Source organism: Gordionus sp. m RMFG-2023, chromosome 2, assembly GCF_954871325.1.
Source record: "Gordionus sp. m RMFG-2023 chromosome 2, tfGorSpeb1-WG-v2, whole genome shotgun sequence".
NCBI lineage: Eukaryota > Metazoa > Nematomorpha > Gordioida > Chordodea > Parachordodidae > Gordionus > Gordionus sp. m RMFG-2023.
In genome coordinates, this window is record NC_088776.1 from 24,949,906 (window position 1) to 25,010,853 (window position 60,948).

At 27.4% G+C, this 60,948-nt stretch overlaps 1 protein-coding gene across 1 annotated transcript; it reads left to right on the forward strand.

Annotated features, from left to right (window-relative positions):
• The first annotated feature begins 7,833 nt into the window (after nt 1-7,833).
• LOC135925579 (WD repeat and SOCS box-containing protein 1-like) lies at nt 7,834-58,702 on the forward strand. Its single transcript, XM_065460980.1, has 9 exons — nt 7,834-7,980; nt 8,026-8,446; nt 8,905-9,077; nt 36,763-36,861; nt 39,631-39,872; nt 46,070-46,254; nt 46,809-46,922; nt 57,408-57,521; nt 57,839-58,702. Exons 1-9 carry the CDS (start codon nt 7,935-7,937, stop codon nt 58,146-58,148), a joined length of 1,704 nt encoding a protein of 567 aa, XP_065317052.1. The 5' UTR covers nt 7,834-7,934; the 3' UTR covers nt 58,149-58,702.
• The last annotated feature ends 2,246 nt before the right edge of the window (nt 58,703-60,948 follow it).

The window sequence follows — 60,948 nt, forward strand, 5'->3', positions numbered from 1 at the left end:
GTGGTAGTAGTGATAGAAATATCATTTGGAGAACTGGGTGAAAATAAAATAAATATAGATATAAAATATAAGATAAAAAAAAACAAAATAAACCTCCAGATGAGTTCATTTCAAGCGTAGTTCTTTATTATTTTGTCTACCAGTAACTCTAGAACGGGTAAGGCGTTTGTTTAATCGTCATTATTTTCTTTGCTTATCTTTAATAATAGATTCATCATGTTTTGTAGCAATGTGATGGATTAGGGTTAGCCTAGACAAATATAGAAATCAGGCAAAAATATAAATAAACTATTGTTGAAATTAAACAAACATTAAAATAATGTAAAACCGGTAGATGGGTCAATATTAGATGCATATTTCTAGTTGGAGGGCTATCATCAAAATTTTTTGGGGGACTTATCAAGCCTATTATGATATTCTAAAAGTTAAAAAACAATGTGATGAATGTAATGTTATTAAGTATAAATAGGTTAGGATAAGAATATTTGAATATACTTGGTTATCTTCTTAATTATTGGTTATGAAAGAAAAATATGAGTATAAAAAGATTTCATTAATGTGTAATTGATAATATGAGATGAAAATTGATAAGGTAATCTAAAAAATAAAGAAAGGATTAAGTGAAATAAAAAGTTTCATTCATATTAGGGAATATTGTATTTCATCCATGTTAGGTATGTGTACACCATCAATTCCAATCATCTGTATGAATAAAATAAAATAAACAAATAAAAAAAAATAAAATACGTACCGATGACATGACGTAGCGATGACGTAGTGAGGACATCGGAAAATTATAATATAGATATTATTATAACGTCGATTATAAATGTCAGTAATACTAAAGGGAGTTAATTTAAATTTAAGTTAAAATATCACACTAAATTTTACAGAAAGAAAGAAAGAAATAATAACGTCAATCATAAATGTCAGTATTACTAAAGGGATTAATTTAAATTTAAGTTAAAATATCACGTTACACCGGATTTGCTGTCCTGTTCGAAACCCCGATAAAATTAACAAAATATCACTACAATTAAAATATAATAATTCAAATATAGGCTTGGACACTTAAAATTAGAGGTTCGAATAGATATTTCTTTTTTTCGAACCGAACCTGAACCGTTATTTTTATCTAAAGCTAAACCATTCTGATATTTAGTTTTGATTACCTAAAATTTCCATTTACACATTTATAAAATTTTGGGACTATTTTTTCATTTCCGGTCAATTCAGCGAATCATTCTTTTTAGCAAAACTTTGATTGCGAATATCGATTATCGGGAAAGTATTTTATAGCGAAGATATTTTCGCGAAATTTATTCCGTGAATTTTTAGCCACGAAACATTTATAGGGAAGATAAAATCGCAAATGCAAATTGAAGCGAATATATTCCAGCGAAACTTTTATCGTGTACCTATTATAACAAAATATTTATCACGCCTTTATAGCAATTTCTCTCAACATGCATACTATTTATTAAATAAAAATAATATATTCAATATATATTTATCAAAATAAGTTCATAAATCATAGGCGATATATGCTATAAGGTATTTTGTTATTTTTAATATGTTAAGTAATTTGGCTTGAATGTAACCTTTATCTTATGTGATGAAAAAAATAACTTTGCAATTTCTTCCTGATTTTTTCCACTATTGTCATAAAGGAGTGATTTTGGGGTCATTTTTTTTACTCAAAAAATGTATCGATTTTTTAAAAAATCATGATGATTTTGCCATGAATAAATTTTATCAGTATTTTTTTTATTGATTTTTCAGAGTAATTTTTTTTCAGGCTTATAAATGTTCTTTAATGATTTTTATAAATTATTGTATAAATACAGTGAATATTATTTTTTTAAAAAAATATTATTTCTATAAAAGATTGTTCTTTCTATATCTGAATTCTAAGAACTTAAACGTTTTACAAAATTTTTTTAAAATATTTATAATAAATTTTTTAATTTTCGAATAATATTAACCTAAAATGTAAATTAGATATAAAGTCTAATATGGTATAATATGTTATAACAAGTTTAATTGAAATTACTATATTTTTTGCATGCATTCCAAATATTTTTATTACATAATGCAATTCTGGTTTTCTAAATAAAATATATGATTATCTTGTCATTATTCTTTTTTTTAAAAAAAATGTTAATCATTTGAACCTATTTTCAAAAATAAGAAGTAATAAAAATCATATAATTCGATGAAGCCATTTAAGGGAACACGGTCGAATCCCGGGCAAAAGCTGGTGGAAGCCCAGAAAAATATGAGGTATGGAGGCGAAGCCCCAAAAAATGAGGCCGCTTTAAAAAAATGCCCACGAGGCCGAAGCGTCGCCAGTTCTCCTCTGATAGAATCGCTGTTTAAAGAGAGGGAATTGTTAATATTGAAATTATTTCTAGATAATATTATAGATATTGAATTAGATAAAAAAGGATCAGAATTTGATGAAGACATAGGCGTAGCCAGGGGAGGAGCAAGGGGAAATCCCCCTTCAGAAAGATATCACTTTAATGAATATCATTTTAAGCTAATAAATAATACCCCCCCCCCTCCTTAGCCCCCCTCCACTCCCTGACACCCAAAAATATATATATATATCTTAAACAATAATTTAAAAGTAAGAATGTTAAAGTTGATATTTTTTTATAAACCTATTCATCATAATTTATTAGTGCTGTAAACATTTTTAAAAAAATCGAACGCGTTCACGTTCAAATTCAAAAAAAGGAACGCGTTCAAAATTTTATGATAAATTTTTTTTTAAATTTAATTTAATATAAATAAATGCCTTATATTTTTCAACACAATATATTAGCCATGATAAAAAATAATAGTTTTATTTTGATAATATAATTATAAATACAATATAATAGAGCAATAAAAAAATAAATTTATAAAAAAATTTTCTTATTAATTTTTAATAATAATTGCTTTTCAAAATTTTCATCTGATTGGCATGAACGCTTGGCAGTTAATACAGCGTTAGCTATACTAAAAACTCGCTCAACAGTGGCAGATGAAGGGATTGCGGTGTTATACTTGATAAACAATTCTTTTAAAAGGGGGAATTTATTAAAAACCTTTAATGTTTTATCCATTGTTTCAAAAAATTGAGCTATGTTATCATCCTCCTATCTGCCCTCTTCTTCCTCGTCAAAAAAAAGATATCTCGGAATTGACAGTTCTTTCATTATCAATTCTTGGGGTTTCAATGCCTTTTTTCAAAAGAGCTATAAGTTTATTCTTTAAAGGTTCATTTTGTGGAAACTTTATCCAAGGCCATTGAAGCTTGAATATCGGATGTATAATTGCTGAAAGAAGATATTGATCTTCATATATATATATATGTTGAAATCTTTAAAAAAATAAAATATATGTAATTAATTTGATAGTGATAGGTTTAATACCTTTTATTAATCCCATTTAATACAGCATCTATCAATGGTTGCCCATATTTTAGACCACTGAGTTTGTTTAATTTTATAATAACTATTGTTATTGTCGGGGTCAAATATCCCAAATGCATCTTTTCCTCACTTTCTAAAATAGTGAGAGCTGTTGCAATAGGCTCCATGATCTATTTTAATATTTAAAAAAATTCATTATAATATTTATTCTAAAAAATTTTATTAGGACTTACAATACAGTACTCTTCCAAAAAAATTTTATCATTGTTTGAGAGTCTAGCTAATCCTCCCATATCACAGACTTTGCCAAACAAACTAAAATTTTCTTTTACTAAGGAATCTATTAATTTCAAAGTATTATAATAAGAATTCCATCGGGTAATAACAGGCCCAGTGGCGTAGCTAGGAATTTTCCTTAGAGGGGGTCCATACATATAAAATCCTGGTTTGGCCCTTTTGCCCGGCCTTCGGCCGGGTTTATCTTAAAAATCATAACCACATCTTCGACAATATATATAAATATTTTTAAATGCATGAATAATGTTATTATAATTTAGTAGATTATTCTCAATGACTTTATAATAATACTACCCAGAATAAATTCAATAGTAATATAATATCCTTTCACAAACATCAAAACCAGAAAAATATAAATATTAATAATATTTATTTGATACAAAGTCACTTTTAAGTCTTTTGAACGTATAATCTAAAAAAAAATTTGCTCTGGGAGGTCCAAACCCGAAAACCACCCCCGTAGCTACGCCACTGCTAAGTAACTACCCAAAAAAAACTAAGACCACAGAAATTAAAGGGTTATTGAGCTATAGTCATCACATCCTGTAGCATGGAAAATTTTTTTTTGGTTCACTCAAAAACCACAAGCATATCACCTACACTGAAAACTTCCCCCCCCCCAAAATACATAAGTATATACAGGCCAAGAAAAGAAAATACTGGAGCCAAAAATTAATTTAGAAAAATAATCATGCAGAAAAAGTAAGTACAAACCCCCTTCTGCTTTACATTTGTAAATTATAGCAGAGCTATTGATAATGTTAACCATGCAGCTTTGTCAGAAAAGGGAAGAACCCAACATCTTCCAGATCCAGAAAACCACTAATACATGTTGTGCTTCAAAATCAATGACGAAGAAAATCCCCTACCTCCAAGGTAAAAATGAGTAAAACAAGGTTAAACTCTTGCCACTCCTGAATAAATAAAGATCATAAAAATAAAAACAAGAAGAAACACTGGCAACGACCAATGTATTATATGTAGACTTCAATTAAGATGTAATGTTTTGAAAATGTTAAAGACGTTAGATCTAGTTAACTAGCGATAATAAAAAAGAAAAAAACAGTTTTTTCTTATTTTTCCAAGAAAAACAAGTAATCACTTCAAAAACTTATAGTTAGAACAGGGTAAATGTAGTCACAATGCATTTAAGAAATATACTTAATAATGGAAGTAGTTGCAAAGAAGAAGAGAAATTAGAATACAAAGGCGAGTGGAAACTTTTAAATGTATACAAAAGTATGGAAGATAAGAGAGAAATCGGTAATTTCTAGACTGAGGACACATCCACTATTCCTATATTAGTCTATGGTTAGAGAGACCAAAGAAACTAGGGAAGAGAAAAATAAATAAATAAAAATAAATAAAAAATAAAATAAAAAAAACAGATGACTATAAACAAATAAATGTCTCATAAACAAAAGAGGATACCCTCTACCCCAGAAACATTACAAACTCAAAAACTATGGAAAAATACAAAAACATACCCAAAAACTAAGTTAAAAAGAGTCAAAGAAATTTTTTTAGCCCACATAGGAAACGCAAATCACAAACTATTCCTCAAAAATGTCATTAATATATCTTAACTCATATAATGGGAATGCATAGAAGTACAACGTATATGTAATTAAAAATATGGGACGGACTTATTTAAATTAGTACATTAAGTCAATAAGATAAATAAAATCTAAAGTCAGTGAAGTAAGTAATTCACAGAAAAGGTGAAAGACAAAATCAAGAGGTAAAATTGAGAGTTGAAGAAATTAAATAACCTGAAAATACAGAAAAAAATTATGAGAGGTTTAGGTAGTTCGATTTAATTTTTAGTAATTTTTTTATAGATTTTTTGTTTTTATTTAGCCTTAGGAACTGCTTCAAATTTAAGTTTAGATCCATTATGTCCTTCAAGACTCTGTAGAACCATAATGTCTTATATTTGCAATATGTTTTCCCATTAAAGGAGTATAACCAATTAATGGCATCGATAACGATGCTATTGTTGCTATGGTTTCTCAAAATATGGGCAAAGAAAGTAAGACGTTTCTTTTTTAAAGACACGTGAACTTGGGTATGGTTAGACTTCTTCCAAAGGTTTTCATTTGAGATAATATTAGGGTAGAAAATTCCATTTATTATTCTAAGGCATTTATTTACAAACGTTTGTAATTTCCTAGTTTCGGTCTTGGTAATCTCCCATGTATCACCGCCATAAAAGAGAGTCGGGATGATGGTTGAGTTGAAAATACGGAGTCTTGTGAAAACAGAAATCTCTCTAGCTTTCCACAGTTTAAAAAATTTATAAAAAGCCGCCCTAGCATTTTGTAAACGAATTTTTAGTTCTTCTTTGCAACTACCTTTATTGTCAATGGTTACACCTAGATATTTAAAGGATTTTACCACCTTAACCAACTTTCCCCCAACCACCAAATTATTCAGAAGAGGCGCCTGAGACGATTGCCTTATCACTGTTTTATCAAAGTTAATATCCAAGCCAATCTTAAGACTAAAGGAGTTTAATATAGAGATCAAATTTTGGGTTTCTTCCAAACTTTTTGTTATCAAAACTATGTCGTCAGCATAAGATATCACCCTATTTTCCAAGAAAAAAGACTGACTGGAACTTAGTTCTAAGAGATTCGCAGTAGCCAGCGTATCTACTATGATTTTATTCATAAGTATATTAAACAATAGCGGGGAAAGAACACATCCTTGTTTTACCCCTTTTTTTGTCCTAAAAGATGGAGAAACCTTATTATTGATTTTTAAGGAGGCAAAAAGACTACTATAATGTGTTTTAAGGATCCTTATAATATTAGAGTCAATGCCACATTCGGTTAAAATCTTCCAAAGCGCATCATGGTTAACATTATCAAAAGCACGTTTAAAGTCGATAAAAAGAAAGTAAAAAGGTAATTTATACTTCTGACATTTCTGCATTATAATCTTTAAAGCTAATATTGGTTCGTATTTCTACCTGGACGGTAAGCACAAATGTATTTAGACAAAAGGTTTGGTGTAGAGGAAAGAATGCGGTTTTTTAAAAGAACCATAAAAACTTTTGATGCAATAGACGTGAGAGCGATGGCTCTATAATACTTGAATTTAGATGGATTTGGAATTTTCGGGAAGTTGCAAAAGATAGTCTTATTCCAATCCGCTGGCATCATCCCAGTCAACCATATCTTGTTAAACAAAGGCAGTAAGAACCGAGAGATCGCTAGGGAGCTGCTTTCAGATGTTCTCCTGTAATGTTATCCGTACTCGGAGATTTATTATTCCTAAGCTTCTTAATAGCGGCCACAATTTCAGCCAATGAAAAGTTTGCGTCCAATTGTCCAACACTTTGACTAGTGGATGGGATTAAGGTAGGCCTCCTAGAATAAAAGACTCAGTAAACTTTGTTAAAATACTAACTGTAATATATTCTCTAACTGTCAAATATGTCTGTATAAGTGGAGTTTTACATAGTATTTTGTAACCAATTCTATATAATAGAGGAATGTCACTACTTACATTTTATAAATAAATTCCTTATACTTGTTTGGAATAAATGATTACCATGCTTTTAGATTAATGTATATACAAGTAATTTATTATATTTTATATAAACTAATAAAAATATACTTGTTCCAGGCTTATTTTTTTTATTAAAAATAACCTCCTCTCTTGTAAAAATATTTCATGACTATCTATAGACACAGGTACCCCCCTCATTAGGAAAATCCTGGCTGCGCCTATGGATAAAGATATATTTATTTTTTTTATTTATGTTACAAGAAGAAATTTTAAATTGTATTTTATAAAAAAATAAAAGTTATAAAATTGTAAATGCAAAAAATTACAGTAATTTATACCATATATATTTCTTAGTGTTTGTTTTGTTATATATTATTATGGATTATCATTTGCAAGTATTATTAAAAATAAAAATACACAATGTTTCATTTTTTAATTTTTTATTCCTTGTGATAAAATTAAATTATGGATAAATAAAAAATACCTTAAAATATTTTGTAAAAACCCTTTCTTAAAAATAAACAATTTTATTTGATATTTATTTTTTCTAAAATTCAAAAATCTAAATGTCGAATAATGAATATGTCATTGGTGTCGAATTAAAATTTATATGATATTTCTATGTTCTGCATTTAACATATTTTTTATAAAAAATATTCAGATGTTTTTTCAAAATAAATTTCGGTAGCATGAAATTCAATGGATCAAGAAAGTAGTTTTAAAGAAAGGGAACCTGAGACAATTAGTATAAATTTATAAACTTTTATAATTATATTATTTTTAAAATTAGTAAAAATTCCTTTATTGGGTGTTTTATCCCCAATGCAATTAGATCCATATTCACTTTTAAATTACCATAGCAATTTCATATCAAATACCCCTGTTCATACATCGACATATGAGTACAATAAATACTTGTGTCAAAACATGCAAGACCCTTTATTAAAAGATCACTTACTTATTACAAATTGTAATAATCATTGGGAGAATACATTAAATCCACTTATTAATTTTGGCTTGCCATTCAATAACTCTTTATTATCTCAAATATCTTTATCTTTACCTTACAATAAAAACAGTGCCTCATGGTGTGTGGCCATATCCCTTAACAATAAATATTTGGCATGGAATGCCGGAAATAATAAAGTTTATATTATACCAATTAAAAATATTCAAAATTCTCTGGAAGACAAGGCTACAATCAAAAACAAGTTAATATACAAGTTTTATGCTGATATTTGGTTAAAATTTAATTTTTTAAACATAAATGATTTTTAAGGTTCAATAGTTTTTAAGAATCAAATTATCATGGAGCCTGACAGGAACCTATATTTTCTCCATTATTATAGATATTAATTTTTAGTCCAAATTTAGTTAAGGTCTTAAGCAATGTATCATAGAGCACTTAAATTTTTGAGTGAACACTATGACTTATGAAAGGAAAACCCTATAGCTATTCCACTTATCAAATAAATCAATCATTATGTTTATATTTATTAAATTTTGAAAATATAAAGGAACCAAAACAATCCAAATTTTTTTAAACTTAAAATAAATAAATAAAAATTATATAGCCAATTTTGTTAAGTTTGGCAAATACCAATTTTGGCAAGAGTTTTTAGAATTTATTCTGAAAATCATTATTAGTTTATATATATTCTTTTTAAAGCCAAATCACAACAGTTTTTGATTGCGGTGATATTATTTCATCCATGTCATTTGGTTCGGGGAAGTATACAAGGTCAAAACATTTTCAAATGTCTCAAGATTATGCCCACATTTTTGGCAACAAGTCTAAGAAATTATCGTTAAAAGCTAGCAAATGGAGCAAATATGATTCCAGTTAATTTTTTTTTGAGTATTACAGTCAAACTTGTCTTATAATTATGAGCATTTTTAATGATGACTTTAAAAAAAAGTGAAAAGGCAGTAGCATACCCATTTTTAGAGAGTTTTAAGTAGCACAAAATGATAACTTTTAAAAAAGTGAAAATTTAGTAGCACACCCTATTTTAGAGAGTTCTAACTAGGGGTGTACTGATACCACTTTTTGGGGGCCGATCCGATATTACTGATATTAAATTGATATTGGCCAATTACTGATCTGATATCATTTTTCAATGGTTTTAATTTTTAATATACTTTTTATTAGTATAATTTGTATAATTTAACTACACCATAACTTATGTCATTTAAATATATTATAAGGATCAGTTATAGTTTATATTCAATTAAATTGCAATTCTAAAACTGTATAAAATATTTTTATTGTCAAATCACTTTTATATAATAAGTAATAAGATTAATCTATATACATAATAAATAATAAACAAATATATTATGAAATTTGAAATAAATATTTAAAATAATATTAAACATTAATATATTGAAGATTTCTCTTTAGGAATACCAAAATTTCAAATTTATCAGAGGCCAGCCTGCAGCAATGGTAACTGTCAATATCACCAGCTTCACTAAAAACAGATTATCGCACACTTTTATTAACAGAATGCACAAAAAAATAACAATATGGCAGAATGTTAATTAATTAATTATTATTATTAAAAAAAACATAAAAATGGGATTTCGATTTTTTAGATATAACTTTTTTTAAAAATTACATTTTATTTTTGTTAAAAACGCCATTTTATATCTGATCGATCGGAAAATTTTATAATATTGGCAGATACCCGATATTTTAAAATGGGAGAAATATCGACCCTATTTGATACGATATAAAATATCGGTTGGTACATCCCTAATTCTAACTAACACAAAACTTTGCTACTCTAAAGCAAATAATTAATTTCATGCATAAATCACAAAAATTTTATATAATAAATATATTATAAAAATACTAAAATTATTTATAATTTCAAAATTAATTTTAAAAATGTATAAGCTTTAAATTTATTATTAAAATTTATATTTAAAAACCTGTTTTATCAAGTAATTCAAATACCCAATTAGAGATTACTGCTCTAAACGTTATTACAAAAAAGAAACGCATTGCTGTTATTCGTTATGTCTGAAAAAAGGAATGCGTTATCATTACTCGTTACCTTTTTAAAAGAAACGCGTGTTACTGACTATTCAAAAAATTAACGGGTACTCGTTACTTAAAAATTAAATTTAATATTATTCAAAAAAAAAATTAATTTTTTCCTAGATAAATAAAACTATACAAAGAGAATAATTAATAATAAAATAAAATCTTTTTATCAAAAAAATTTTCACTATATAATCTCCATAATCAAAACACGATCGTTCTCGTATCTCCCTAATTAATGTAATGTTAATTTTTTGCTGTCTACGAGAGTCGAACCACAAACCTACCGTTTCAAAGGCGTATGCTTTACGCATGCACCAACTTGAATATAATTATATTTAAAATATTAATTATATATATTAATTAATACTGATATTTTTAAAATTTTACCGTTTATTAACATAACTAGCTGACGGTGTTGAAGGGTAATTATTTAGTTTGTGTGTATGGTACTAAATATATTTTATTAATAAATTTTATAAAAATATTAAAATTTAGGAGAAAAAGAGGTAAAATTGTTGCAATACAGTGAGCATTAAGAGTATTAGAAATATCTAAATTTAAATTTGTGATGGAAATCATTGGATATAATTTAAAATAGAGATGCTTGAATATTTTTGAATTTTAAATATGGGTTACATTGGCTTGAAAATTTTTTTTTGCAGACATAGCTAGGCCTGATCAAAAAACCAAGGCTCATGCAACTTTCATATTCTGATTGTATTTTTAAATGAATTATGACTCTTACATATTTTATTTCAGTTCTTAACTACCAAAATTATTATGGCCTTTGGCGGGCTTGAGAAAATTTTCTCAACATGATTGGGAATTTTTTTATATTAGATATTAGGCATTGGGTCTCAGGTAAAAGCTAATTTAAATATATTTTTACTCAAAAAATAGTATTCACTTAGTCCTAATGAGTTGATCTTGGTCTGAAGTAGGATTGAGCGGGATTTAAAAGAATAAAAAATGAATATGGTTTTTAGAGATTTAACTATCTCCAGGCTTGAGGTAAAAATTTCAAAATTATTACACGTTGGCCAGGTTTGAGAAAAATTTTTTAAAATTATTATGGGTGGGGCTGGGCTTGCAAAGTATTTTTATGAATTATATTAGACTGGGCTTAGGGAAAATTTTTCAAAATTATTATCAGCTTGGACTCTTGGGAATTCTATTATCAACTATGGATCAGACATTGACCTAAAACAAATTTTTTTGCAGGCCTGGGGACCTGGCTTGAAGGTGGAAGGGGGGTTATAAAGAATAAAATTATTTTCAAATAACAGGTAACAATTCTCATAAAAGTAGAGAGAAAAACTAACTAATTACCCCTCAACCCCGTCATTCTTGACGGGTTATTAGCTAGTATATTTATAATATAAATAAAATTATACAAAAATAATATATTATATATGAGATAACATGTATCGCCAGGTGGCCTAATGGGTTAGATGTATGCTTGGAATCAGAAGGACGCAGGTTCAATCCTGGTAAGGAGCATAAAAACTTTCAAGTTTTTCTTCGATGATTGATGTGCAAAGACATATGGTAAGATGAATTTCGGAGCTTAGAGATGACACCCCGGTCACCGACAAGTCTGGACAGCCGGGTGCTAAGGTTACCTGTCCAATAAACAAAATGAAGGAAACAAATGGAAATATGAATATGAAAGCTAGGGCGTTCCCTCGACGTGCAGGGTGTAGACCTCCATCTTGTGAAGAGTAAAGTAAAGGTCAAATCAAAGAAGACAAAATTAGCAAGTTTGAATATTGGGACACTTAAAGGTAAGACAAGAGAGTTGGCATCAATGTTGAACAAGAGAAAAGTTGATATAGCGTGCATACAAGAGACGAAATGGAAAGGTCAGAAGACTTTAATGATTGGAGATGGGTATAAGTTGTACTATAATGGAATTGTTAGCAATAGGAACGGTGTCGGCATCATCCTCAGTCAAGATCTAACCTCCTCAGTAGTAGAAGTCAACAGAACTCTGCATTGGTTAATCAATACTACACATCCTTTCAGTATTTGTATCTCAAACGGGTTGCAAGAAAGAAGAGAAAGATGACTTTAGAGCTATCCTTGATGAAGCTATAATGGAAATCCCTTAGGATGACCTAGTCATAATTGGTGGTGACTTAAATGCGCATGTGCGGAAAGCAAGAGATAGCTACAAAAGGCATCATAGTGGTTTTGGATATGGATAAAGAAATGATGAAGGAGAGCACGTACTGAAATTTGTGCAAGCCTTCTACCTTGCCTTAACCAACACCTACTATAGGAAAAAAGACAGTCATTTAATAACATACGAAAGTGGTACAAGGAAAACACAGATAGATTACATGCTAATCTCTCGCAGAAGATTAAAAGATGTAATAGACTGCAAAGTCATCCCAGGAGAAGATATTGCCGCACAACACAAGCTACTAGACATGGATTTACACGTCTCAAATAAATCCACTCAAAACAAGACAAAACTGGTACCATGCATCAAATGGGACAAATTAAAAACAATGACAGATGCCTTTGCAATCAATGCAAACATTGAAATAATAGATTCCTCACAAGTCAGTCAAAAAATGTGGACAGACCTTTCATCCAGATTAATCGACACTAGGCTTAAGGGGGGGGGGCAACAAATCATACAAAGAACTATGGTGGTGGAATGAAGAGGTACAAACCACTATAAAAGAGAAAAAAGCCCTATATAAAATATGGTTCAAATCCAAAAACTCAGATGACAAGACAAATTACAAAAAATCCAAGAGAATAGCTGCAAAGGCGGTGGCTAGGGCCAAATCTATGGCATACGATGACATGTATGAAGAACTACATACCAAAGAAGGGCAAAATAAAATATACAGATTAGCCAAACAGCGAGAAAAGAACTCTAGGGATATAAACGGAGCTCCGAAAGGAATCAAAAATAAAGATGGGAAATTGGTAATAAAGGAAAAAGAAATAATGAATAGATGGAAAGAATATTTTCAGGAGATTCTCAACTTTAATCCCCACATACTACATCTAGACGAACACTCCCCATGTCAAAACCTTGTACAACCTACAACAGAACAAGAAATAATCACATGCCTCAAGCATATGAAAAACAACAAAGCATGGGGTCCAGACGATATTCCAATAGAAAGTCTTAAAGCACTAGGAGATGATGGAATACATCTACTCACAAATCTGTACAATAAAATACTTGGAGATGAAGAGGTTCCCCAAAAATAGAGGCAGAGCTATCCAGTTCCTATCTTCAAAAATAAAGGGGATCTACACAATTGCCAAAATTACATGGGCATAAATCTAATGTCACACTGTCTAAAACTATACGAAAAAATAATAGAAAAAAGATTAAGAGACATAATCGAAATAGGAGAGACAGTTTGGCTTTATGCCTGGAAGATCAACAACTGATGCTATCCACGCAATTAGGCAAATGAGTGAAAAATACAGGGAAAAGAACAAAGCTACACATGGTCTTTCTCGATATAGAAAAGGCCTTCGATAGAATCCCAAGAAAACTTATCTGGTGGGTGCCACGCCACAAAAATGTTCCCCAAAAATATATAAGAATAATACAGGATATGTATATGGGCCTACAACAATAGTCCGTAGCACAACAGGTACTTCAGCAGGCTTCACAATAGCTGAAGGAGTTCATCAAGGGTCGGCTCTCAGCCCACTTTTCATTACAGTAATAGATGTATTAGCATAGTCTATACCTCAAACAGTCCCGTGGAATATGATATTTGCAGATGATATTGTGATACTTGCCGAATCCAAGGATGAAATGAAAGAAAGATAGTGAGTTGGATAAATATCCTAGAAAAGCACGGACTAAAAGTAAATAGAGAAAAGACGGAGTATATGGTGATAGGAGGAGATGAAACAGAGAGTATTGATATAAATGAATGGCAGATATCGGCAATTGAAAGCTGCAAATATTTGGGCTCCACTATACAAACAAATGGCACATTAGAAAAATAGATAAAGGGTAAAATTAATCAAGGGTGGTTAAAGTGGAGATCTTTATCTGGAGTGCTATTTGACAAAAGAATCCCACACAAATTAAAGGGAAAAATTTACAGTTCCATAGTACAACCAACTATTCTATATAGTTCGGAAACATGGCCAACCAAAGAATCAGACGAGAGAAGTCTACAAACTATGGAGATGAGAATGCTGAGAATGATTGCTGGGGTAACAAGAAAGGATAAAGTGCGCAGTACAAGAATACTAAGTAGTTTTAAGGTAGTGCCCATTAATAAGTTAATGGTTAACAGGCTTAGGTGGTATGGGCACACAATGAGAAGGCTTATGAACTACATATGAAATAAGGTTGAGAGTTTGGAAGTGAGGGGCTCATGTAAAAGAGGAAGGCCAAAACTTCAATGGGGCCATAAAGTTAGAGCCAATATAAAGAAGTATAAATTAGATAAAAGAGATTGTATGAATAACATAAAGTGGAGAGAGATGTTGAAGGAGCTTCCACCAGAAAAGGTGAAAGCTAAAGAGAAAAAATAAATAAAATATAAGATAACATGTTTGTATAACAATTTTTTATTTATTTTTAGCAACAATTGTTTTTAAAAATTTTGATCAGACAAACAAGAACGCTTAGTGCTCAACACATGTTCAATGGCACAGAGGGGAGAGTTGATTTAATAAATTAAACTTTAATACGAGGAATTTATTAAAAATATTTAAAGAATTATATTTATTTAAAAAAAAGCTTAATAGATCATCTTCATAAGGATCCTCATTCATTTCCTCATCAAAATTTTTTTTATCTATATCAGAAAATATTCTGGTATGTGTGTTGGATAAAGGAATTAAGTCTGTTCTTTCTTTATCAAGATCTTTTCTAAAACTGGAAATAAGTTCTAAATCGGTTCCATAACCTGTAAAATCATATATATACATATCATATTTCTTTATTATCACTAACCATACAATATTTATCCATGAACTACTTGTTATCTGAAAATCAGATTTATCATAAGATTCGTCAAATTTTTGGCATTCCTTAATATGACTATTTATTAATTTCATAGGGTTAAAAAGAGTCCTATCTTGTTATAACTGGTATGTTTTCCTTAAAATGGCTGCACAGTTTAAAGATTGCCCATGTTTATTCCATAACAGCTTACACTTAGAAAATGTAATTTTTAAAATGGTTTTAAAATGGACATCGTTACCTGTCTTTTGAATGTCAACACTTGCGATGAGATTTAAAGTGTGATGAGCAGGAATGATGCTTAGGTAAGTAAACAATACTATCATTAGTATTTTGATTGTCAAATAAATTAAATAATGGCAGAGGAACCTAATAAATTTTAATAAATATATTATAATTTTTTTACTTGAAAGCTTTTATATCATTTCTAGCATTGTCAGTAATGCATTTGGTCACTTTATTTTGTATCTTATATGTGGTAAATTTCAAAGATTATTTTTGCTAGATAATCAAATACGTGTTTTTGGTTTAGCCTTTTGCAAAGCAGGCTGAAACCCTCTCAAGAGTAACTGGATGCAGCCAGTGTACTGGCATCCCTAAATTAGAACTTTTTTAAAAGACAATATTATCAATCTTTAAAATATACATTTTATATACGGATGATAAGCCGACCAATCCATAGTTTTACAGACAATTTTTGGGATACACAATAAATTCACTTATTTCTTTGCCTAGGTGTCATATGCTTTGTTAATTTTTAATAGGGTAGGCCTTAGCCATCACTTTTTTAGTTGGCTGCAATTTTTTGATAATATTAATAAATGCAGTGCTTTCTACAATTGAAAATGGTTGTAATTCTTCAATTAAACTAATTCATCAACAGATAGACTGATTCTGCTTCTCAATGAGTGTGAGATGATTGGCTTCAATTTTTTTTCTTACTATTCAAATGTTCATTAATCGCTTTTATTTTTGAGGAATATACAGTTTAGGATTTTTTAATTAAAATATTATTAATTCCTGAATTTCCTCACTAAGCTTATTGTCAAGGAAAACATTAAAAATCGAAATTATGTTTGCCAAAGATAATTTTTCAATTTCTTATGTTTTTCAGAATTCAGAATTTTCATTTAAAAAGGAATCAGGAAAAATATTTAGGTTCAGTTCTCTAAAACAATATTGCTTCATAGTTTTATAACATATATATTTATTTAAAAATACATATTTATTTGAACAAATTTAAAATACCTATTTTATTCTTTAAATTTATTAACAATTTGAAGTTAAACCAATAGCAATACTAAAACGAGAAAAAGATATTATTTAAAAACCCAATATAATATTTTGAACCAATACCAATATTTTGTTAATCTTGGGTTTTTAATGTTGGTTTCCAGCCCTATACTATAGTATAATTTAATTGTTTATATTTTCATGTTTAAGCTTTTCAAAATATTATGAAAGAATACTTCTTTTAATGGTTATTTTATAATACCCATGATTTAATATTCTTATTATTAAAGTAATGTTTAAAATAATAATATATTAATTCATCTTTTTACCTTCATATGCTCTTTTAAGTTTGAACTGCTGGACATTGAGGTTCAAATAATAGCTTTGGGACATAATTTACATTTACAAAGTGTAGAATTTTTACCTTTAATTTTCTTTTTTGGTGTAAAATATGTTTCAAATTAGGGACAGGAAAGGGTTAAATCATCTTCAATTGAAGAAGTACTATGGACATAATATTCTTCAAATAAATTATAAGATAGAATAATAATATTATTATTAACATTTACTTATTTTGATTGAATATTAATTATATTAACATTCCAATGAAAATTTAACAACGAGAATTTAAAATAAAAATGAAGGGATAGTGGTTGATATGAATTAAAAACTCGGCTAAAATTATTTATATTAAAAGTTAAAAAAATAATTTTATAGTATAATAAAATATGTTTTTCTTTTTTAAATATTTTAAGAAAAAATTTAAAGTAACGTTTTGCGTTACTATTACTTAAAAAAAGTAACGCGTTACCTTTACTCGTTACCTTTACTCGTTACCTCTAGAAGAAAGTAACTAATGGCGTTCCTTTTTAAAAAAGTTAACGAAGTTAGTAACGACGTTACTTTACAGCACTAATAGAAATACATTAAAGGTATTATTCATAAATTTAAATAAAATATTACCCACTATTTTAGATTTAGTGCCCGCACCTAAAATTTTAGAGAGATTTAAAAATATCTCGATAATTATGGTATACTTAAAAGAAGCTTCATCCAATATATCAAATTTAATTCAAATTAAACTGATTAATCCTACAACATCAGAATCAAGTTTTTTTTCAAAAACTGACTGATAAAATCATATAGTCAACTTCATATTGATACAATTGAGCCACTTTCTTTGGTCCATAATCCTTCATTTGTCAATCTGATTACATGATCTCTTGATACCATATCCTGCAGACAAACAGTGATGGCAAGAATTTTGGATAATTCTTAAGAAATGAGAAATCTTTAATATTATTATCTATCAGATGTTTTACATCTGCACAACAGTTAATTGTGGGACTCATAACAGAAGGTAAAATAAAGTATTTATGCTGATATTATATTAAATTAATTGGATCGAAAAAGCAGCTAAATAGGCTATTGATAACGTTAACTAATATAGTACCCAGCAAAGTTATACTAGTAAATAAATCCTCATGACGTATTTTTTATAACTAAAATTTTCAAGAATATTTTTGATTATTTTTCATATATAAAAAGTTTAGAAATTTAAATGCCTCATCGCCCTTAACCTCAAGTCTACTGTTGAGCGATTATTTATTAAGGCAAAGCTTATACTTTCACCCCTCTCTAGACTTGGGACAGGGTTGCCAGGTCAAAATTTTCAAATTGTGGGAGAAATTCGGTATTTTATGGGAGTAATATAAAAATTGTAGGAGAAATATGAAAATTGCTAAAAAGCCGGGATTTAAAATTGACTCGGCCGGGATTTAGAATTGACTTAGTTATCCGCTTATTATTTTTTATAAATATAAAATCGAATCTATTTTCCAAAAATAGGTAATTATTTTTCAAAATAAAATGGCCAACTATTTAAAATAAAATAGCCAACTATTTTTCAAAATAAAATAGCCAACTATTTTTCAAAATAAAATAGCCAACTATTTTTCAAAATAAAATAGCCAACTATTTTTCAAAATAAAATAGCCAACTATTTTTCAAAATAAAATATCCAACTCTTTTTCAAAATAAAATAGGTAACTATTTTCCAAAATAAAATACGCAACTATTTTTCAAAATAGGTAATTATAGTACGACACAAAACTTCTTAAATACTATCTTTATTATTAAAATAACATATTGATTTATTATAATATATTAATTTTGTTTAAAAATAATAACCAACGATCTTTTTTAAATACAAAAGAATGTAAACAAGATAAAATTTTATAAAAAAATTGTAATTTTACAATGTAAAAAAATATATTTTATGCTAATGTAAAAATAAGATTTTATAAAAAAACAAACAATTTTAAATTTACAATGTAAAAAATAATTATAATCAGTGCGGGGAAGTTATTCTATTAGTTAATACAATGGGGAAAGGGAATATGATATTTTGAGGCATCAAAAATCTTCAAAGCATAAATCAGTACAGGGCAGTCTATCAACATCTATTGCAAATAAAAAATATTCTTCAAAAATAAGAAATAATACAGATGCAACTACAGTTGCGGAAATGGTAAATATCTATCATGCAGTACAACATTCAGAGAGCTACTTAACATCACAATGTTGGTAGAATCTTTCCCCATAATATTCAACGACTAATATAAATGAAAAGTATACTTTGTAGAACACAAATGAGCAAGGCTATCATCAATGTTTTAGGATATAAATCCAGAAGGTCAATTCTTGACGATTTGAAAAATGTGTAAACATATGAAATTCTAACGATGCATCTAATAAGGAGATATCAAAACATTTCCCTTGATCCTCCCCTATTAACAAAATTAATGTCATTTCAATAAAACTATTAAAAAAAATTTCTCCAGATATGAAATATCCAAAGACATAACTAACCATATATAATGGTAAATATGGCAGATTTCGCATTACCAATGAATTGCATGGCAGCTTTCTGATCTGATAATTCCTCAGTGAATTTGGCAAAAACTAGAGTGTATTTACAGAATTGAGTCAGCATAATGTTGGTTGACAGGTTCCTCCTAATACGCGCCATCGTAGAATTTTAAAATTTTACAAACCTTTAAAAAATAAATAGATTATAAAAGCTGTCCTAAAATTTTGAAAAAAATTTTCAAAAATAAATGGCAGAAGTATATTTTGGAATTTTACATATGGGAAATCTACTATATGCTGTTAATATGCAGTTGCAATCAGAAGAATATAATTTAATAAAGGTTCACTAAATTATGCTGCAGAAATACCAAAGTAAGAATATTATTACTATTATTGGATAATTATTAATAAGATTTAATATGATGTCATGTTTGAGGAGATTGTAATGCAAATTATTTCCCGCATTTCTCAGAATATGCGCAAATAATTGAATTCTTCTTTTCTTTAGCTGTACTGCGACTGGAATGTGTTTGGATAGTTTCCATAGACTAATATTTATAATGACTCTAGGATATATATATCCATTTATAAGTCTTAGGCATCTATTAATAAAGACTTGAAGTTTTTTAGTTTGAGTTTTATATACATCCCAGATATCGCTTCCGTATTGTTAAAGATAAAAAAAAGTTTTTCTTTAAACCCCCTCTTTTATTATGTTAAAGATAAAAAAGTTTTTTTATCCCCCTCTTTGATAATTTTTTCATAACAATATTAAATATGATAGGAGACAGAACACATCCTTGTTTAACTCCTTTATGTACCATAAAGGAAGGAGATTGGACATTCTCTACTTTAAAGGTAGACATCAGTGAGCCATAATGATTTCTGAGAATTCTTATTATGTTTAAGTCCACACCTATATCTGTTAAGATATTCCATAGAACTTCTGGCTTGATGCGATCAAATGCTTTTTTTAAATCTACAAAGATGAAGAAAAAAGGTAGTTTATATCTGAAACATTTTTGTAAGGTAATTTTTAGCGCTAAAATAGGTTGAAGGATGTTTCTACCTGGTAGTAGAGTTTACTATTCTATCTTTTAGAAGTACCATGAAGACCTTAGATGCTATAGACGTCAGCGCAATCGCCCTATAGTCATCAAAAGTGGATGGATTGGAAACTTTTGGGAAGTTGCAAATAAAGGATATGTTCCATTCTTTTGGAGTAACACCTGAAACCCAAATTTTATTAAACATCTTTAGTAAAAATACTGAGATATAATCTGGAGCGACTTTTAAGTGTTCCGCTCTAATGCAATCAAGTCCGGCCGCCTTGTTACTTTTCAGTTTTAGTATAGCCTTCTTAATCTCCGACGTAGTAAAATTTGAGTTGGTGGAGAGTAGGTCATTCTCCGTAGGAAGTATCACATGATTGGAGTTGAATATTTCAGAATAATGTTCTAACAATAATTTCATTTGTACTTCAGGGTCTCGAATTATATTATCACCAATTTTTAATCTGGGAAGACATTTAAAATTTGAAAGTTTTCCGAACATTTTCAATTTCTTATAAGCATCAAATAATCTGTTGCATCTCATATCTGCAATTTCATTTGCTCTATTGGCCACATATTTCCTTCTATCTGACCTTAGAAGTCTCTGTATAGTTTTCCATAGATACACATCTCTATAGCTTTTGGTTTTTAGTTCCGCTATTTTGGATTATGTGGTCGGGGATATCTATTCTTTAGGGGGAGGGCCTTTAATTTTGGTAAAATTCTTACAGTTGAGTAATAGGATGTTTTTGAAATTACTCCAGCAGCTTTCCAGGGTTGAATTTCGATTAGTTTGCATGAAACAATTAATTTCTAGAGAGAGCTTAATCGAAATTTCATCTTTGACTAATGGACATTTTAAATTATTATAGTTTTCCCGAAAGCTTAGTTGGCGGGGAGCTACTCTCTTAGATGCATATAAAGTATTTTTGTTTCTCCACAATTCACTATTGATCATTAAATGTCCTTTCACCATTTTGTGGTCAGAGATGTTGACTGTAGTAATCGCTCTCACATCCAAAAACCAGTTGTGAATGTTTGACAAAATAAAATCAATTTGTGATGAATATTAATTTCTATAGAAATTAAAAATATGTTGAATCTTATGTTGATAAAAAGTATTTTGTATTTTAAGGCCCTTACTTTTAGATAGTTCTAATAAAGACAAGCTGTCAGAATTATTTTGGCAAGATAGCGTAGCATTACCAATAGTGTTGTTTGTTAAGTAAGACTCCATTTTACCGATTTTAGTATTGAAATCGCCAAGAATAATCAGGTTGTATCTCTTGGGTAGTGAAACAAAAATGTTGTTTAATAGTGTTGTTAAACTACCTATCTTTAGTCGACTATAAAACAGCTTTAGCCATATTTTTATCCAGAAATATTCTAGTCAATCCTCAAGTTGAGACTAAACTTAGAAGCTTAATTCAATATTTTAGTCTAAAGTTCTGAATAAGAACACAATAGAGATGGTCAAAGTTTGGTAATTTAACAACACTATTGTTTAACTCATCAAAAAAAGCATTCTTTCCCTCAGGGTTGGGGGCGAGTAAATATTTATTATGATAGTAGGTTTGAAGGCTGTATTAATGTAAAGGGCTGCCATTCTTTCCGAAATAGGGATAAACTTCCTGATATATTGGCAGATATTATTTTTAATTAAAAATGCTACTCCGGATCATTTATTCATATTAGTTCCAGAACTTAACAATGTAAAATCTTTAAATACAGCTTTTAAGTCATTGCACATATGGGTTTCTTGTATGGCGATTATGTCCATATTCTCATTAGAGAGTAATTTAGTAAGGATAGAGATTTTATTATAAAGACCGTTTATATTATAAGTGGATATATATAATTGTCCCTTAATTTCGAACATGATAAAAATATTATAACTTCTTTAAAAAATAAATTTTGAGGAGAAACGAGACGTTAGGCTTACTTTAAGAATTATTTTAATTTTTACTATTATTTTTGTTAATCTTATTTAAGAGTGTTGTTTTGTTTTCCTTATTTTGAGAAAGTATTAAGAGAGAAATGGGACGGTAAGATTTCTTTAAGAAATTATAAGAAACTAGTGGTTTAAAGATATATATTGACGATTAAAATGAAAACATGTTAACGATTAACATTCATGTAAAATGATAATGTTTATAGAAATAATTATAAAAAAAAGAGCATATAAAGCGTTATTGAAGTATCCTTTTGTTATTTTTCGATTTTGATAACATTTGTCAAAATTGTAGTTATGTATGCATGTGTTTAATTATATCGTTAATGTGTTCGAAAGGGAGAGAGAAAAGAAAATTTAAAAAAAAAAATTTTTTATATTCAGTAAATCTAAAGGAGCAATATGTATATTTCATAAATACAAATATTAATCAGGCGGCGCCTAAAGAAATTTGAAATAAGAATGCGCCGAACAGCGTAATATAATGAAAGATAAATGTAACGTTAAGCTATAGAATTACTTCTAAAACTTCCAAGAAAGTAAAAGGTTTACATTGTTAAGTTCTGGAACTAATATGAATAAAAGGTCCGGAGTGGCATTTTTAATTAAAAATAATATCTGCCAATATATCAGGAAGTTTATCCCTATTTCGGAAAGAATGGCAGCCCTTTACATTAATACAGCCTTCAAACCTACTATCATCATAAATATTTACTCGCCCACAATCCTGAGGGAAAGAATGCTTTTTTTTGGTGAGTTAAACAACATTATTGATTCACTACCCAAGAGATACAAGCTGATTATTCTTGGCCATTTCAATACTAAAATCGGTAAAATGGAGTCTTACTTAACAAACAACACTATTGGTAATGCTACGCTATACAAAAAAAAGTTAAAAATAAATGGGTTTTTGTGCCGGGTCTGTGCTCAGAGCAGGCATAAGCAAAATTAACAACTCTAGACCAGCCTATTATGATTTTTCGAATAAGTTGACTGACCCCACGCAATGTAAAATATTACAAAAAATCAGGTTCGACCAATTAAAATTTTATGAAAACTTTTAAAATACTATCTTATACAACTAATTTTTGATATTTTTTTAAAATATTTGATGGTTTTTATTTTATAATTAATCAACTTCATAATTTTTAAAAAAAATATATTAAAAAAACATAAAAAGCACTCATTCTATAAAAATAGAATTGGGGCTACAAGTTCCTAAAAAAATAAATTTTATTTTTGATGCCGTGAGAAGAAATAAGCTGAAAGAGTTTGGACATGTTGAACGGAAGGCAAGAGATGATTGGGTATGACGTTGTTTAGAAGTTGAGATAACAAGACCTAGACGGCAACCAAAAATAAGCTGTATGAAAGTGGTAGAGAATGAAATGTTAGATTTGATCAGTGGCGATACCCAAGAGAGAGAGGAAAATGGAGAAAGATGATAAAAAGGGTCAAAACGACGAGTATGATGTGATTTACTTATGTTAATTTAATATTGATTTTTAAGGAATACTCAAAAAAAGTTCATATATTTTCTGATGGTGATATCATTAATATTAATGAAGAGTAATGGGCAGAATAAAGCTGATTGAATTTAGACTTCGAAGCACTATGAAAAATCGTTTTCTAAAAATTGAAGTTAAAAAAACCATTTAATCTCTTTTCTTGACATTTATTCACTTAGCCCTTTCATTGCTTTTTTTCAGAATATTAATATATTTTTTTATATCATTTAAGGTCCATTCTCAAAAATAATAAAATACCAATTTTTTTTTGTATTTACAATATAACTAAAATCTATTTGCATAAAATATAAAAATTATATTTTTAAATTTTTAGTTAAATTTTATTTTAAATTGTGCAATAAATACACCTTTTATCTTGAATATGTAATTAAGGGGGGAGAAGGGTGAACAAATTTTAATAGCTTATTTTTAAGAGGGTTTCATGGGTTTGGGGGAATCTAGGAAGCCCTGATTGTGACCATCTAAAAAATAATTGTCCTACAAAAGGTCAGGACAGGACTATAATTTAATTTTAAATAATGTAATAAGATAAGGAATTAAAATAAATTATATATGAGTTAGAAATAATTATTAATTTTTAAACCTTTATAGTATAATACTCTTGAATCTCTTTGATTATCGAAGGGAGCAGGTGATAATTTATACGATTAAATAGATAGACTAAACTCGTATAAGGAATATAACAGAATTTTTTGGAGAACACTATGATAAATTCGAATATAATAGGATCCCGCCAATTTAATATGATTTGCAGAATATTATTATCTATCAAACCACGAGCTAAGAGGAAGAGGGAATCTTTTTGCGTAAGATCGTCAAAAAAAGCCTTTGTTATGGGCGAATCATTTTGTAAAGTGATTAAATCCTTTGGTACAAAATTTAAGGCGTAACTTGATTGCGATTTATTGGATATCTCTAACTTTTTTTTATTGCAAATTTAAATGAATGCATAAAAATAAGATTATAAAATAATATTCGACATGAATCACTTAAACTATTAATTTCTTAAGATTGAGCTGATTTTTCAATAACTTGCTCTGTTAGGGGACAAACCTATGTGTATTTAGAAAAGCTAACTCATTCAATCTATTTTTTGATATGGTACTTTTAAGATAGTTAATTCTTCATTAAGAAAAAGTCCTCTCATTTGTATATGTGCTCATGAGTATTGTGGCCAAAATATATAATAATTTTAAATATTATATTTGAAAAAATCTAGAATAAAGTATATAGATATGAGCACTAAGCCAAATTGATTTATATTCATTATTTTTTGGATAAGAATCATGATTTATGTATTTTTTAAAAAAAATGATTCTATTTTAATTTGATTTACCTTTTAAAAAAAATTTTTGCACAATTAATTGTTAGATTTAATGAAAAAAATGATTTCATATACAATGTTAATCTTGAAATTATTTTTTTGATATAATAACTTATAAAATATTATTATATTTAAGGAGATATAAATAATCTCTGATCTATAACTATTTCAATTTGCCCCAATTTAAATAAATATTGATATTTTAAATTCTATAATAATATTCATTAATTAAAATAATCCAACATTAAATTATTTTTATTCATATATTATATAATTAGTAGGCCTATTCAAAAATAATTCGAATAATTACAAATACGAATAATAAATTATTTGTTTTATCTGAATACGAATAATCATTTATTCGATTCGAATAAAACGAATTATTCGTAATATTTAATAAATTGTTTAATAAATCTTACATTTGTCATTTCTATTTGTTGACCTGCCAATCGGACAGGTGATGTGTTTGTGTTTATAAAAATTCTAGCACAAATTTAAAAATTTCTGAAGTGAAAATTTAAATTTTTATTTGCCACATATTTTGAATCTCACGAAAAGTTTATTTTTTGAATCTCATAATAAATTATATTAAAAATTACACAAACCAGATGTACATAAAAATATATTACATTTCTACAATAATTATTGTTAGCTAGCCTAATTATGTTAGAGGAGAATGCTTCTGATGAAATTATGCTTGATGTTGAAGATGAGAAAATTTCCTCACAAAAGAGAGCAATCATATGGTACAATATCAAATCCTTAAAAATAGTGAAACTGCTTGCAATCATTGCAAGAGTATTATAAAATGTAAAGGCAAAACAACAACTCCTTTCATTAATCATTATAATAGGTTTCATTCACACCTTAGTAAAAAAAATAATAAAATTGACATTTTTTTAAAGTCTACACCAAATTCTAAAAATTAATTTTAAGGATAATTTATTAAAATTATTTATAAATCATAATATTCCTTTTAAAATTATTAATTCTAATGATTTTAAAAAGTTTATAAGTGATCTTGACTGTTCTGTAAAATCAATATGCTCCAATACTCTTAAATTGCACATGTAAAACATTTGCAGAAAATGAACAATTGGTAAAGGAAATAATATCTAAAAATAAAAATCAGATTAATTTTTCATCTGACATTTGGACTAGCCCAACACAGGTTATTTTTTTAGGGCTAACAGCCCATTTTATTGATGATAATTTTAAAATAAATAACATAATTTTGGATATCAGTCCAATAAATGAAACACATTCAGGTGAAAATATATTTAAAGCCTTTGTCAAAATAATTAAAAATTATAATTTAGAGAATAAAATTTTTTATATAACTTTAGATAATGCAACTAATAATAAAACTTTTATTGATACATTTTCTTTAAAATAACCTTAATAAAAATAGGGCACATCCCATGCTTTGCCCATGTCATTAATTTTATATCCAAAGAAATTTTAAAAATTTTAGACCCTTCAATTCTAAAACTAAGAAACATTATTAGAATGATTCGTAATTTCCCTCAAAAATTAAATTTATTTAAAAAAAATATATGTAGTTCCCTACATCCTCCCCTAAATTTTTTAAAACCAAAATTGGATTGTGAAATAAGGTTGAATAGCACCTATCAAATGATTGAAAGGGGCTTATTGTTAAAGCCCGCTATAACAAAATTAGTTAATGAAGTAATAACTAACATTAAAATTCTTCAAGAAAAACAAATATCAGAGGTAAACTAAAATTTAAGGTAATAATATACTTTGATAACATATAGGAAGAATGGGAGGATCTTATAAAAATTAAAGCTATACTATTGCCTTTATATGAAACTGCAAATATGGTATGTGGGGAGAATTATCCTACTTATAATTTGGTTATACCTTATTATATTTTAATTCTTGAACATTTAAAAAATGAAACCTGGTTTCCATAAATCCTTTAACAATAGTTTCAAAGTAGCATGTGATAAATTGTTGGGCTATTATAATTTAACTGCCGCTGATGCAATAATAACCACAATATTAGATCCCAGGCTTAAAGTAGAATATTTTAAATCAATATCTGTTGATTATGATATTGATATATCCAAGTTAATGGACAAATTTAAAGAGATTTACAATAGATATACAGGTATTTAATTTACCCCCATTTAAATATGATTTTATTTTATAAGCTCATAATTATAACTGTCAAACAAATAAGGATAAAATTCAACAAAACAGGCTAGACATTGTTTTTAAACAAAATAATATTCAACTGTGTGAAATAGATTTTTATCTGAGTGAACCAAGAGCAAAGAGTGATACTGACCCGTTAATGTGGTGGAAGGCAAATGCATATCGGATGCCAATACTCTCTAAAATGGCAAGGGATTATCTATCTATACAAGGAACATCAACTGCTTGTGAAAGGCTTTTCTCAGTTGGAACTAATTTATTGCCAAAAAACCGCATGTCATATAGGGAAGAAAATATAAGAAAAACTCTTTGCCTTAAAAATTGGCTTAAATTATAAATTAAATTAATATATATTTTAATTTTGTTTATAACTTGATTATATATTATTTATTATCAGATTATTGATTACATATTATTATAATTTTTTCTGTTTAAAATTAAATTTGTAATAAAAAAATTTATCAATATATTTGAGTATGATTTATTTTATTAAAAATATTAATTCGAATAACTCGAATCGAATACAAATAGTAGATTTTATTATTCGTACGAATTCAAATAGTAAATTATTCGATTAGTTTTGCACTACTCGATTCGAATTCGTTTTTGAATAGGCCTAATAATTAGAATGTAATAAAATTAGTATAAATGGGCAAATATTAAATATTGTTAATAACATATAAATACCTTTCGGTCAATTTAATATTGTTTAGTTAATGGTTAATTCATAAATTAATTGGAAAAGAAATGTTTAATGTAATAAATTTTCCTTAAGGGTTACTTACTTCCAGGGTATATATTATAAAATTATTTTTATTTTATTAAACGTATATTTTATTTAAAAAAATATATGTAATAAAACAAAAAAGTCATGATTTAATCAATAAAATCTTTTTAAAAATGTTTTTATTAAAAAGTCTTTATTTTTGTTACCCCTATTGTAGAAATAGCAATTGGAAAATATCAACCCCCTACCCTACCCCACCTTTTATACAATAGTTTAATCTGCAAGTGATAGATCCATGGATACATTAATTAATATACTCCAAATAAAATTATATTAAATATTTAATTTTCTCAAAATTAAGATTCGATATTTCAAAAGGATCCTGAGATTATAACATTTGTAAATTAGAAATGATCCTTGATAAATTAAAAAATATTAATTAATTTGAGTTATAAAATGTATTATTGTTTTTATAATTTCTTTCTTTTTATTCTTAAACATAGATGAAGATTATTGGTATTAGTCGTAAGGTTATAACTATTTTTGTGAAAATAGTCGGCTAAACTTAGGCCTAAATTTAGAAGTATCAAAAATATTATTGTGTCGTCTAAATTTAAAATAAGTAGAATCCTTTTACGATTATATCAAAAATATTTAAATTAAGCTTCCCGAAGAAAAATTTAAAAATTGAAATATATTTATAATTTATTTTTCCTATCTTCCAATAAAAAATGTAAATATATTTTTTTAAGAAAAAAAATTGCATTTTTGTTTGAATAAGAAGATTAAAAATTAATAAAAATTGTTGGTCGTAATATCATATTAGGATATCTCAACAATGTTAGCTCAAGCAAAAATCTCTATAGCGATTTATCTTGGCGTACGCAGCGGGGGGGGGGGAAACAAATCCCCCCCCCAAGCCAAAAAATGCAGATGCCGGATATATTTTTCAAAAATATTTTTGTTTAGAGTGTTGTGCAGATTTAATTTAAACATTTCCATATTTTTTAATTCGTTTGAAATAAAAATTTTAACTTGTAAAAATTGATAAGAATATATAAATATGTTATTTTAACAACTTTTTACAAGTCAAATAATTTTATTTTCAAATAAATTAATAAATATGGAAAAGTTTTGAATTAAATTTACACAGTACATATTAATTTATATTTGTTAATATTTATTCCTATCTCATATTAAATATATATTTAATTACATTTATTATCACATTCATAACTAAGTTTATCAATTAATTTCGATTTCAAGTTTTCCGGCGTAATATTATCTTATTATTTTCAAATTTTTAGTGGCGTAATATTTATCTACCATTTTTAAATTTCTAGTCAAATAATAATTATTCTGAAATTGTCCAACAGGGAAAAAGAAATTGCAACCTTGTCCTATGGGATAGAGTCTCCGCCATCAAGCAGTAACATCTTTTATGGAGTTAGAAGAGCCCATTATTTGCTTTTACTGACATATCACAATGGCCTGAAAGAAATTTTTCCTTAGAAGCAAGAAAATTATTGGATTCAATGCTTATTCCAAATTTTGTTTCCCATTAGAATGTACAACTATTATATGTATTACTATTCAAAAACATGATGACTTGATTAAGAAGATGAGAATAGCAAAGAGCATTTTATTAGAATTCAACTAAATTAGGGCTAATGTTTATGAAGAATTTCATGTTTTATATGTTATTGTTAAGTCAAAAGCAGAGCTATACGTGTTTAATATTTGTCTCACTCGACTAGGCAAGCTCATAGTTAAAACATTAATATAGGATCAGTAGAAGAGTTTATCTTAGATACAAATACATTTATAAACCAAATAAATGAATGGTTTTTAATTCATTATGCAGACTTACCAATCCAAATATTATTTCCATAAAAGCCTTCCCAACCTTTTTCAGATGGTGATAGAAAAAAAAATATTTGTTGGATTTTTATCATGAAGATGTTAAAGTATCTTATGATGCCTTATTAGCTGAATAACTATGTTTATAAGATTAACTATGGTTGATACAGTCCCAAAAAATGCTATGGATGCTCTGCAAAACACATTTTAGATTATATTCCCAATGTATTAAAAGGGTTTATATATATTAGCAACTCTTCCCAATAGTAAACTAATGAGAGAACATTCTCTTTTTTAATAAGAATAACAGAGCCCTGCAGAGGTACCATTTGCAGGGCACGACCAGGGTTGCCAGGTCAAAATTTTCAAATTGTGTGAGAAATTCGGTATTTTGTGGGAGTAATATAAAAATTGTAGGAGAAATATGAAAATTGCTAAAAAAAATTAGAATTGACTTAGCGCTTATTATTTTTTATAAATATAAAATCGAATCTATTTTCCAAAATAAAATAGGTAATTATTTTTCAAAATAAAATAGCCAACTATTTTTCAAAATAAAATAGCCAACTATTTTTCAAAATAAAATAGCCAACTATTTAAAATAAAATAGCCAACTATTTTTCAAAATAAAATAGCCAACTATTTTTCAAAATAAAATAGCCAACTATTTTTCAAAATAAAATAGCCAACTCTTTTTCAAAATAAAATATCCAACTCTTTTTCAAAATAAAATAGGTAACTATTTTCCAAAATAAAATACGCAACTATTTTTCAAAATAGGTAATTATAGTACGACACAAAATTTCTTAAATACTATCTTTATTATTAAAATAACATATTGATTTATTATAATATATTAATTTTGTTTAAAAATAATAACCAACGATCTTTTTTAAATACAAAAGAATGTAAACAAGATAGAATTTTATAAAAAAATTGTGATTTTTCAATGTAAAAAAATATATTTTAAGCTAATGTATAAATAAGATTTTATAAAAAAAACAATTTTAAATTTACAATGTAAAAAATAATTATAATCAGTGCGGGGAAGTTGTTCTACAGTATTTAGTTAATACAATGGGGGAAGGGAATATGATATTTTGAGGCATCAAAAATCTTCAAAGCATAAATCAGTACAGGGCAGTCTATCAACATCTATTGCAAAACAAAAATATTCTTCAAAAATAAGAAATAATACAGATGCAACTACAGTTGCAGAAATGGTAAATACCTATCATGCAGTACAACATTCAGAGAGCTACTTAACATCATAATGTTGGTAGAATCTTTCCCCATAATATTTAACGACGAATATAAATGAAAAGTATACTTTGTAGAACACAAATGAGCAAGGCTATCATCAATGTTTTAGGATATAAATCCAGAAGGTCAATTCTTGACGATTTGAAAGATGTGCAAACATATGCAATTCTAACAGATGCATTTAATAAGGAGATATTAAAACATTTCTCTTGATCCTCCCCTATTTCAACAAAATTAATGTCATTTCAATAAAACTATTAAAAAAATTTTCTCCAGATATGAAATATCCAAAGACATAGCTAACCATATATAATGGTAAATATGGCAGATTTGGCATTACCAATGAATTGCATGACAGATTTCTGATCTGATAATTCCTCAGTGAATTTGGCAAAAACCAGAGTGTATTTACAGAATTGAGTCAGGATAATGTTGGTTGACAGGTTCCTCCTAATACGCGCCATCGTAGAATTTTAAAATTTTACAAACCTTTAAAAAATAAATAGATTATAAAAGCTGTCCTAAAATTTTGAAAAAAATTTTCAAAAATAAATGGCAGAAGTATATTTTGGAATTTTACATATGGGAAATCTACTATATGCTGTTAATATGCAGTTGCAATCAGAAGAATATAATTTAATAAAGGTTCACTAAATTATGCTGCAGAAATACCAAAGTAAGAATATTATTACTATTATTGGATAATTATTAATAAGATTTAATATGATGTCATGTTTGAGGAGATTGTAATGGTTCTTTATTTTTATGATTTGCCAAAATATTCAAAATATTAATTTTACAATGTAAAAAATAAATTTATTTGATTTTATGCAAATGTATAAATAAGATTTTATAAAATATAGAAGGTCAAATAGTTATTAATTATATTATATTTGAGATTTAAATAATGGAACTAAACGTTTACCGTCGTTATTAAGATATTTATAAAATTCCTGGCATGACATTTTATAATTTTGTTTAACCATTAACTCGGCCTCTAATGTTGTTAAAGCAATTCGATTTCTCTCCTTTCTCCAGGCAGTCCTCATCAGGCTAAAAATGCGCTTCGATGAGGCATTAGAATGAGGTAAGGAGAAAACATACTCGCAAATTTTTCCCAAGCATGGGGATTTATCGTTATTACGAAAAAATTCCACCCATTTCTCCTCTGCTTTTAGACCATCTAACTTTAAGTATTCTGGCGAATCATAAAAAATGGAAAAAATTACAATCTCTTCAAACAAGGCTTCAATGTCTATCGGTAATTTTAATATATTTATTAAATTACAAAAACCATCAAATGATGGTTTCTGTTCCAAGGTCAAAATATTTATACACTTGTAAATAAAGTTATTAAAATCAAATCTTGATTGTAAATATTCCAAAATTGTCTTAATAAAAATATTTGCTTCATTTAAAAATACGTTAATTATAGTAATATTTGAACATTTTAATATAATATTTTTAGCAATAGCGCCATAAAATTTATTATCTATTTTTAACTGTAGAGATGAACAGAACTGTAGCATGATTTTGTGAATCTTTATCAATAAAGAATCTTCTGATTGCAACTGAATATTAACTACATGAAGTAGATTTCCTACATGTGAAACTAATCCCAAATATGCTTCCGACATTTCATCTTCAAAAAAATTTTTCAAAATTTTAGGACAGCTTTTAAAATCTTTATTTAAGAAGTATTTCTTTAAGGGTTCGTAAAATTTTAAAATTCTCTCGATGGCAGGTATTAATGATAACCACCTGATAGGTACATATCGCAACAACTCACACCATTCCAAATCAGACCACTCCACCAATTCTTTTAATTCAGTGACTCTTTTAGTTGATGAACTAAATTCGTTAAAACATTTCATCACAATTACTTCGACATCTACAGATAGTACATTCATTGCCTTCTTGCAAGAATTATGCAGTATATGGCATATACAGCCAATTGGTATTAATTCATTATTGTGCTGCCTCAATTCGGTAAATACACTTTGATTTTTGTCAAAATTAACAGAGGCATTATCAGCGCAGAAAGCTGACATGCAACTCATTGATAACCCTGAATCAGCTATATTTACCATTATGTGGTTAGCTATATCGTTGGATTTTTCACTATCGGATGAAAAAATTTCAATAGTTTTATAGAAATGCCCTTATTCTTGTTGAAATAGGGAAGGATCAGGGGAAATGTTTTAATATTTCCCTTATTTGATGCATCTGTTAAAATAGCATATTGTTGTCCTTCTTTCAAATCGTTTAGAATTGACCTCTTGGATTCAGGTCCTAACACATTTGTGATAGCCTTGCTCATTTTTGTCCTACCACAAGTAAAGTTAGCACTTATTTTGGAGTCGTTAAATATTATGGGGAAAAGATTCGACCCACATTGTGATGACAGATAGCTCTGTGAATGTTGAACTACATGATAATTTTGAAAATGTCGAGTGGAGAATTGGAGAATTTTATAAAAAATATATTTTAGAGCGGAAAAATAAAATAAAAGAACTAGACATATTTTTCGAATAAATATTTAAAATTTATTTTAAAAATATAAAAATAATCAAATACTGTCTCTCAAAATTATTATTTATATATTAAAAGCATTAAAATGCTAAAAAAAAAATTGTGGGAGAAATTAAAAAATTGTTGGAGCTTTTTGTGGGAGATTTCTAATTGTGGGAGTTTTGTGGGAGTGAGATGTATGTGGGTAAACTAAAAAATTGTGGGAGACTCCCACTGATGGGGGGAGACATGGCAATTCTGCTTGGGGATGATAGTATAGATATTTAAAAAAATGTAATATAAAATAAATAAAGCATTTATTTTCGATTTTTAGTCAAATTTTTATACCAATATTTTTTTACTTGTTTAAATTTAAATGTTATGGACATAGATTAGATATATAAAAAATAAAATATATATTAAATTTTTTTTATATAAAGAAGATAATAGTGCATTACTTATTTTTACAAAGTAGCTTTAATGGTAGGCAACTTAAATATAGAATATATTAGAAACGCAATAGATCCAATTTTTTAACCAAATATACTGGATCCAAATTTTTATTTATTTACCCACTCAGATTGATTACGGGTACCTGATCTTTTCAATAAAATTTTATTAACTCTTTTATATGAATTGAATATACCAGGGATATGAACCCGGATTCTGACCCTCCAGAACCCTCGTATTTTTGCTGGATCCAACCTCGGACCTTTTTTAAAGTAGAGGGTTCAGGTGTAAAAAAAATATAAAAATTTTTTAAAAATAATAAATCATTTTTTTATCACATTTTTCAAAATTTATTGATTTTTATATTTCAATTTTATAGGTAATATATTGTTTTATATCAATTTTAGAAAGTAAAATATTGTGAATATTATAATTAGGCAATAAAATTAAGTTATAAATGATAATTATAGTAATATGCTATATAATAGAAATATGTTGCCTAATTTGTCTTATCTCAATTTTTAAAAGTGAAATGGGAATTTTGTAGCAGGCGTCTAACCAAGAATGGGTAAGTCTCACCCTCGCAAATTTGTCTGTTTTCTTAAATATCATTTAAAATAATAAAAATTTGATATACATATAACACAATAAAGATGAATTTGAAGAAAATTAGTATAAGGACTTACTTTTCAAATTTTTTTAAACAAAAAATTTTTCTCAAAATTAATTTTATAGAAATTTAATATAGCCAAAGACTCACAATAAGTGGACCTAAAAATCTCCTTAAAATTTATGGAGGAAAGCCCACCTAATAGTGCCTCTACACACCCTTAACAAAATCCCTGATACGCTTGTTTTGTAGTGTAGTTAGTAATATTTTACTATAAATTCTATTAAGTATGATTATATAAACATTTAAAATATAAATTATTTAATTTTTTTTTACTTATAATGCCTGTGATTTATATAGAGTAAAAAATTGAGTTATTTTGAGTCAATATTTCTATATTTTCTCCAAACCCGGACCTGAACATTTTTATAAATCTTATTACTGAACCCGGACCTAGACCCTTTTTTATGTTGAAGAGTTCACATCTCTGGAATTTACCATCATTAGTGTTGTTTTTTTATTTTTAATCATCAAAATCATGGGTAAAATACATAAACTTATACAAAATAAGAATAAATTTATGAAATAAAATAAGATATTATCTTTGTTTATTTGGTTTTGGTACAATATTTTTTATTTGCATGGCGTTTGATAATGCCTTCTTTGAATTTATGAATATTGTGAACTAAAATTATTAAATATTTTAGCATATGAGTATGATTTAGAAATTTAATAACCTACATTTTTTTAATTATCAATAACTTGTTATATTTGTTTTCTTTATAAATTTTGTTATTTTACATGAATAGTTTTAAAATTATGGTAAAATGTTATAACATAATTAAATAAATACAACTGAAAAGCAACAAATGCCCCCTTTAGGTCTTGCGCAAATGTATAAAAAATTTATTACAATGAATAAACGATTGCTAATTAATGCCATTATTTTATAATGCTTGAAACTGAATCAGAGGGCTTAATGGGGTAAAAATATCTATTCTGTTTTTAGGCAAGAATTCATACACGATAGCTGGTATTGTTTTATTAAAATGACTATTTCTTTTTTTTGTGACAATATCCCCTGCTTTGGGAATTGTTTGTTTACCTCTCCGTTTATAGTTAGCTCGAATTTTACAAAATACGCAGTATTTTTGTATTTTTCGCAGCGGATTTACGCTAACTGTGAATGTAGTGTTACATCAGATCTCTTCGCTATTTTTTCATTCAGAATGGTTAAATGACATAATATACTTTAAATTCTTATTTAAACTAAAATAAAATTATTTTAAATTACTTGTTGATCATAAATTTAACTTTGAGTTGCACGCATTTAATACAATTTATTTGAACTGTAAATATAGCCGAGGAGTGCAATAGTCGAAATTTTTGGTTCTGCTAATTATTAAAATTTCGTTAATTTGAATAATTTTTGTTGTATTTTGCAAATTATTTCAAAAGAAAATTAAAAATATGAACAGTAACTGAACATTATAAGATTTTACAACTGATTAGTTGATATAATTAATATGTATTTTATAATAATCGACATGGATTTTAAAGCCTGACCCTATTTTTAAAATCATTAAAATTTTGGCCCAGGTTCCTAACCGGGCTTAAAGCTCCCTAAATATAGATTATCATGATAAATTTTTGGTTTTCATGAAGGTTGGTCATTCTCTATTAATTAAAACTCTAAATAACAAATAAAATATTAAGTAAGAATAGTTTGTATTATGCTAAAAAAAACTCTACTACGTTCAATATATAGCCATTTAATAATACTTAAGATAGTTAAGAATGGACCATACCTATAGAATCGGACCATTGACCTTTACTAATGACTTCCTATGTTAAAAGATGCAAAATAAATATGAAGACAAGTTTTGACCATAAAAATTTTAGTATATCTAGGACTACGTTTTACACATTCTAAAATTTTTAACATTTAAGAGGTCGATGTTCAAAGCCGATTTGACTTTTCCAAAGAAGATTGTATACTGGCGACAGGTTTAGCACACGGGCAAATCAAAGTATGGCACGTTCCCTCAGGTATTGTTTTTAAAAATATATATTATATTAAAGATATAAATGTCAAGATTTCTCGAGTATATTGAGAGTCATTGTTTGTTATTGGATTTTTTAAATTTTTTTTAATATTTTAATAGAGCTCTCTTTTCAATCTAGTTTCAGTTAAAGGTGGATAAATAGTTTTATTTCCCCTTATATGTATGGCTTAGTCAAGAAAGACATTTTTTTCAATTTTTTTTGTATATATATATATATATATATATACCAGACTACATTATATTTATACTAAATCCTGGACTAGAATGAACGTGGGTCTAGTCTAAATGAGGCCCTTACTTTATTACTTTTTAAAAAAATATTTGAGTAAGGGGGGGGGGGGTAGTGGTATGTGTTTTATTTAATATTTTGGTTAAATTTTAGCAAATAATTTTAAATATTTTATTTTAGTCTAAATCAAAAAATTTTTAAAAAAGACTTAATTTATTATTTGACGCGAGTTCAAATTATATAACATTTCTTGAAACGCTGATTGCTCCAATTTTAGATTATTTAATTGAAAAATAATTTGATCTCATTCTTATCTTCACAATAATCCTTATTTTAAAACTCATTAAAATCCAGTTTATATGTTTGCTAATTCTTTGTTATTGCTGACCTTTTAGAAAATTATACATTTGTAGTGTACAACCAATCACAAGGACTCAATTGAACCAAAATCAGGCCACTATTCATCTTTTCATGATTTATTACCGTGTATTTTGTTGTTATATCAGATTGTTTGAAGCACAACGCGTGTGGATTTTATTTATTTCAAACAAAATTGATCTTATTTTTAAAAGAAAGATTTGGTAGAATAGCCAAAATTAATTATTTTTCTGAAGGGCAGTTACCCAATATAAATTTAAAAAAACTTCATTAACCTCTACAATCATGAAAATGATTTTGCGATATGGACAGAGTGACATTTTTCTGCAATCGCACCTGAAATCCCTGCAACAGTGGTGGGAGCGTTACTAAACGGTTAGCAGCTCGAGTAAGCTTGCAACATTGATCATATATTGACAACAATGGATTTATATAACTATGCAATAAATAATATCAGGGGGATAAATTATATGTTTGTGAGCAATGACCAATTATGAATATATAAGTATGAAAAAATCATCTTGAAAACAGATTTTTGACAACTAAACGTATTTCTAGAACACAAAATGTTTATTCTTTTATTCCCCCTAGAAAAAAATTAATGAAAGCTGATAATATATGATATATTAAAAAAAATTTATATAAAATTATAAATTTATTGTATTACATATAAAATTATAGAAATTATTTAGCCAAATAAAGTTTTAAATATTTTTAGAATTATTTTGTAACGTAACCAAAATTACGTAAGTAACAATTAAATTTAAATATGTTAATATTTTTGTTAAATTTGATCCATTTTAGACATATAAAGGGTCATAACTCCTAGTCCACGTTCATTCCAGTCTAGAATTTTGTATAAATATAAACATACCATTTTTCTATGTCCATTTCCGGTTTTTACTTACTGTTTTTGGTATTAATCGGGTTTCATTCACATTCATGTATATATCAATCATGTATATATCAATAGAGATCTATTATTAAGTTATATAATAAAATCTAAACTTTTTTTTTTAAAGATTAACACTATTTATTTAAAAATCAATTTTAAAATAATACATTGAACGTTAAAAGTAAAACATATATACGTAATTTAAAAATATATATTAAAAATATCATGTAAACTATTTGTAAATTAAAATCTATATAAAAAACTGTATAATAAAAAAAAAAATTAGTAGAGTAAATTGTATGTTGGGTGGAGGAGGTCAAGAAAGAGAGCCGTGGATGGCAATGCAGTTAGATTTGCATATATAAATAGATATGCGCTGTCTGAGATAGAAGCCTTCCTGTGGGTCACCAGTGATGGCGCGGATTTTTTTACCAAGGGATATTGCTATAACATAGTCTTTTCTTGAGATTCAAAATAAATTAAGTGCATTTTCTCAAAAATGTACCATTTTTTTCGCTCATCAAACCGCCATATCTTAGCGAGTAAGTGATGTAAGGAATTAAAAAAATTTTTCTTCTTATTTATAATATATACTACCAATATACACAATTTAAAAAAAATTCTGAGAGGGTCGGATTGAAAACTTAGTTGAGATATGGAATTCACCACGTATATAACAAAACAGTTTTAAAACGTTTCAAAAAATATAATACTTTAGGTTCGCCTTTTACAATTTGGTATAAAATGTTCGTTTACAGTTCAGAAAATTATAAAGGTTAATTCCGATATAAAGTTTGGGTTCACTCCGTTTCCTGATTTAGTAAGCTAGGAATTGTTTATTGAATTATAAAAAACGAAAATTTTATATTATTTATAAATTTGTTTTATACCGCTAATTAAGGTCAATAGATTATTTGTAAATTATATATTTGTCCAATATTACTATTATACATTATATTATATTTATTATCATCATTATACTATGAGACAGCTAGAAAGATACTAAAGAAATAAACAAAAAGAAGGAAAGAAACAAATATTTTTTGCCAAAGAGGATATTAATGTCAACATATATACCCTCTTAGCTAGGCCTTTACCATGCATGTTTAAGAGGCATTTAACTTCATTGCCTCAACGAGAATTATTTTATCTCTCCGTAATTTTGTTGTATGTAACTTAATTTTCTTTGATTGTCTATTAAACAATAGTAAAAACATCTTACATATCAACTAAATAAATAAATTATAAAGGCCGTTTGATGCTCATCCTATATGACCACAAAAGTACTGTAAACAGTTTAGTCTTTTGCCCTAATCCTTCTTCCCTCATACTCTTATCTGGTTCCTCAGATCGAACCATGAAGGTTTGGAACCTTAAACAAGACGGAAACATGACGCCCACCATCGATGTCTCTCCGTACCAGACCCGCGTCTTGGCTATCAGTTGGTCTCCTAATTCTGAAAGGATCGTCAGTGTTGGAGGATCTAATAAAGTCATTATTCCGAATATTTTTTCAAATTAACATCTAGTTTGGAAAATTTGTTTCTCGCCGATACTTATTTAAAACCCGAAAATAGAGACCACTTTTTAATTTTTTTGCACATTATTCGACATTTATAAATAGGAGTCATTCGAATTTTAAAAAAATCAACTTGACCTAACCCCTTAATCTCCCTAATCAGATTGCAGTTCAATTTGGCTCATTCGACTTATAAGTCTGCAATATCTCGTCCATTGTTGTAAATTTTTTGACCCCCCTGTCCATGTTTTGAAAAATTCAACCGCCGGTCATTTAAAGCAAAAATTTGCCCCCACCCTTCTTCCTTCGTTATTCTTAAAAATTGCCCTTTTGCAGACTTTTAATTCGGCTGCAGCAGGAGACCAAGTTATTATATTAATATTGAAACTAATTGTTTTTTAAAAATCTTAACTGACCTATGAACATTTACCAATTAATTTGCTTGCAATCCAAATTTTTGGTTTCCTTTTTTTTCTACATCGCTTGATATTACCAATTTGGATAACTTTTTTGGCTTACATATTATTTTATATAAATCATTTTAAACATTTTTTAATTAGCTAGTTAAATCTTGCAATCTATTTATGTCATAACACAATCACAAAATGTTTTATAACAAAGACTATTGTATATATATTATTTTACCAAATATTGATATAGGCCTTCTCTTGGTTTTAGTTTTTTTTAAATTTGTAAAAGATACAATCCATTAGGTAAAACATAATTATATTAGACGCTTTCATATAGACCTAAAATTATGACCTTGAATACGAAAGCACCATAATCATTAGCTCTATTTTGTTTAAGTAGGAGACAGCCCCATTTAAATGAAATCCTCTAAACCAAATAAATGACATAGCAAGAGAAAAGAAATAATATATTATAAAATTGACTTTCTTCACAATCTGGCCAATTTTTTAATTTTACTTTATTATAATTACTTATATATATGTAAATTCACACGATATACATCTTAACTTTATCATTTTTGCGAGATTTATTGATATTTTTATAAATTGAATTGCTTATGAAGAATATTTTAGGCCCTTCTAAATTTACACTCACCTCATATCACTGCCATAGCAAGAATTTATCCAATGGATTGAAGGGGGGGGGGGGTGGTACATAATTTTTTTAAAGGCTTCGCTCCCTAACTCTTTTTTTACCCAAGTTTTGGCCTGGTCCATAATAAAAAATTCTGATCTTCCCGTGTAGTGTTGTTAATCGACTAAGTCTAGTCGACTTAGCCGAAATTTCGACCCAAAACTGACTCTAGTTATGAATTCAGGTCAACTTGAGTCGACTAGAGGACGAATAGTTCTATGAACTTGAGTCGCCGACTAGAGGACGAATATGAACTTGACTCGTCGACTAGTGGATGAATAGTTCCATGAACTTGAGTACTAAAGGACGAAGATTTTAAATTAATTATTATTAATAAAACATTTGTTTTTTATTTTTAAATTTAGATTTCCAACTTGAGTCGTTATACGAAATATAATATACTAGTCGATTAGAGGACGAATAGTTCTATGTGAAGTTAGTTATTACTAATTAATAAAACATTTGTTCTGTTTTTTTTATTTTTTACTTTAGACTTCCAACTTGAGTCGTGAACAGGAGTTATATACTTATGTCGACTAGAGAACGAATAAATTATTGGGAATGGGGAAGATCGTGATTTAAAACAATTTAATATAATATAGCGATACACTTTATACCAACAAGATGTTTATTATAAAAATCGCGAGGGGGGGGGGGTGTTACTGCTTAAAACCTATTCATACAGTGATGTATATTGCCCACTTTTTTTAGATGAACAGAGCTATGTCAAGACAAACATTGCTTTTAATGTAGACCTTTTTTTTATCGAGATAATTTTTTATCTCACGAAGATAATTTATGCCTGAATTTTTTTTTTCAATAATTAATATAATTTGAATTTATTTTTTGTTACTTCGAAACACTCCTTTTTTCCTCTTTTTATAAATATATTATTTGTTTTCATGGTACTTTTAAAATAAATAAGATTTGTATTTTATTTTATATTTTTATTTAGTTATAATAAAAAAAGTAACATATTTTATTGTTTTATTTATAAAATCACATGTTATCATGTAAAATAATTTTAAATATGATTGTGCAAAAAAAAATTATTAATAAAATATAAGAAATAAAATAATTAAAAATTATTAGTAACCCCCCCCCCCCCTCCCCCACACCTTAATAATAACCAATCCCTCCTCTTGTTTCTTTCTCCCAGAATAAATCTTTCAAAATAAATTTTGGGTTATTTTAAAAAAGTTATAAAAAAGTAAAATTTTCTTGTTTTTTTACCATTAACAATATTTATTTAAATTTATAAATAAATTTTTGATATGTTCAGACAATTTATATTTTTTAATAAAAAAGAATAGTAAATAAATCATATATTAAAATTGCACATATACAGTAATAATATGATTTGTTATTGTTGTATCACATTTCCATAATGTGAAAAAACATTCTTATATAGTAGTTAAATAACTTTCCATAATTATTGTAAAAACATTCTGATAAAATTTTAAAAAAAATATTTTTGATATAATTTTTTTAATAATAAGAGTTCTTGAACTTTATTGAAGATTAATGTCAAAGTTATGAATCGAATATAATTTTTTTATGTTTTGGACCCAAGTTTAAGTGGGAAAATGAGAATTTAAAAAAAAAATTTAACATTTTTTTAAATGCATTATAAATTTTTTAAATTTTAATTAAAAACGCGTCAAATTTTTCTTGGTCTATATTAGCTCAGCCTATTTTTTATTATTTTTTAATTTACTAAATGTTCTCTCGCAATTACCTCTTCAAATGACAAAATTAAAATGTATTCATATGTCAAAAATAAATTAATATATGCACTTTTGTGCATATTGTAACTTGTAATGATTCATACACGCCTATTAAACACCTATTACATTTATTATCAAATCATATTGTGATATTCCATCTTCTTCATTTAACTCCTCACTTGTACATATGATATCATCATCCATTTCATTTAATGCTGCTATTAAATCTTTGAATATACTGGTAAATGAACACAATTCGTTATGTAATTTAACGCTCAATATATTTGCGAATTGTGCCAGTTTTTCCAAGGCATTTTCAGAAACCTTTACTATTTATTTCATCAAAATGCCTCATTTAAATTCTTTAACAGGTCCACTCGCACTTTTTAAAATCAATTGTCATCTTTCTACGGTACATATTCACTGAAATTTAATTTAACATGTTTACAATATATATTTTTACCCATTTGCTTTAAAAAAATTTAAAAATAATTTTAACAATTGTCATTATTCTATGGTACACCTTCACTGAAATTTTAATTTAACATGTTTACTATGTATATTTTTACCCATTTACCTTAAAAATTCAAAAATAACGAATATGACAATTGTCACTTTTTTATGGTACATAATCACTATTTAAAAAAATAACGATGACAAATGCCAGTGCATTAATATATTTAAAAGAAGCTATAAATAACTTACCCTCCCATAATTTTAATATCTACTAAATGTTATTATTATATTTATTGGAGTTAACACTAGAAGTCTTGGTCGAAAAAAATGATTAGGATAATAGGCGGGAAAAAAAGCAAACCAAATTTTAGATCGTCCTTTAAAAAACGACCCATATTTTGGATCGGATTGAATAAAACGACCAAAACTTTGGGTTGAAGTCGTAAAAAACGACCCGTTTGAGTCGAAAAAACGACACAACTATTCGTCTTCTAGTCGATTTAAGTATATAACTCGTATAACGACTCAAGTTGGAAGTTTAAAGTTAAAGAAAAATGTTTTATAAATTAATAATAACTAATTTAAAATCTCCGTCCTTAAGTTGGCTCAAGTTCATAGAACTATTCATCCTCTAGTCGACTCAACTATATAATTAATATTTACGACTCAAGTTGGAAGTCTAAAGTAAAAAGTAAATAACAGAACAAATATCTTAATTAATAATAACTAATTTGAAATATTCGTCCTCTAGTCGACTCAAGTTGACAGCTCAAGTTGACAGCTCAAGTTAGAAATATTCGTGCTCTAGTCGACTCAACTATATAATTTGTATTCACGACTTAAATTGGATGTCTAAAGTAAAAAAATGTAAATAAGAGAACAAATATCTTAAATAATAATAACTAATTTGAAATATTCGTCCTCTAGTCAACTCAAATTGACGACTCAAGTTCATAGAACTATTCGTCCTCTAGTCGACTCAACTATATAATTTAATTTGTATTCACGACTAATGAAAGTCTAAAAAAAGGTGTAAAATACAAAAAATATCTAATTAATAATAATAAATCTTTTATGAACTTGAGTCGACTTGAGTTCATAACTCGAGTTCACCACTTGAGTTTGAGTTAGTTGACATTTTCAACTAACGACTCGAGACTCTGAGTCGGAGTCTGATGAACTCGACTTTTAACAACACTATTCCCGCGGTTATTTTTATTTTGCCTTTTTAAAACATGTAAAATATTTACATCATCTCCGTTAAACTTGAGTGAATAATTGGAAGTACTAATTCGAAAATCTATACCAATTTGTGCTTCATTAGTGCCTTTGAGTGCGTTAACCAGAATAAATAAAAAATTAGCAACAAAATTTTAGCCAATCTTACGATTAAAAAACGACTAAAAGCATTTATTTTAAAATTGGCATCATGCGAGAGTGTAAAATAAGAAGAATTATTTTTAACTTTTAAATGGAAAAGATACTAAGAGACGATGGGAAGGGAGCCTGAAAAATTAAATGTCTGACTTGCTCTGATATTTATCAAATCATTTATTTGCTCGTTTTTTAAAATTAAAATCTGACTTTGCCGGAAATGTTCAATATATTTTCATAGAGATCAACAAACTCGGCCTAGCCCGTCAAGAATTTTAAAAAGGTTTTTGGCCTAGTCCGAAAAATATTTTGCCAAGGTTGCCCATCCCTGACCAAGATTTTATAAACACAATGATAAAAAAAAAATAAGTATTGAATAATTTTTCCCTTAGTTTTAAAAATCTTATATAAAATCTTTAAAGATTGCAATTTAAAAAAAATATAGTTAAAAATTAAGGCGGTGCCGATATTAAATATCGGATCGGACCGATATCCACCTATCCGATCTTTTTCTCTTTTTTGTTATTTTATGTTTAATATTTTCTAAATAATTTTTTTTTAAACCATGCAAATGCACACTACTCCCTAAATTTTATTTATTTTTTATTAAAAGTTTTTTTATTAAAATAGAAAGGAACACCCAACGTTTTATTTATTTAAAAATTTTTAAAATAATAACGCCAATTTTATTATTTATATTAAATAAAAGAGTTTTTTTTTATATGGTATCTAAATTATGGAAATATTTTACAAAAGACAAAAATAATTTTGCAAATACCTTTCTGCGTAATTCTAATTTCACGGGTTTAACAGTCTTCGCTTATCTACTATTTATAACTAATTTTTTCCTTAGTCTTCACTTAATTTTCTTATCTAGTGTTTTATAATTTTTTAATTAATTCACACACAATTTTTCATCAAAGTTTTTATTCAAATACAATAAAAATTAAAGTCCATAAAAATATAATTCTTCTAAAATCCTTAAAATTGAATTAACAAAAAAAACAAGAATCATAAAATCTAAGAATCATAAAATCGAGGAATGATAAATCGCTAAAAAAAATTAAGTTCCCAAAATATAATAATCCTTATTTACTATTTATTGTTTTTAAATTGGCATTTAAATAAAAAAATACAACTTTTTACAATAAACGAAAACTAGTAATAAATTGAACAAAAACACCAATATCCATAAACATTTAAAGCCATTCCATCAAACGGCAGTCGAAGAGCTAATACAAAAAGAATGAGAGCATAATTCGATTTTTTGCATAAAAAATATTATTTTTACATTTGGTTAAAAGGGGGGTGGTCAATATAAATATCGGATCGGGTTTGGACCAATATCGGATCGGATTGGTGAAAAATATGTGAATCGGCACAGCCCTATTAAAAATAAAAGGTAGGCAAATATCCAGGATAGTGAGTAAGTAATACTGTTTTTCAAAAAATTAATAGTAATTTTCTAGCTTTTTTTTCAAAAAAATCTATTTACTATCAACACTTTAGATCTATATCTGGAACTCTTTATACGCCGAAAGAGAGTATTCTATGATCAAATCCTTGAGCGGTCATTTGAACGAAATTGTTGACTGCGATCATTCTTCCGATGGAGCTTTGCTAATCACGGCTTCCCTCGATTCATATGTTATTTTATGGGACCCTTATACCTTCCAGGCTCTCAGAAAATTTGGGTTATAAATAAATATATCATTAAAATACATATTTACTATTCTTCGATTATAATAGCCATATTAGTGATCTGCATCGGGCCTAATTTTTCAAGCCCGGCCCGAACCCAAAATTTATTTTAAAAAAATTTACCGGCCCGGCCAGGGTTGAATTTATTTAAATATAGAAATTAATTTTTATAATTACTTAAAATAAAAGACATATGTTATATAGCGTTTAGTTTCAATAAATTAAATCAAAATTTTTTATTTTACATAAAAAATTCAATATAAAATTGATAAATTTAGATATATTTAATAAAATTTCTAAGGTCCGACCCGACCCGGCCCTAAATTTTTTTAAAAATATTAGGCCCGGCCCGAACCCGATTATTTAAATAGAATTAGGCCTGGCCCGAAGCCCGTTCGGGCCGGGGGGCCGGGCCTTTTGAAGATCTCTAAGCCATATACTGTATAAGGAAACCAATTCTGGTATGGTAGAGATCAAGCTACTTTGGAATTTATATCTATGAATAGTTCTATAAAATATTGGCTATATTATTATATTGATCTATTAGGCATAAATTTCCTCCTCCCAGACCAATTTTTGCTTCGGGGCCGAATAGTCATGGCGTAAGAGGAGTTCAATTCATATCTGACAACCATTTGTTTTGCAGCGTGGCTGATGATGGGTAAAATTATTAAAATATTTTTATTATCAATAAATATTTACAAGTAACTAAAATTATAAATCACTTAAAGTTAAATATATTATAAATAAGTTTATAAAAAATAATATATCGTAATTAAACAAGATTACTTTATTATTAAAACATTATTTTTTTAGATATATTGATTTAAAAAAGTTTGTACATCATTTGCATAATTTTTAATTTATAATTAACTTAATTAAAATCAGAGGAGCAGTGCTCTTTAAAAAACTGAAGTGGAATCAAGCTTTTTTAAAAAGGGACGTTAATGCCTCTATAATTTTGTAAAACGAAAATCGTAATCGAAATATATATATCTAAAACAAATAAACTTGATATCGAATTTTTAAAGAAACATATAGTTATATTTTGGTGGTAATAGCATCAATAGGCTTATTATAAGACATATGAAATGTTAAATTAAGACCTGGGAGAGCGGGGGTTTAGCCAAGATCTCTCTACGGTAGTGTGATTTCGGACGTGTCTCAAATCATTAATTTTGCATCTGAAGTTTGGTAGAGAAATATAATTATGATCTTGCACATCGATCGGCATTTATGTTTAGGACACTGGGTTTGTAACCGAATGAAATACCAATAGTTTTTTGTAATTAAACTGTAGTAATATTACATATTTATCTTTTTGTATATTGTTTTGCGGCTCTAAGTTAACATAATTGAAATTTTTAGATTAACTTTCTTTTTATTAAATATTAGTATATACTAAAATTTAATATAATTTATTTTCTTGTTGCAATAATATTCAAATGTTTTTTTATATAAAATTAACTTTTATCGAATATATATATATATACTGATAAATTGTGATAAACTATTATTATTTTATTACCACTTAAATCCTTAATTCTTGTCTAACTCGATCCTTAAAATTCCCTACATAAAGTCTTATTAGTAGAAATTTACCAAATTTTCTACGCAAAAACAATCACTACGGGGTATACGGGTTTATCTTCATTATGGGCAAACACGTTTCTCATGTGATGATTTTATAGCCCTCATGAATACACAAGGATGTATTTTACCATTATTAATCTGAAAGTAAGGGGATCATTTTCTAGCCATCAGTATTCATATTAGCACACAACTTTCAAAAGCCTTACATATGGTGTGTCTGCTTCGTCTTTGGGACATTTTAAATAAAAATCATAAACAAATATGAATTTTCTCAAAATTAAATAAAATTTGAGACATATTATTAACACAAATGTTCTCTACCAACCAGAAACTTATTGAATCGTTGAAAAATTTTGATACCAACCGCATACCATTCTTTTTGTAACTAATTTCCCAAAATTAGTTCCTCGGAACGGTGATCAATGCCATTAGAACAAAAATTCTACTATACGAGTTTTAATGAAATAAAAATAAATTTTGGCATCTCAATCAGTTCTATGCAATGTTGACGCTACTTTTGAAAGTAGCACGCCACCACACTATTTTCAAAAGAGATTCTGCTACTTTTTACGCTCCTTTATAAAAAAAAATTAGATTATTTTATTTATATATAATCGTCATGCCTTATTAATTTTTTCCAAGAGCATTTTTAAAAATTCACCTTTCATATGTTAAAGAAACTATAATAGTAATCTTTAAAAACTTGCTTTTAGCTCTTCTATAAAATTTTCATGGACATAAAACTTTATAAATTAATATTTCAAGTAAAAAATGAACAATCTAAGGAATAATTATAATGAATTATATGATTTGATCTTTATATTCTGATTAGATTGTGTCCAAAATACGAATTTGCAAAATTTTGAAACTTTATCAAAAAAGGAAATGAACCTTTTTTAAATATAAAAAAACGTTCCAAAATATAATTCTGGAAAATTTCAAAAATTTAAATACGATTTTATTAAAATTTTTGAAAGATATATTCTGAAAGTTATGTTTTGTAAGCTATGTAACCTTTGAAAGTTTTGTAACTTTTTGAATTCTTTAAAAATTTTGCACATTGTCTTGAATGGATATAGAACATTATATATTCCTAAATATTTTTCATGTTTAGTGAAATAAAATTGATAAAAATATCTGATTTATTAACATTTTGATATCGATTATTGACTTTTTTATATCAATAATTGATTTACTTTTCATATAAGAGATATCTTATTATCTAGCCATGCTTGATTCAAAGGATAGGCACGACCTTAATTGTATATTTAGTCAAGGGCGACACCAACGCCACACAGCAATAAACCATATAATAAATCGAGGCTAACAGCCGCCCACATTCTGAGCTATCTTGGACCCACAAATTTATCTCAAGTAGATGGCTTAAGATGATGGTACAACCATACCTTGGGCCGGAAAATCACTAATTTAGGACTACACATGCGTCTCTTCATTCCTTGCAAACATAAATATCAATCCACTAATACAGGCACAAATTAAAAAGATTAATACAGAAATTTTAACAACTTCATATTCACTCCAATAGTGACTTCCACAAATGGCATTTTTCGCCATTAACATATAAGTTTTTAAAAAAATCTAGGCAATAAAACGGATTTTAGAAACGATGCCGGAAATTTTTTATATATGTGCCAAAAAATTCAAATAGAAATTTTTAGACATAATTATGGTAACTTTTTGGGAACTCAATTATAAAATTGTATTTTTAATTGTATAGTTTTTTAAATTGATCTTATTTTGAAATCAGTTATTTTACTTTCAATTTATTTTATTTAAATTTAATAAAAGCTTGTCTAATTAGGAGCCCCGTATAATTCTGCACTCGCGTTAAACTAAGGATGATTAGGTACTACATGGAAACAATTTCTGTATAAATTGTTAATATTTAGTAAAAATGGTTAAACAGTAAGGATTTAAAAAAAATAGTAAGATAAAAATAAAAATTTGACCCTCATTAGTGATGGGTGAACAAATATAGGGGAATGCATTATAACATTTATTATAGCAACGCCAAGCCCCATGCTTATAAATTAATTGAAACAGGGACTTTTAAAGGATATAGAAAATAAAATATCGCCAATTTAAAATTAGTGAGGACCAAAGTATTATAAAATATTAAAATATATAAAATGCAAAATATTCTTTTATCATCTCGAAATAGGATTTGAAAAAATGCATAAGGTTAGGAAACTAGTCTTTTTAAGAACAAATCTCCAGTTTATAGGGAACGCAACTTCTGCAAAAGATAAATTGCTCTATTCTAGATGTCTAAGATATGATATGAAATTTTTAAAACTAAGTCCCGTTGTTTCCCTATTTCCCCTTATTATAGTTTTCCGGGAAATTTACATCCCTATTCCTGTCACATATGTTACATACCCATTGGCTAATATGTCAATTTCTATGCTCTAATCCGGTTGACGTTTTAAGGGAATAATTTTTTATTAAAAATGGTCTAAAATTTAAATTCATCAAAGCCCTAATGATAAAAAATTTAATATTTTATAATGGAAAATGGTATAGAAATCTATTTCAAAAAAAATAAACGAACTTTTAAAAAATTTTATTTTCTCAATGGGGGGCCTAGAGTTTAAATTCTCCCAGCAGCTACCCCACTATCTCATTTCCATCACCCAAACTAAAGAGTTATACTCCAAACAACTAGATGGTTTCTTACCTTTAAGCATAAAGTAGATTCGAAATCACGCTAATTAATGTTATGCTCTTAAATAACCAACTTCTTAAGTAACAGATAATCAGATTACGTTTGGAAGAAGGGTTCCTTTTACAAGATGCAATACAAATATAGATTAGAGCCTAATTAATTTTTTAAAATCTGGGTCATGCTGGCTGTCGAGTGACCGAATGTTTTTATGTAAATAATTCATGCATTTTACTAAGTCATTATATCTAACATTAATCGATTTTGTGGTTATGTTTTCCCCCTTGCCGTATTGTTATTAGATCAGACTTGATAACTATACTTTTAAAATCTATCGAAACCGAGATCTATACAAATTTTATACATTTCCAACGATACCAATACAAATGTATTCGATGCAATACATAAAATCATCGATACTTTTGCGATTTATTTTTGAGAATCATTTATTAACAATTAACAAATAAATCAATATTAAAAATATACATATATAAAATATTTACAAATTAACATCAATTACTAAATAAAATATTATTTGATTCTAACAATAAAACATTTTCAAAGTTTTTATAAAGGAAACATCCTCTCCTATCAGTAAAGTCATTTTTAACAACACTGAATAAGCGTTCAACTTAGGTGCTGGAAAGAATTATAGTGTTTTATTTAATAAATAATTGTTTAATATTATAGAAATGATTAAAATGATGAATTTCTACTCTTTGCTAAAAATTAGTAAGGTTTTGTTTTATAAAATTATTTTTATCAAATAATTTTTAATATTTATGATGGATTAATTAATTTAATCAAATAATACATTTTAAAAATGTATAAATTAAATCTTTTTTATTTTTATATTTAAAATAGAAAATAAACTATGATGCAAGTAATACGATAAAATGTAAAATAATTAGGATTAATTTAATTTTATCAAATAAATACGAAATATTTTTTGTGAAAATTAAATTTTTGTTTCTAATTTTTTTTGTTGAAAAATAGAGATTAACTATAGATAGTAACTAAAATTATCGATTTACCGCTCGATACATTAAAATATATCGGATGTGGTATCGTACAATATCTTAATACTTCAATAATTCTGTGCTATTGGCATTGATGATAGGCCCAGTCTCACTCACAATGGTCTTGGGAAAGCCCATTTGAGTGAATAATCTTCTTATATTTAGAATACTGCTGGTTGTAGTTATTAGTGGATGGATTTCTATTGGAGAATGCATTGATTACGTATTGTAACCAAGATCTGATGTGGAAAGATCCACAAAAGTCAATATGGACTCGGATCAGCAGGACCAAAATCCCAACGAGGCTTATTACTTACTTAAGAGGATGACCCAAAACATAGTAAATAATTATCTTCGCTTTATGTTATAAGAGACCTCTAAAATATTCTCTTTAAGATTTCTACGCAAATCTGACTGTATTTCACACGATCTAATTTCTAGAAAAATTGGATTTTATTTTACTTTCTTGATTGTATGTTTTTGCCTCAATATTTTTTCTAAAATTGATATAAAAACAAGATCTAAGTATTCCTATTATATTATTAGCATATTAAATTATCATAATAAAATTTTACATACAAAATGGAGGCACTGAAAATTTTGAAAAGTGTGAAGAAAATGAAAAATGATTCTACGAAGAATTGAATTCGGACCGTATAAAATTAATATTATTTAATTTCACTTTATAACTTTTAGTTATTGGCAAAATAAGAATATAAAAATATTTAAAACAAACAAATTAAAAATCTTTATATTCTTGTACCTCTTCGTCTTACGAACTCTAATGAAACCCTCCCTCCTATTTATGACAATACTTGCCATGCAATTTTATCCAAATACCCTGAAGGTACTTTTCAATCTTCAGCAAACCCATAAAGTCTTTTTAAAAAAATTTTGTTAGGGGACTTGATGGAATTCGCCCTATTTTTTTACAGGATTTCATTAAACCTGCCATTATAGAAAGTAGTAGTTTATTGGCCAATTTCCGATATTATTTGGGGCTAAATTAATCGCACTTAAGAGACGCCCATTAGTTATTGGATCTGTCTTTAACAGGATTACATCAAGAATAATCTGTTCCCGGATCAAAAATAGCCTACCAACCTCTTTTCAACTCTTTTTGGGGTGAAGGTTGGTTGCGAAAGTACTTTCCTAGTTCGAATTTAGGATTTCGTCTTAGTGTCGAGGAACTCCGCATAGCGCAGGTTTACGATTAGGATGCCCATTTGTTTTTCCCTAAGCTTGTATTTTATGTAAAGAAGTAGTTGAGTAGAATGGCTACCATCCCCTCCCTTTCAAATTCTGCAAAGGGAGAAGTATTCGTCATCAAACAATTAATTATTTATTAGGTAAAATCCTTAATAAAGCAGGGTACCCATCTACCCTGGAACCCATGGGACTTAACTCAGATGGCATAGCTCATATACCATTCCAGTAAGGAAAAGAATTAGCTTGGGATTATACATAAATAGATGTATTTGCAGCCAGCAATTCCCTTCCAGAATGCATCAGCCAAATGGAGACGCGATTTAATAAAATACTCATTTTTAACCGATATTACTTTTATCCCATTTGTTACAACTACTTTAGGAAAATTTGACCCTGATGCAATTAAATTTTTTAAATTTTAGGTCGTGAAATTTCATCAAATTTTGGAGATCATAATGAATGTTTCTATCTAAAACTACAAATTTCAATAGAAATATATAAATCAAATCTATATGCTAAAAACCATATTTATTCATAATTATATTTATCTACCCATTAAAAAAAAATATAAAGATTATAAATAATAATTATCCAGCTTCATATATTCTTCATCCCCACAGGTCCATTCTTTGTTCCTCCTAGCTGACATCTTCTCCAATTGACCCAATATCTTCACTCCAAATCTCTAACAAAAGACTTTTCTTTAACAATAACCCATGTGATGTTTTCGTTTTCTTCCCCTCCACCAGGAAAAAACTAATTCCCCTGTCAGAAAATAACTGACATTTGATGTATTATATTAAATTTATTTATTCTTTTTTTCAACAGCTACAACACGCCCACCCTTCGCAAGCCCAGCGTCCCTTTCTCTGTGGTGGTGTTGTATCGAATCACTCTTTGAATTGTATCGACCCTGAATTGTTTCAAATGGCCCCTTTGAATTGTATCTGGACGCCTTGAAGACGTTCAGGAAATTTGTCGAATCGTCTTCTTATGATGATTTATATAATCGCGAAAACACATATTACCAATAATGACATGTACATTGGGGTATCTGCATTTATAATCTATGGAACATTAATATGGACAATGTAATATCAGCAAAACATAATAATTCATTCATTTTAAGACATTTGGGAAATATTAATATACATTATTTGGGTATGATTCATGGTAATTAAGAAATAATGATTTTACATATAATAATGTAATGTGAACACATGGTCTATGTGTGAAATGCAATTTCAACACATGTAATTTTCCTTCTGTCATGTGAAAAAAACAAAGCTACATTTTTATAAATATCTCCTAAAATGAATAGAAAAATCCATCTTTAGGTATTAAAAATAATTGCGAAACTTTGCCAAACAAAGATTTTAAATAAAATTACAAAACATATGAATAGAAATAAATTTAATATTTTATATGGAGGAAAAATATATAATACGTAGAAAATACAATATTTCCCATCTAGGAATTACTCAGTATCCTAAGAAAAATATACCATTTCTACCTACCTCTGCCATCACAATGAGCACAAATTCACAAAAATGTAGAATGCAACATAACAAAAATTGAGAATATAATGGGCTATATGGTATATATGTAAAGAATTTTTAATACACCTTGACAATATAAAATAATTTGAGTCTTTTCTTTAAAAAAAATGTACATAAAATAAATAGTAAAATGTGATATGCTATAAAATTATTACAAAGATAAAAAAAATGTAATATGCAGCATAAATTTACAAAAAAAAATTTACACAAAAAAAAACTTTCTCCAGTATGCAAACTAAACAATATTCTCACCTCAAGGCATACCCATCAACATGGCTGACCTTATCTGTAAAAATATTTTCCCTTCACATCATTGCATACCATAAAAATAATATAATAATTGCAAATAAAACTTTTTATAAAATTTTATAATTTAAAAAAAAAATATATATATATTAAATATAAAGATTTCATAATTTGGAAGAAAAAAATTACACATCATCTAATATATCATATAAATCCATACCCAATATATATATATATATCAAATGCAGGCACTAAATCAAAATAACTATCCACCTATAACATTATAGATATTATTCTGACTTCATCATACTTCAATTCCTTTAAATTATCATTCATAATTAAATATATCATATGTGTAATTCACATTACACCCTATTTCATAAAAATGGTTAATTACTTCAAAATAAACAACATTAACTCACCCTCAATAAATCCCTTAATAACATATCAACCTTAATTGAAACTAAATTACAAATACAATATATTAACATTAATTAATAATAAATGATCCCACACATGTCCATCCCTTTAAAAACCCAAAATGCATAATTATATAATACACACTTTATTACAACAGTCTATTTCCATATATATTTTCCTAAATTTCAAATATTTAAATATTTAGCAATCCTTTCTGTCCTATTGATCTTGAGGTCTTAGCTTCCTATGACGGACCTATAACACCATTCAATGAGTTTTAAGGCATACCAAATAATAAGACCATATCTATTGTCAAAATTGGATGTACAATATACTTCTAGACATATAATATACCAAATATTACTGTCTTAAATTCCTGATCTTATTTTCATATTCCTGCCTAATACTCATTACATACTTTCTATCTTACCCTTTGTAAGCTAAATATATAAGTATAGAAACCCTTAAACTCACCCCTTAATCTCACTTACCCCTGTATAGTTTCTAGTACTTGTGTTGTGGTTTCACAGTAAAATTCAAAATTACATGAAAAAAAAATGGTTCTTACCTTTTTATAACAAATAACTCTTGAATTTCCAGGTTCTGTACATGCATCACTTTCTTATCCTTTACATTGCATTGTGTTCCGCATTAATCCCTAGATAAATCCTGAAGTCATCGGCAACAATAAAACGATCCATATTTATTCATAATTATATTTATCTATCCATTAAAAAAAATATAAAGATTATAAATAATAATTATCCAGCTTCATATATTCTTCATCCCCACAGGTCCATTCTTTGTTCCTTCCAGCTGACATCTTCTCCAATTAATACAATATCTTCACTCCAAATCTCCAACAAAAGACTTTTCTTTAACAATAACCCATGTGATGATTCCGTTTTCTTCCCCTCCACCAGGAAAAAACTAATTCCCCTGTCAGAAAATAACTGACATTTGATGTATTATATTAAATTTATTTCTTCTTTTTTTCAACAGCTACAACATATGCATGATTTTAATGTAGAATTTAAAAAAAATAATAATAAAGAATATGGTTATATTTAAAAAAAAACTATATTAAATTTTAATATTTTTTAAACAAAAGGAAAAAGACTATTATTATAAGTTTTGTCCATCATAATGTAGTGGTCATTATTCTTTGAGTAATTTAAAATTAAACCATATCCCTCAAAGCTTATTTTTAATTAATTTTATGATCGCTTTTTTGACTATAAGTTTAAAAAGAGATTATTTTGCCACATTTTCATACGAACAGGAAGTTGATACTATTAATGGGATGAATACATTATTAACAGAAATCTACGAATATTTTAAGCTTTTCTTTCTCTCAGCAATTCCAAATGGATCGTAATCTATGAGAAGGGGCAAAAATATCGATATAGGTAAAATCCCAATACATATGTTTGCCTTTTTCCCATGTGATAAGTGTATGTCCATCCTGTCAAGTGTTGTTAATGTGAGAAGAATTCTGCAATTTGAGCTGTGTTGGATTATTAGCTCCATAGAGTGCTTCTGAATAATTTTATAAATTATTTCATGTTATGTTTATGTATCTATTAAATAGACAATGGAGGTATTTTGCTTTCTGATCAACTTATGCCCTACATCTTTGCACTTGTAGGGTTGAGTTATTTCTATCTCTAACCTGATTGCCACGGCGCATCAATTCAGCTTCTTTCAGAAGTGATCATATTTTTGCAAGGATATTAATGTTATTTAATTTAATTGAGTGTAGCCCATTCGAAAAAGAAAAAAATGGAATGAAGGCCTATCAAAAGGGGGTATAGGGAGCAAAGCCCCCATACATTCCCTCCTTTTGTTTTTTTTACACTACCATTTACTCTTGATAGTTCTTTTCTTGATACCACCAATGAATATTATTTGTGCATAAGATACAATTATAATTAAAAACATTATTTTTATCAATTAATTGTTAAAAAGCCATTCTTACCTAAAGCTTTTTAAAATAACAATCATATTTGTGAAGTAAAAATTTATTATTCGTCAATAATTTTTTATTATTCGTGCAAAAATTTCATATCATATTTTTTGATGGACTTAATTAAAACCTATATTAAAGAACAAATATTTAACTACCGCATCATTCTTTATACGACATTTTATAATATTGATTTTATTTTATATATGCTCATTCATCAAAGCAAATATTTTTTTGCAACGAACAAAAATATTATAATATTTAATTTATAAACATTACATGAGTCATTAATTTTTCTTGACTTTTATAGTATTTTGTTTAAATCGATAAACCCGAAATATCTAATTAATATTTAATTTGATACGGAATAAAAAAAAGTTATGAAACAATCTCGAATTTTAATATAATTCTTATTGAAAAAAATGTTTATTTTTGGGGTGAAATCTCACAGGTATTTAAGACTCTGGGATCCTCATTCTGATTTGGAATTGCCGATTAAAATTGGCAGACAGGATTTTCCTTTATGCTGTAAGTATTCCGCTAATCCTTCGATTCTAGCAACCGGGTAAAATTTTAAAAATAATTTATATACTTTATTTGTAAATATTTTATTTTTGGTTATAAAAGTATTTAGGTTTTTGAAAGTTGTTTTTTTTGTTGGGGGGGGGGGGGTGTAGACAAATAATATAATATTCTTTTAAAATAATTATATCTCGATGGATCGTTTTATAGCTCTGCTAAAACTAATATTTGAATAATCTTTATTTATTGGCATATAATGTAATTACCATATTTCTTCTTTATTTAATTACTAGCGAGCTGTTATTTTATTTAATTAACTAATTTAATCTTCATTACCTTGAATTAAATAACTGTGAATAGAGACAAATTTGGTCGTTTAATGTTATGGGGTATGTGCGATTCCCATATCCACTATGGTGATATCTGCAAAAATATAATTTGCGAGCATTCAGATCCTTCCATGCCGTCTTCCCGGCACTTTGACCAACCCAATCGCTTGGAACACCTTTGTAGATTAGCTCTTCGTATTTTAGTCCCAGATACAACTAAATTAGATTCTCATTTTTCCAAAATTTTACCGAGAGGATTAATTTCTTACATAAAGTATTGCGATGTGAAATCACAGAATCAAGTTCTATCCTCGAATTACCCTTACATAATTTATCATTGAATATATTAAAAATTATATATTTTACAACATTATATAAAGCTGATTGTTCAAAACCATTTGTGTATTAACCGTGTAATATGTATTTTCAAATATATTTTATCTCTGAAGACCATTTATTTATAAACCATTTGTAATATAATATTATATTTATATAAAATTATCTCTATTTTATATTATAAATAACTAAATTTGTTATTACATCTTATAGGATTCCAATGCATTATGTTTATGCACCCAAATTTGTAACTCTCATAATTATCGTTTAGCGAAACATAATTATTACAACGAGATTTTATACGTGAATTTTGAGACTATCGAATTTCATAGGATCTAAATTCTTATAGGCCTAAATTTAATAAATGCAATATGATTAATGATATATATATACAATTTTTTGCACCGGTACAGGACTGGATACAAATTTTTATTTATCTACCAGGCCAGGCCAATTACTGGTATTGGGTTTTATTTAAAAAAATACTTTTATCATAATGTTGGACTACTATATGCCGGTTTTTAATAAAAAATTTATTTTTCAAAATATAAAAAAACAATATACCTTTTTTTGTGTTGTAATAATAAGTACAGTATATTTTGTTTATTAATTTCACATTAAATTTTCATTTTTTAAAATAAATTCGTAAATATAGGAAAAGGAACTGGTTAATTAAGAACTGGGCCGGGTCCAGATATGGAATGTTTTTCAGAGAGAATGATGTGTAAAGTGTCTAAACTTCAGAAAAATAATTTTTTTTTTAACTTTAACGTCTTCTTTCCGATTTGAATAGAATACATACAATTAATTATTTATATATATTAAACTAATTAAAATTTTATATTTATTTAATCAGAGATCTATCTGTAATCTCGGCCCAAAACGGGCCAAGTGATTTTAAAAATCCAGCTTATTGTATATAAATTAAACAGGTAGAAAATCTTACTATAAATCATTTAACATTCATTTGTTTTCTATATTTCTTTCCCATTAACAATTATAAAATGTACTACCTAAGTTATTTAAAATGACAAAATTATAAGAATCCGGGTCAGGTCTTAAAATAATCTGGACTGGGTCTATAAATAAAAAAATATTCGATCCGGTTTTAAAAATTTGACTTCTGCAGGCTTTGGTACAAATTAAGAAATTTGAACCATGAGATGTATAATTATGGCTTGAAAATAATTTCGCTCATACCTAGTTGTTACTGATAATATGGTATGTAGCTGCTTGTAGCGTTTTTCGAAATCTTGACATCCAATGGGTCCACAATTAATACAACCTATACAGGATATTTTAATAATACATCATATATATTTTATTGGTTTTAGCAATAAATCTATAATCCTAAATATTTCAATAAAATTTTATAAGATTGACAAAGTAATAAATTTATCAATGTTTTCTGCAATCTGGAATTTCTATTAAAGCAGATCTAGAGTTATCTGGGTCGGTGAGTTGAAACACTGTCCTGCTGGAATATGAAAAATTCATTATTTTACAATTCTTTAATAGCAAGCAATAAGTGTTCACCGAGCACAACGTCATGATAGTATTCACCATTAATTCTGAGGTCTGGATCGATAAAGAAGAGCTCTGTATAGCCTACTACTTGATGCTCCGACTGAAACAATGACGGATTTAGAGAAATTTGAACGAGTACGAAGGTTAATTGGCTCCATTGTTTTTTCCTCGTTGAAATTGCAACGTACATTTTATCATTTTACAGATTTACCATTGGAGTTACTGAAAACTTTTCACCATGAATCATATGAAATGAACTAACCTCTGAGGGTATTTTCGTAGAAGTTGCTTGGTACATATCAGACGGACATAGGTCCTGGGTTTGTTTCTTTTAAACATTTCACCTGCAGAACTTTATGGATAAATCGATGCAAGTTTGCGAAATACTCGGGATACTTGACGAATTGTTCTGTGGGTGTCAGGCCGGCCTTCTGGGCTCAATAAGAGTATTTCTGTTTCTTTTTTAAATATTTCAGCTGAAGCTTTTAAAGATCGCATAATAATTTTTACTTTTATTTCAATATTACATATATTTATTACACAAAAATTCAAAGAATAAATTACATTGAAAAAATGTATAATTTTAGTAATTTTTTATTAATTTGTATAGTAATTGCTTCTCAAAATTGTCATCTGATAAACAGTAGAAAAGCCGCTAACAGTTAAACCCTTCTCGGTAGGTAGAGTTACAGTGTCAATTTCTATATGTATTTTCTCATCTTGTTTGTCATATAATATCCTTAGCCCTTTTCCATATATTTTCCCAGTCACCTCAAGAACTTTAAATATTTTTATATTATCACTCTCATTGTTTATAATCTCAATCAGTTTTTTCTTTAAAAATATATCTCTATGATCCTTAATTCTTTTAGGATTCCCAATTTTTTTATCCCCATTTTTATTCCTAATTGAATAATACTCAATAATTGACTGCTGAGATCTATATTCCTCATTCTTACCCAAATCTGTTAACAATTTCATTCTTAGTGTCAATTTCTATATGTATTCTGATCTGTTTTATCATATCAGGCGTTTATTTCACAGCAGTCATCGAATCATATATCAGTATTCAGTATAGCGAAATATAATTATCTTATATACTAATAAATATACAAAAAATTTTATAGAATATTAAGTTATAAGAATATATATTACAAGAATATAATAAATTCTTAAGGTCAATAAAAATAAAGTATAGGTACCGTTTTTTATAAAAACTTTAAAAATAACGATTATGACAATTATCACTTATCTATGGTACATCTTCACTGAAGTTTT

Excerpts from the sequence above, each read along its gene's own strand:
- LOC135925579 (XM_065460980.1), top strand. The coding sequence starts at position 7,935 with ATGGATCAAGAAAGTAGTTTTAAAGAAAGGGAACCTGAGACAATTA. Across the intron at positions 9,078-36,762 it reads ATGGAGCAAATATGATTCCA|AGGTCGATGTTCAAAGCCGA; the intron begins GTTAATTTTTTT and ends TTAACATTTAAG. Across the intron at positions 57,522-57,838 it reads CCTTCGATTCTAGCAACCGG|AGACAAATTTGGTCGTTTAA; the intron begins GTAAAATTTTAA and ends AACTGTGAATAG.